General features: G+C 32.1%; 6 protein-coding genes and 2 long non-coding RNA genes across 8 annotated transcripts; 4 read left to right on the top strand and 4 right to left on the bottom strand.

The window, feature by feature from the left end:
* Window positions 1–12,563: 12,563 nt before the first annotated feature.
* Window positions 12,564–14,540, top strand: LOC105138384 (scarecrow-like protein 14). The gene has a single exon (XM_011044439.1). It carries the CDS (start codon window positions 12,564–12,566, stop codon window positions 14,538–14,540), a length of 1,977 nt encoding a protein of 658 aa, XP_011042741.1.
* A 9,382-nt stretch (window positions 14,541–23,922) lies between these two features.
* LOC105138361 (scarecrow-like protein 14) lies at window positions 23,923–26,012 on the top strand. The gene has a single exon (XM_011044422.1). It carries the CDS (start codon window positions 23,923–23,925, stop codon window positions 25,870–25,872), a length of 1,950 nt encoding a protein of 649 aa, XP_011042724.1. The 3' UTR covers window positions 25,873–26,012.
* A 2,946-nt stretch (window positions 26,013–28,958) lies between these two features.
* LOC105138362 (uncharacterized) lies at window positions 28,959–29,774 on the bottom strand. The gene is made up of 2 exons (XR_844753.1): window positions 29,540–29,774; window positions 28,959–29,195 (listed from the first exon to the last, which is right to left on the bottom strand). It is a non-coding gene; the product is annotated as an uncharacterized LOC105138362 (long non-coding RNA).
* Window positions 29,775–37,020: 7,246 nt separating this feature from the next.
* LOC105138363 (scarecrow-like protein 14) lies at window positions 37,021–39,920 on the top strand. The gene is made up of 2 exons (XM_011044423.1): window positions 37,021–37,423; window positions 37,504–39,920. The coding sequence occupies exon 2, from the start codon at window positions 37,579–37,581 to the stop codon at window positions 39,709–39,711; it is 2,133 nt and encodes a 710-aa protein (XP_011042725.1). The 5' UTR covers window positions 37,021–37,423; window positions 37,504–37,578; the 3' UTR covers window positions 39,712–39,920.
* Window positions 39,921–41,022: 1,102 nt separating this feature from the next.
* LOC105138367 (scarecrow-like transcription factor 11 (SCL11)) lies at window positions 41,023–43,667 on the bottom strand. The gene is made up of 5 exons (XM_011044425.1): window positions 43,443–43,667; window positions 43,133–43,233; window positions 42,298–42,379; window positions 42,099–42,181; window positions 41,023–41,506 (listed from the first exon to the last, which is right to left on the bottom strand). The coding sequence occupies exons 1-5, from the start codon at window positions 43,482–43,484 to the stop codon at window positions 41,245–41,247; spliced, it is 570 nt and encodes a 189-aa protein (XP_011042727.1). The 5' UTR covers window positions 43,485–43,667; the 3' UTR covers window positions 41,023–41,244.
* Window positions 43,668–43,921: 254 nt separating this feature from the next.
* Window positions 43,922–44,802, top strand: LOC105138366 (uncharacterized). Its single transcript, XR_844754.1, has 2 exons — window positions 43,922–44,216; window positions 44,572–44,802. It is a non-coding gene; the product is annotated as an uncharacterized LOC105138366 (long non-coding RNA).
* Window positions 44,263–46,547, bottom strand: LOC105138364 (uncharacterized protein C24B11.05-like). Its single transcript, XM_011044424.1, has 9 exons — window positions 46,406–46,547; window positions 46,004–46,086; window positions 45,841–45,906; window positions 45,627–45,724; window positions 45,479–45,516; window positions 45,292–45,379; window positions 44,878–45,186; window positions 44,622–44,687; window positions 44,263–44,512 (listed from the first exon to the last, which is right to left on the bottom strand). The coding sequence occupies exons 2-9, from the start codon at window positions 46,062–46,064 to the stop codon at window positions 44,357–44,359; spliced, it is 882 nt and encodes a 293-aa protein (XP_011042726.1). The 5' UTR covers window positions 46,065–46,086; window positions 46,406–46,547; the 3' UTR covers window positions 44,263–44,356.
* Window positions 46,548–54,634: 8,087 nt separating this feature from the next.
* LOC105138368 (ATP-dependent zinc metalloprotease FTSH 10, mitochondrial-like) lies at window positions 54,635–59,405 on the bottom strand. The gene is made up of 8 exons (XM_011044426.1): window positions 59,143–59,405; window positions 58,838–59,063; window positions 58,678–58,749; window positions 58,455–58,594; window positions 57,004–57,486; window positions 56,104–56,871; window positions 55,690–55,917; window positions 54,635–55,410 (listed from the first exon to the last, which is right to left on the bottom strand). Exons 1-8 carry the CDS (start codon window positions 59,191–59,193, stop codon window positions 54,937–54,939), a joined length of 2,442 nt encoding a protein of 813 aa, XP_011042728.1. The 5' UTR covers window positions 59,194–59,405; the 3' UTR covers window positions 54,635–54,936.
* Between the last annotated feature and the right edge of the window lie 12,684 nt (window positions 59,406–72,089).

The raw sequence follows: 72,089 nt of genomic DNA on the forward strand, positions 1-72,089 counted from the left end.
CACGCCTCACGGTTGTTGTTACTCAATTTTGAACCCTATGTGCTCGAGACGGTGTATACTTCTTTTGAATTGAGTGTAGGAGTTTAGCTCATGTTTGCTAGAAGATTGACAAAAGCACATAAATAAATATTTTTTTTCAAAACCTTGTTTGAGTTGTTTTCTGCTCCTTTTATTCTTCCCTTTTGCTATCAAAATCATTAGGTTTTCTTAGATTGATCAGGAGTCTTCATAATGCTAAATTCGTTTCTTCTTTATCTGGTCTTTAAGGTTGGATAAATATCTTAGAATTTGCACTAAAAACAAAGGTTCTGTGCTGTGACAATTTTTTGCTCCAACTTAGGTTCTGATTTTGACTTGGTTTCGTATGATATCTAACCATCCTAACTATATTCTGTCACTCATGACTTGCTAAAAAATTTACCTTGATTCTGTCACTCATGACATGCTAAAAAATTTACCTTAAGTTCTAGGGATCACTGTTCTCAAGGAAGACTCTCAGTCAGATTTGGATGTTCAACATTGTCAAATCAAAAACCTTTTTGATTAACTAAATGACTGCTAGATTTTGTTCTTTAAAATGATTTTATCTCACTTTGACTCTTTCATTAAAGTTGTAGTCCTAGACATGTAGATAATTTGAGCTTTTAAATCACTTGATTTTGATATCAGAAGCTCAAGATATTCCTATTTGAATATGTAACGGGAAAGCAGAGATTTCTACTACGGGAAGGATCCTGACCCGAGTTTTGCACTAAAAAACTCTATTGCCGTCATAAATTTTGTTGATTTGTTCTTTGGTCATACTCTTAGTCATATCGGGATTCTCGGCATTGTCAGTTTCTGAATTAGATTAAGAGACCCGTTTGATCAACCAGATTACTTTTAGATTCTGTTCTCTAAAATGATTTTATCTCACTTCAACTCTTTTATCAAAGTTGTAGTCCTGGACACGTAGATAAATTTGACCTTTTAAATCGCTTGATTTCAATATCAAAAGCTCAAGATATTCCCATTTGAATATCTAGTGTGAAGGTAGGGATTCCTGCCATGAGAAGGATTTTTGTCCAAGTTTGTAGGGACACAATTGCAAGATGCTTAAAGATTGAAGACCAATTACAGGCCAATTTGAAGCCATTTTATGGATCAAAAACCAAATGTAAAAGGTGTTAAAATAAGAGAGTTGATTGGAGATAAAATTAGAAGAAATTTTATCGGGTGATGAAATTGAAGAACAGGAATTAGATCAGAATAGAAAAACAATGCCTCCCCATCTGCAATTCTTTCTTTCCTTTTTCTTTACACAACTACCTCGACTATCTTTTTTTCCTTTTATTTGCAAACCACGTTTTTATTGTCTCATTTTAAAGGGTACAACTGGTGCTTTATGGTCCTAGCTATGAAAGGAAAGAAGGGAGCCGCACCATTCTCTATACTGAAAAAAAATCACTGATGATTGAGAATCAAAATCAAAATATTTTGGTTTTCTATTTCTGCTCACTGGATATTACACCCTAGAGTTAATGTAACATTTGTTTCCTAAATAAAGCCATGTATAGGCTATATAGAAGCCTTGACTATTGACCTAAAAGGGGGAGAAAAACAGAAAAAGAAAGGAAAGAACAAAGAAAAATAGGAAGAAAAGGAAGAAGGGAAGTATGACAGAAAAGAGGAGAAAGGAAAGAAGAGTACGAGAGAGAGAACCGGCAACAACATTGTTGAAAGCAGAAAAAATATAAAGGGAGGGGCATGAACTCAACCAGCATAACACGTTCTCATTGCCATCTCCCTTATCATCTCCACCGAGAGGCAAGTAATAGGAGAAGGAAAAGAGGGAGCAACAAAAAAACAAAAAGAGAATAGAGGGAGCAGCATATAAAACACAGAGAACAGAAGGAGTTTCTGTTCGTTATTGTGAAAAGAGAGGGAAAAAAAGAAAAAAAAAGAGGGGAAACAGAAAAAGAAAGACAAGAAAAAACACAGGAGAGGATAATACAAATAACAGGGGAACAAAGGTTTTCTTTCCTTGATCCTTTTGTCACCATGAAAGAAAGGAAAAGGGAAAACATAAAGGAAGGAGTCGGAGAGTAGAAAGTAGAGAAAACAAATGGAAAAGATTAAGTTTTCTTAAGATTATTATAAACCAAAACATGCACGGACTGCCTTTAGGTCTCTATTCTAGTCCTTGCAATAAGATCTACAGAAAAAAAGAGAATCGAAGCTAAAACTAATAAAGAGAAAGGGACGAAGACATAGAGCTGAACGTGGGAGACTGACATAAGCAAAGAACAAAGGGAAAATAGCTGGAACAAATGAACACGGGCAGACCAGCCAACACGCCTTCAACATCGCTGCAGCTCTTTCTTTTTTCTCCAGGTTTATTATTCAGTTCTGCACGCATTTCTTGGTTGTATGTGTTACTATTGAAGTGAAATTTAATTCACTTGAATAGTAACTCACCAGCTTTCATTAAGCTGTAACTACACCCTTAAGCTATAATTGTACCCTTTTGTGTCCAGCCGGGTCACTTGCCCGACTATACCTACTTGTTTTTAAAAAATAAAATAAAAGAAAGAGAAAGATATTTATTTTCTAGCATATTTATATCAAGGTCTGAATTTTTTTTTGTAAAAAAAATATCAATCTTGTATTTAGGAGGAATTCATCTATTATTCACCGTTAATGTTTAGATAGAAAAATCTTAAAGGGATGAATATCCAAAATATTTAATGAGAATAACTTGTTATTATTTACTGTTAATATTTGGATAAAGAAACTCTAAGTGATAAATATCCAAAATAATTTTCTAGGGATAATAAGCCATCACACATCCTTGAAAAAAGCCTCGATTATAATTAAGGATATTTTATTTTTTTGACTCCACGGTTTACAAGTTGTGAAAGTATGAAACACTAAGGCAAAAAAAAACTTTTAAAGCGCTTTGAATTTCCTTAGATTTCTAAATTTTTGTCTCTCCTCCTTGTGATTTACGAGTCGCGAACTCTTGAAATACTAAGGGAAAAATGAGCTTTTAAAGCACATTGAATCTCCTTGGATTTCTATCTTAATAAATTTAGTTTGAATTAACCCTAGAAAAATGGATGGGATTAAAAAACACCAATACTATAGGAAAATGTTCGCTTTGGCTCACGGTTTTGTTTCTGACAACCCACAAGTCCCAAAACACGAACAACATGTTGGCAACAACACTACTAATAAAGCCAGCAACCAGTTCCTCACCCATCAATATGGAATATTATAATATTCCATCCAACAAGGCTGCTGGCTGAAATTTATAATGAGGGAGGATGAAAGTTTACTTTATTGACTAAGATGCCCTTCATTTAATCCTTTAAATGATTTTTGTGTAAAATATCAACTTCTAATTATAACAAAATGTCTTTCTTAACTTAAAAAATTACAAAATTTTAATCGAAGACAAGAAAACATGTTAAGAGGCTTCATGAAAAATTTTAGATTTTTTTGACAGTTATGTCGAAAGATATGCATTTTAGTGTAAAACTGAATAATGTTTGATTTTTTTGTCAAATTTCAATTTTTCTTATTCAATTCTTACATAAATTGTACCAATTTTTTTACGAAATCTGTGGGATCATTTTCTTTTCTCAAATATATTTATTTTATATTTTTACCATCTATTTTATTTATGGACTTATTACCGTTTTGTAGTAATATTACTAATATTTATTTGGTGCCTGCACCATCAGTCTTAAATTTTCTTTATACTATTTTTTATTTTTATTTTATTATCATTCTTATTTCTTGGGATCATTTTTCTTATTCTTTTATCAATTGAAACTAATTACTAGTTTTGCTGTCCTTAAATTTAATCATAGAGACTGTTCTCTCCATTTCACATAACATTCTCTATTATTTATATTGTTTTTTTTATTCAGGGTTTTAGAATGAGAGATCAAAATGAAAAATATGGTAAACATAGATGACGTACCATCAGTTTTGAAAACATTCACTTTGATCCACCAATTTAAACAATCTCGCAAATTATACATTTGCACTCCCTCAAAATTGTTTCAATTCCATTTTGGTGCAGAGGTTTATTTTTGTTATTTTTTGGTCCTTTGTTGAGAGGGAAGAAAGGGGTTGCTAGATTTTTGTAATAGAGAAAAACTTGTTGTTAACACTAATTTAGACCACCAAAATAAATGATTTTTGTGTCAAATTGTTCCATTTGATACAGGAAATTTATATTAGGTGTTTTTATACCTTACAAGTTCATAAAAAATAGATTTAGGCTCAGGTTGATTTTTGGGGCAGTTTTCTTAGGTTATTTAAGGCCACGAATGAGTTTGTCATGGTTTTTATGATGTTTTAGGTCAAAAACAAGTTGCAAAAGAGGTTTTTAGGTAAAAAAAAAACATAGATATTGATTTTTCAGCCATCATAATGGTCGAAATCTAGACAAAATAGGCGACACGTTGTCTGTTGTTAGTGATAGGGGTGATAATTGTTTGTTCAATTTTTATAAATAAAAAGTAACCAAACAGTTTTTTTAAAACCAAAACTGAAACCCAAACCCAAACCAAACTAAAATCGGTTCAAATTGATCGGTTTCAGTCTGGTTCAATTATTTTGGAACAAAAACAAGCTCAAACAGGTTTGGTTTGGTTTTTCATTTTGGCTCATTTTTTTCCCAATTTGGTTTGGATTTTTTTGTTTTTTTTGGTTTGGTTTGGATTTTTTAGTTCCAGGCTTATAAAACCGCACTGGTTTGTTTTTTTAAAATTCTAATCAGTTTAATCGATTTTTTTTCACAGTTTGATTTTTTTGGTTATATATTTTTTTATTTTTTTGCTCACCCCTAATTGGCATGGATGCCAACCCCACTTGGGTCTGACATGGTTACCATAAAAATATAACTTTAAAAAATATAATTGAAAAGAGATAAAGTGACATGATCGATTAAAAACTAAAAACAAAAAAAAAACAAAACAAAACCTCCTCTTTTTTATTTTGTTAAGAGGACTTTTTTAAATAATATTTATTTTTTTTATTACGTGTTTAATTTTCAGAGAGGTTTTTCTAGTTCATCTATGATTTTGTTTTAATCTTTTATATAGATAAACTATGTTTTTGAAAATAGAAAAAATATTTATTTTTAGATAATATTTTTAATGTGTAACCTTACATGTTATTTTTTTTTTATTCAGTCAATTTAATATTCTATTTTTTAAGATTAAATATCTTAATCTATATCCGTCTTTTAGTTTTTCAATTTCTATTTTTAGGTGTCATTAATGGATATTTATTTATTTATTTATTAGTACACATAAATCTTAGTTTATTTAATTACATGTATGTATAAACTTTTTGATTTGTTATATTTATTGAACTATAAAAATGCGTTGGAAATATCTATATATATATAATTTTTAATGAAAAAAATAGTTGACCCGTGGCGAAACACGAGCCAGATAGCTAGTATATACTATGCCCCTAACATAGAAGAGTAAACACTTGCTAGTTTATTCGAAGATGTTGAAGCATTAACTAAATATTTAATATCAAACTATATACTATGATCGAGATATATTTTTAAAATGTAATGGATATTTTTGTTACAATACATGATAACAAATTTTACTACTTTAACATTTTAGAAAATAACAATGAAACAATTTTTTTTAAAAAAAGACAAACCAATCCATTTATGCTAACATGAACATACTTCTCTTATACAAGACTAGTTTGTTTGGGCGAGTCCAAATGGATTGGCCTAAACAAAAATACAAGCATACTAGAGAACGGTAGCTACAAAGATGGTGCATATGAGAGCACAAGAAGAAAACAAAAAAAAGACTAGCAGCTTTTCTAAGTAGGAGAGAACAAAAAAAGAAAAGGATATTGGAGACAAACCAAAGCAATGTGTGTGTGTGTGTGTGTTCCTTTTATGGTATTTTTTTAATGTATTTTAGGCTTATTTGAGTTTATTGAAAGTTATTTTTATGAGTTTGGTATGCCTAAGAGACTTTGTGAATTAATTGCTAAAACATAAGAATTTCTACATTTTATGTTTCGGACTTTGCTTTTGTAATAGGTTTTTCACCTAGTTATAATTTAAGAATATGACTGTCGATTGAATCAAAGTTAAAGTATACATATCAAGCTTTCCAAGAAAGTATTATGAAAAAAAAAATCTAAGTTTGTTTAGATCCTTAATCAAACCTGTAAAATCAGGTTGAAATCCTACTTACAACCTCAAACATCAAAATCATGTGATTCAAAATTTCAAAATTATCTATACACATGGGACCACAACTTTTATGAAGAATGTGAGGTAAGATAAAATCATTTTGAAGATGAAAACCTGGAAGCAATTTGAAGGACAAGATTGGTCTTCTGAATGATTTAACTAATGGCGCTGACCATTCCACTATTATTGAGAGTCTGACATATAAATTATAGGTCTTAGGAACTAAGAAAGGTGAATATCAAGCCTCTAACATGCCATGAATGAAATAATATAGTTTGGATGATAGGATATTGTAAGAAACTAAGTATAAAACAAATTTTGAATGATTTAACCAACCTTAAGAACCAGATAAAAAAGGAAGGAATTAAGTAGCATAAGGACTTCTAATTAGCCTATGAATTCCAAAGAAATTTAGCAGTCAAAGAAGAGAATATATAGAGCAAAATATGGTTGAAACATGGGCTCAACAACATTCTTTTCTTCTTTGTTTTTGTTAATTTTTCAATATTTATGAACTAAACTTTGGCTTTCTGTTTAAGTGGAATACACTCCATTTTTATTAGAAAGTTATGACAAGTAATATTATCATTATAATTCTTTCATATTAAAGTATTTATCTTTTTTTTTTTAGAATTATGCTATTGATTGTTATTCAAGCTTAATGAATTTATTTGAGATGACATTAATGCTTTCTAGTTTTTTTTCAATCCATAAGTGAGGGACTCAAGTAATAAGCAAAAGAATTAAATTGATTATTGTAACTCTTATCTTGATTTATTAGGGAAGAATAAACTAAATTAAATTGTTAAATTCTTAAACATTTGCTTAGAATGATTTCACAGACTTTACTCCTTAGGCTGCTGCCAAGTGAATAAGTATTACTTTCAACATTAAATTTGCTTGATGATAAGAAGTTGATTAGGGAACTTTATTTAATTAATTTGCTCGTAATCTAATTGATTTTCCTCATCTTTAATGGATATCAAATTTATTTACTTGACGTGATAGAATATTTATTTTTACTTTTATGATCAATAGATTTATAGGAATAGATGTGTGGATCTTTAAATTGAGTTAACAATATATAAATTTATTATTTTTATTTTTAGAATTTTATTTCTTTATTTCTTTATTCAAATCTCCCATTTTTTTTTATTATATTGCAGTAATATTAAATATAATTTTCCTTGGGTTTGACCTGGTTTTCATAATCATACGATGAATTTATTTTGTTTGTGATAGTAACATTAGAATTATATTTTAGGGGTTCCAACGATCAACTAATGATCAACATATGTACAACATCATCAACAAGATCTCGAAATATAATTTCAATGACATTAAGAAAGGTAATTAGTGGAGGTAGATACAAGCCACACTCACTATTTAAAGATGGTGAGCCTGATTCACTTGCTGGCATGTGTATTACACGAACTAACCAATATTTGTTCTTCTCATTTAGTTCATTCCCTTATTATTCTCCTGTAATTGTCTAATTTAATTCTAATTTAGTTTATCAAATAGCATACCAAGGGAGAAGGGGGGAAAGGGATAAAAAGAGAAAATACCCAGCTTATATGCCATGCAACCACTTTTATTGGTACAGTCATTACCCAAACACCTAATACAATTTATGAATGCATCACTTATTAATACAATGTCTTACAATCATCACTAGTGCTAATTCTTCATGAAAAGTAATAAGATTAGCACATGAATTGTTAATGTGGTGCCCATCTTCCTATATTTAAGGGTGTCTAAATTTCCATCAATGGTGTAACGCCTCCCTCAATATGGAACCTATATTACTCCATATGATGTCTATAATTTCATATTATGTATAAGAACAATAGAGCAGACCTATCAACCTAAGACACATTCATGGAAAACCTAATCCAGATTGAAGTTTTTACAACTTCATTAAAAAATATTTGGAATACATGTAATTGAAATTAAAGATAAGTTATATTATAATTTTGGGTATAATTTTATTATTAATTATAACATTTATGAAATATTTTCTTTATATAAGATTCTATTTGTAATGACCTTTAAATAATTTAATTACTAAATTTATATTTGTATGAGTTTATTTATTTATATATGAATTTCTTAGTTAATTGAATTTAAGATTGTATCATAATAGTAAAAGTGATAAGGCTAATTGTTTCAAAATAAATAATACTATACAAATAATGAAATTATTTATAATATATGTGTTGACACTAAGATTTCAGTAAGCCTAGCACATGAAGCAAAATTCTCTATACAAAAATATACTATTAGGTTTGAATTCAAATTAATTAAAAAACTCAGTCAAAATACATTTAATGATTTTTACTTTAACATCCTTCTAATTAAAGGTATTTTAAGTAATTTTCATATTAATTTTCTTAAAATACCCTTTAGATGAAGGATATTTAAGATAAATTGCGCATGATCTATTTATAAATAGATAATAAAGCCATCAATTTAAATATAAGTATAGAAGACAAGAAAGCACAAAAACAATGGAGATAGAAGAAAAGAAAAAGTAAAGAATAAAAACCAAGCAAAAATATTTGAAGTTCTATCAAGAAATTCAAATATATCAAACAAGGGATCAAAATCCTTTCCTTCATCAAAATAAATCAAGTTAAGATGTCACATTATTAAAGCTTTTAAAGTTAGATGAATATTCTTTGTTTTAATGAAATCAAGTCAAATTTATACATCACACGGTTAAATTTTTTGAGCTTGTGTTATACTCTTCCGTGTTCATTAAATCAAGTCAAATTTATATATCATATATACAAAACCTTTTAAATTTATGTAAATACTTTTTATATTTACTAAATTAAGTTAAGATTTTACATGGTTAAAGCTTTCAAATTTATGTGAATATTTTTTTATTTAAAACAAGATCCAAATTTGATAGAGGATTCATTCCCATGAAGAGTACCTCACGAAAGTTTTCATCTTTGTTTTAATCAAATTCATTAATGTGATTATGACATTATTTTTAGTATATTTTTTAATACATGAAATTTTGTGTGTACAACATGAAAACCCTTTTTTCTTACAATAATAATTATATTGAGTGGAATTATTTGAAGACTAAAGCTAAGTTAAAATTAGTTCAGAATTAGAATATTTTCATATGACAGTTGATTTTATCTATATATTAATAAGTGTATGTTTAATGACTAAAAAGAAATTAATGGAACCCGTGATTTTTTTTCTTGATAAGCGTATATTTGATAACAGAGATTAATTGGTCAAGTAGTTAATAACTCAAAACCTATGAGCTGGAATGTTATGTTTGGATCATCAGTGATTTTATGAATTTATGGAAGCTGGAATGTTATGTTTGGATCATCAGTATCTCTAAAATTAAATAAATCAAAATAAGAAAATAAATAAAAACTAATTAAAGAATTTATGGACTCGTGATTTTTATGTTTCTCTATAATTTTGCAAGATACAATTTTTAATTATTGTTGAATCTTTTTAAAATGACTCAGATTTTATTCACATATAAAGGTAATTACTAATTAAAACTATAGCTTAATTTAATGTCATGTGGTGTCCTATTGAATTCAAGAGAATCAAATTTAGGTTATAGCAATGAAAGAAATTAGGTTGAACTGATTCCTTTTCTCGTAATAAAACTATCAATACAAGTAACCAGGATATATACATGCTTTCATATTAAATAAAAATATTTAAAATTTTCAGCTAAGTAAAATTTTATTTTGTCTCTTAACCTTATTCTGGCACAACAACTATGAGACGTTACTGTTAATATCGAAGACGCGACAAGAAATCATTGGTTTTTTAATCTATATTGATCAAGTCCATATAACAATCTGATTTAGTCATAGTTAAATCTCCTTGATTTATGTGTGAAAGTGTATATAAATTATGTTGAAAATTTAATATTATTTCTTGTTGGTCCACAAGTAAAACAAATTATGCTCTTTGATTGTTTCATGTGTAATTGCTTGCCAACTTACATAAATTAGTTTGAGTTCCTTTTTTATTTTAATAAGTAGTTAGATAATTATAAGTCCATGTAAATCCTTACTAATTAATATCTTGGGATAATTAAAAATATGAATAATCAAATAAAAAAATAAAAACACACCCACTTAAATAGAAACAAATTACAAGTATATATACTAAGCATCGATCAACTTTCAAAAATCCGGGGGCAAAAAAACAGTGTACCCTAAATTGTTTTCTTAAGTTTGCTGGCGGGTATGCAGGAGAGAAGGCAACCTCTCAAATATTTATGAATACGCAGAAAGCAGCCGAATGCAGTAGAATATTTGACAACTTCACCACCAGTTCTTGTCGTAAAATTAATTATCTTCTGCTGCATCAATTTCAAATGACGGGAAAACTTGTTGCTTCGAATTGCTTGCGTCAAGTCGGTTTGTGTCCTGGGTCAAGATTATATATATTATATGCTTGCCGTGTGTTATCTGGTTTGTTTTGTCATTTAATATATATTACGTGCCTTGATTTCTCTATATATATTTTTTTCAACTTGCAAAATAGTTCTTGATGAGCTGTAGCTTAACTGACATTAGCGTCGTCTTTCCATAACAGGTTTCGGATTCAAATCTTTTCGATGTAACGTAAAAAACACAACTTATAAAATTATTTACAGTTCATAATTCAAGAATTTTATGTATGAATGAAGTTACGTGTCTGAATTACCATAAACCTAAAAAAAATCAATTACCCAAAGAGAAGTTGAAGCAGTTGTGGCATAATTTCTTCACCTCAATGATTTAAGTACTCTACAACAGTGCAATGGTTTAGTAATGGCATTTTGCGACTAATTGTTATTATGCATAAGAAATTTCATAACCCTTACTTTCTAGGACTCTCTACGCGACTACGTACCGTGAATTTTGACTTGTGAGCCGGTGTGCAGAAAAAATGGAAGTGAGTGCCCAGGGCAAGATCGGCTCGATGCAATATTCTTGTTCCTTCAATGGTAACTAATATATTTATATATATAGCGATATAACTAGAGATGCTCTACGAATTGGGCGACTGCTTTGACGGAGATTACTTTTCCACACTCCTCACCAGTTCGCTTCCGGTTTTAGGCCCATATAATACAATTTATGGAAGACTAGAGCATCCCTACACATTTCTGATCCGATCAAAAACAGGTTATTTATGTTTCATAAGAGTATAATCTGGAATCGGTAACAAAGTGAAGTCGCCCGTTATGTGTTTCTTATTATTTATTCCTATTCACAGTTATGGGCCTGAAACTCAAGGGATGTTAAAAGACAGAAGTGCTTCGAGCCAGGGTCAAATCCTTCGAGAACAAGCTAGGTCCCGTAAAAGGTGGGAAAACGCAGAATTTGGTTTCCTCATGCTTTGCAATGAATCTTGTTCCTTAACTCGCATAATTCTTTGGACATCCCACACGAGGGGCATCTGGCTTGTGGGTCAAAAAAATCTGCTCAACTCCACTTGTATAGCGTGAAGCTCAACGACGAATACGTCATAGAATAATGATTTTGGTCTAATAATCTATGTTTATTTCTAAATTTATGAAAATCCTGATATTGATGTTCAAACTTTCACAATGCCAAGTTCAGGTAGGAAAAAGTTACCTAAAAACTGTCTCCACTGTACTGTACTGCTGAAATGACATTATATTGCAGAGAAAACAATATGCTGTGTACCATTCCAGCATTATAAAAAGAGGTTATGTTCCTTGTCTAAGTGCATTAATTGATTGTGATATCGTATTAGGTTTCTTCCTGTTAAGCTATTACTTTTGGCTTTATTTTTTTACTATTCACAAACCAAATATCAAGTTTAGGCTAGCCCGATCTCTTTCATCTTTCCATATTCATGCAGAGCGTGTTGCTGCACGGATACTCAGCTGCTGCTCATAAATTCAGGTAAAGAACGGCCTTTTTAGCGATCTTCCATTCTCCGTTGCCTGTATAAGTTGCACGCTTTTGTTACTTATATTTACTAATAAATCATATAAATCTATTTATCCATCTCAGTTAACCAGATGGGGGCCATTTCTTCCAACAGCTTCAACTGCATACAAAGGAGCATTATGTGAAGAAGCAAAAACAGACCTCGTGCATGAGAATGAAGTTGTGATCAGAGTACTTTTTCTTTATTGCCTTTTCTTGCCTGCTTCGTTTTGTATATTTCAGTATAAAAAAGTACATTGAAGTATATAACGGATCTCTTTGTATGCTACATGCATCTAAATACTGCCTAAAGACATCCTTCTCAACTCCTGACCTTCTATATATAGTTCCTCCTAATTCACACTCCCAAGAAATTGAATCCATCTCTGAACATGAATCCAGTTCTTAAAGATCCTTCAGCTGATACTGTTTTGAAGTGCATCAGCCAGATTCTTATGGAAGAAGAGTCCAATGAACAAACCTTTAGTGCACGGGACTTTTCTCTTCGGGCTGCTGAAAAACCCTTTTCTGATATCCTTGATCAGAAAAGTTCCTCGTCAGACAGTGAAGTATCCGATCCAAATCAAATTATAAAGACTGTTAGTACTCACTGTTGCAATATTTATGGTTGTAACAGCTCCGAGACAGCTGACAACATGGTTGTGTCCAGCTTCATACACAATAGAGAAGCTCCGTCTGTTAACTACACTGTCCCGTTGAGCTTGCAGGTCAATTCACCTCCATTTTTTCCTGAAAGCGTTTTTCAAACTTTCCCTGAGCAGGTGGATTCTTCTGTAAATGTAGCCCTTGGTGCGAGCCAATTGGATGTGTTGTTTAAGGGAGGGACAGAAGAGACTTGGGAATTTCATCGTCAGGCAAATGAAATGATTCTTGATTTTGAAAACAACAAAGTGACTCCAGTCATGGCGACTAAAGAGAAAAGTTATTGGGATCACCCGGCATGCGAGCTGAAGAAAAGAAAGAATCATTACAAAGTGGAGAAGAAGTCCGAAACGAGGAGAAATAAGCACTCTTCAGTTTATGCTGAAGCAGCTGAGCAATATGGAATGTTTGCTGAGGTGTTTCCGTCTAGTGGTGGAGATGACAAGCCAGTTTGGTTGAACCTTAATGAAACATTTCAAAATAGTCCAGGTATGATACCTTATCTAAAAGAACAATCAAGAGGATCTAATTATGGAATGCTCTTCAGGAAGAACCTCGTTAGCTGCAGGGAATTGGTTGATACGAGGACTCTTCTGATACACTGTGCAGAAGCTGTAGCAAGCAACGATCACGGGAGTGCAATTGAACTATTAACACAGATTAGGCAGCATTCTACTCCTTTTGGCGATGGATCCCAGAGGATGGCCCATTGTTTTTCTAATGCCCTAGAGGCTCGCATGGCTGGCAATGGAAGTGAGGTATATGCAATTCTTGCTGCTAACAGGGTGACATCCGAATGCATATTAAAAGCTTGCAGACGATTTATTTCAGCTAGCCCTTTCATGGTCATGTCGAATCTCTTCTCAACGCAAACTATCATGGACCTTTCTGAAGATGCAGCAAGGCTGCACATCATAAATTTCGGTATTCTCTATGATTTCCCATGGTCTTCCTTAATTCAGCATCTCTCAGTGAGACCTGGTGGTCCTCCGGTGCTTCGCATCACCGGAATAGAGTTTCCCCAGACTGGTTACAGGTCAGCAGAAACAATTGAAGAAATAGGACTTTACTTGGCAAGTTATTGTGATAAATTTAATGTCCCTTTCGAGTATAATGCGATATCAAAAAAATGGGAAAATGTCCAACTCGAGGACCTCAAGATCGACAGAGATGAAGTAACTGTTGTTAGCAGTTTATACAGGTTTCGGCACCTCCTTGATGAGACAGTAGTCTTGAACGGTCATAGGAATGCTGTTCTTAACTTAATTAAGAGGATTAATCCAGCTGTCTTCATTCATGGGATCGTTAACGGGGCTTACAATTCTCCTTTCTTCGTTTCGCGTTTCCGGGAAGCCCTCTTCTACTACTCATCATTGTTTGATATGCTCGAAGCCATTACAGCCCGTGAAGATCCAGAGAGGTTGGTGTTTGAACAAGAGGTATTTGGAAAGGAAATCCTGAATGTCATAGCATGTGAAGGATGTGACAGAATCGAAAGGCCAGAGAAATATAAGCAGTGGCAGGCTCGGAATGTAAGGGCTGGGCTCAGGCAGCTCCCACTGAAAGAAGAGATCATGGAAAAAGTGAGAGAACAAGAGAAGTCAAGTTATCACAAGGATTTTCTGATGGATCAAGATGGCCAGTGGATGCTTCAGGGATGGAAAGGCAGAGTCCTATTTGCCATTTCCTGCTGGAAATCTGCCTAACCAGGAAATTAATCCATGCCTAGCTAGCTTTGGATTTTTCTGCTCTTAAGGAGGCTTTTTTGTATTTGGAGTTCGAACTCGCTAGCTGTTGCTAACCTATTTCAGACATGTGCTCATTGACACTATATTACATATGAGAATAAAATTTCGTTTTGACAAGCTTCGAGATTGTCTTATTGTGTTATCTTTAATTTATCTTTACACATTAATATTGTAAAATCATCTGATTAAGTTGGAAAAAAAAGTGAAAACCTTTATTGCTAAGCAACAAGTATCTTGTATCAGAGATCCGGAGATGAGAAACGCACCATCAAATTTTCTGGCCTATAATATAGAATATGATTGAATTATAATAGCTTGTGTTGTGGTTTTAGAAAATTAATTTTGAAAAAATCAATTTTAATTATGATTGCTAAAGCTAAAATTTATGTTTGGTTTCAAAAGTATGTAATGAGATATATATTTGTTCAAGATTATGGTTTAAATTGTTGTTACACCTAAAATGACCAAAAATGATATATAATTATTCAACATATAACACTAAACATAGAATACATATAATAGGACTAACTGATATTATAGAAACTTTAATTATTGTCCTATCAAACTTGATGCAATTCCACAATGAAAATTATCCATTATTAAACATTTGTTTCCTCTATATATTTGTGAATATAAAACCATATTAATAAAAATATCTTAAGGAACATAATTTAGATGACGATTAAACTAAGTAAATATCATTTTCCATTTGAAATTTCTTCTTATATAGTTATGTAGAGCTATTGGCGCCATAATAATTTGAACTTGTGTCTTATACAGAAATAATGACATGTTTTGCAAATTTCTTCGTATTCTTTCCAACCTCTAAAAGTTTGCTCTAATACACATCGTATTGAAGAATGAAACTGATTGAATAACTTCTCTCTATTTTGTGGATGCTCTTTATAATGAAATTCTGAAAGATGATATCTTTCTCCTCTATATGGGCCCAAAAATCCATTTGAATAATTAGAGTAAACAACATAATACTTCCCTACATTATTTTTTTTTCCTGTAAATTATTCCTAGTCACGTAATACAAGATAATATTAATGAAATTTATTACCATTTACATTATCAAACTCAAGTACTTGCTGGTGGCTTTGAAAATTTGATATTTGGATTAACAATAGTTTCAAGAAAAATCCTTGTATCATGTACGCTACCTTCTCATCCTGACCAAACAAATGTAAATTGTATGTCAAAGCTACATGATGCCATTACATTTTGTGTTGGTACATCTTTTCTGTCAATAAATGATATTTGATTTTCTTGTTATACATAAACACGAACATGTGTTTCATCAATCGCTTCAATACAATTCTATATCTAAAAAATAGTTAACAAAACAATCAATTGAAACATAGTTGATATAATTTGTTTTGTTGTTACTTAATTAGTAAGTCATGAAACACCTTTAATATCACTTTGAAATATGGAATATATTTTGGATTTATTGTGATTTCTCTCAGTATTATTGAAAATTCTAGATCTACTAATTTAATTATTTCAACTGCTAGCCAACACACCGACCCAAGAACTTCATCGAAATATCTACTCACAGTTTCTAGCATGTTGCTTCTCTTTTAATGTTAATCTTTAGATTTTGTACTTCTTGTTAAAATTATGTTGATTAATGGAAACATGTAAATAAAATGAGCAGAAAACAAAACAAAATAGAGAACAGTAAACTCGAGGTGTGTACAAACATTGTACTTAATGATATTTTCTCCACAAAGTTATCCCCCGAGATTGAATAAGTTCCTCAATAAGATGAGGTATGCAAAAATAACAAGTAAAAGAAAATAAAGAACCCAACAAGTTTTGAAAAGAAAAAAATAGAATAAATATTTTATGGTTGTGTGCTATCTTTTACAAAATGTTCATGGAGGAGATATATATATAAGTTGAGAGTTTAAAATAACCAATAAAAGAAATACATGGTAAAATAAAAAAGTGTTTAATAGATTTTTTGTAAAATGTAGTTGTTGCAATAATTAATAATAAAAAAAGTTGTTGGAGAAATATAGATGTTGTGGTGATTGTTAGAAAAATAATTTCAAGAGTTGAATTTTTTCAATTTAAGGGTCACAAAAAAATTATTATTGAATACAAAAGGTCCATAAAGTTTAGGCGTTGCCTTGCGCATGAGGGGGCTATCAAAGATTTTTCTCTTGCTCAGCCCAACCTTATACGTACGAGCTTACCACCTTTTTCTTGTTAGTTATTAACCCATATCAAATTTTACTATATAAATAATAGAAAAATATTTTATTTTTTTAATATGGGATTGGAATCCCATTGATATATACTTTATGTTTACAAAAAGAAAGTTGTGTTTTTTAAATGTGGGATAAAAAAACCTTTTTAATTTAAATACTTTAATTTAAAATGAGAAATAATATATTTTTAATGTTGGATAAAAAAAAATTTTGAAAAAATTTTTAAATATCATTATTTACAACATTTCTAGCATGTTGCTTCTCTTTTAATTTCTTTTGATCATACGTTCTTAAACACTTGTTTTGGTCTCTCTTCCAATTTGTTTAAAGGTCTAAAACTTTTAAACCATTATGTAAATTTCTGATGAAAAACCACCTATATTTATGATAGAATCATATGTAGAAAACAAATATGGTTGGAAGTTTAGTATTTTTTTTAGTTATGTAGTTGTTAATTTCAAAAAACAACAAAAATCACAACAAAACAAAACACTATCAATTTTATTGAGTATAAAAGTTTTATTAATTTCAATATTCATTAAAAAGTAATCTTACAATAACAAATGTATCGCTACACAATAAATAATTTTATCAATTTTATAAAAAATCTAATTTCTCAAAATCCTCAACTTAACAATAAAATTGATGAAATATGATTGGTACCTATTAAAATATCTCATCATTTCTTTAATTATAATACACCTAAGTTACAAAATCAAATTTAATTTTATTAAATGACAAACAAATTCAATTTCCCTCAAATCTCAAACAAAACCTAACATATAAAACATATATTAATACAATAGATTTCTCTAGGAAAAAACTATAAGAAATTTAAATATACAGGAAAACTACAAATACAACAAAATATTTCAATTAATTAACCTAAAACACAAATGGGTTTAAAAAATAGGTATCCATGTTTACTTTTTGATACTTGACAAAAACAAAATCAATGATGGATGTTGACAGTACTAATATAGACATAAATTAATTGTTTTGTTAGGGTGATCGGATTTGTGAGAGAATAGGGGGTTGCTGGTTGGTTTATTTACAAAAAGAAAAAAAAAGAAGAAAATAGGGGAGGGAACTATCAGTTATAACTTATTTATATTTGTCGATGGAAATATTATCTCAGTAAGCCATGGCATGTTAATGTTTTGATGATTTTTTTATTCATTTTTTATTGTTTTTACAAATCAAAAATTACTACCATAACATAATTAATTGTTATTTTCATTAGTAATTACTGATGAAAATACCTCATCGCTATTTTCATTAGAAATTAGCAACGTACATAATATTATCTATTGATTTTTATTCTTATTTTCTAAATTCCTAGTAGTGTTAGGTAATGAAAAACTTAGCACATGTTCTTATACAAATGATGTTGTTTATTTATTTATTTTTGAGAAGTTACAAAAACATTGATGTTATAAAATTATATGAATTATCTTAAGATTTAAATATTTAACATAAAATTATTTTCATATTAAGTAAATATTATACAAATCATTTTTTATCATCAAAGTCTAATTAATTTTTAAAACATTAAGAGCATTACATGTTCCAACAGAGGATTTTGAATCTCTTCTAACTTTTACATATTCACTATTAATGGATCAATATATTTTGAAAAAATAATTTTAAGCTCGAATTATTATTTGAAAGGTCTAAAGACAAGGTGATAACCCAATATTAATGGGTGAGGCTTTACATCTATAGGCTCAGAAGAATATCAGGCTCAAATGACATGAGTCTAGCTTGCTTCTAAGCTCAACACCCTTGGACATGGTTAAAAGCAGAGCCCAAATAGACATAGGTCTGGCGAGCTGCAAAACTCAATTGAACCCAAACAAATATGATTTTAGCAAGCTATTAAACCTAAAGTTTTTAGGTTCAGTAATGTGCTGAGCCTAAATAAACATGAGTTTAGCGAGTTGTCAGACTCAATATTTTTGGGTTTAGCCACACACTGAACACAAAAGAATATGGGTTTGGAGAGTTGTTAGACCTAGAGGCTGTTTGTTTACGCGGCTGCGGTTGCGTTTTAATTAAACCACAGATTTAAGCTATTTAGTAAAGGAAAAAACAAGATTTACTGTTAATGGGTCCCATATTATTTTTTCGTTCGAGACACAGGAAAGAAAAGCAATGAATTCCTATTTTTCACGTACTGTGCATGCTAATTGCATTGTTCACTGAATAGTGCAATTAACATGAACAGTGTAACATACTACACTGTTTCGATTGGACCAGTTCCGGCCGGACCGAGTCTGGTCCAAAGCTCAACGTGCATTGAACTGGGTCTGACCTAATAAAATAAAAAATTATTTTTAATTTTTTAATTGTATTTTATTCAAAAAAAATAGTGTTTAACATTATTCAATGATACTACGTAAATTAGACAGAGATTGCTTGATAACGTAGCATTTACAAAATTTCATCGCAATTCCAATTTTGTTCCTAATTATATTTTACCTTATATTGTTTTATGCTTAAGAAACCAAAAAAACTATAGTCCTTGTCATATATATTTCATACATGATGAAAATAAAAAATATTTTATATAAAGTATTATTTATTTCATAATATAATAACAATAGTTAAATCTATAATATTTAAATTAAAAACCATTAATATTACTATATATTTTTTGAAATTATTTTATAACCTCAGTTTTAAAAATGTTATTAACTAAACATATTAAATTATTTTTTGTTCAACCTCAATTTTAACCACAGTTTTAACCAAATATATATAAATATTAAATTAACCTCAACCAAAATCACTTTTTATAAAAACAACTTTTTTCAAACCACAACCACAATAGCTACCACAATATCAAACACACTAATGTCTATGAGTTTAGCCACGCACTGAGCCTAAACGTGTATGAGTCTGACGAGTTGTCGGACCCAATATTCTCGAGTTCAGCTTCGCTATGAGTCTAAACAGACATGAGTATGACGAGTTGTCAAACCCATCACTCGTGTGCTTGGCATCATGTCTAACCCAAATGGGTATAAGTCTCATGATCATTATAGGCTCCATGTTAGGCCATAAAGCTTCATTTGTTTATTCTTATGACTTTTAGCATAAAATATTAATGTCAACAATATTCATCTTTCTATATCCCTAGATGTATAGAAATCTTATAAGAGCTTACCATATTTCTATCATCATTAATATTATATAAGAGATACTTATCTATTATTAATTTTACTAAAAGGAAATGATTCTTTATTCCCTTCACTTTAGCAAAAACAACAAGGTCTTAGGCTCTAAATACCCTCTACATCCTATAAATGGTTTATAATTTCTATTCTCTAAGTACTCATACTTTTAAATCTCAAAGCATTTATCATACTGAAACATGAACAAATACTCCTATTCTTAGAATTTACAGCTTATTTTCTTATTTATTACAATTCTTTACTTAAAATTACTGAATTCGTAATCCAATAGTCCTTAAATCTCATAAAAAAAAATTATTTTAGAGGTGTTAGATCTTTTACCACCAATCATCTACTTCTTAAGCTCTAAAGAATGAATTATTGACATGAATATATGATTATCCATTAACCAAACATTCAAAAACCATATTTTTAAGCATATTAAATTTTAGAGCATCATCAACTATAATATCATTATAGCATTTTTTTCTAAACTATTATTTTTAAAAACATTAAGTTTTTTATATAATAATACTAATAATAATACAGACACTTGATTGAAAAAAAAATCAAGTACATACAATCAAATGAAAATTATATAAGAGTTGAAACATTTTATTTGAAAATTTATAAAATAATGATAATCAAATTTTTCATTACCTCTCCTTTTTTGTGTTAGCTTGATATTTATGTCAACCATGAAGTTTGCTTTTATAAATAATTACTAATATGATAATTTCTACTGGGTTTTGCTGTACTTGCATAAATTAAGGCAGTATTTGTTTTTATTGATAGAATATATTTAATTTTTTTTTAAGTTTTAAATTATTATTTTTTATATTTTTGAATTGTTTTGATGTATTAATATTAAAATAAAAATATATAAGTAATTTATTTTAAATAAAAATATCCAGCAAAATACTAAACCAGCTGGAAGAGTGGATAGGAATATAAGTGATTAAGTATTCATTTTTGTAATATCTCGTACCTATGTAGCCAGGAAACGATTCATTCAATTTGAATATATTCTTTGCAAGATCGCTATCATTGAAGAGGCTGCTTGTCTCTATCATTGAAAATAGTGTACAAAGTCAGTAAATGGTTAAACCTTTGAACATATTCCAAGAACTCCCCTGTCATAACCATGTACGTGAGATTTTATAGGCCAGAGTCGCATGGTGAAACTTCCATGGAAGGTGAGGTGAATCTGGCTATCAAGACAATTCACCTGACATTATGGTTTCATATAATTCTATCTGAATCGAGGAAAATGGTCTTCAATTCTTGTTGATCTTGCTAATATTAATTTGGAATCGAGGGTCCCTGTCTCAGCCAGCCAGCCCATTATTTCACAAACACAATCATTGACGCTAATTTTCTAATTTGGAGGCTTTAAACAAATGTTTGCAGTCTGACCTCTAGTTAGGTTAGATAGTGAGGCCATGCCAAAAGCCAGTCATGTCTTTAGAAAGTTGGTTCATTGAGAGTTGAAAATATTTGCATTTGTATGGGAATCCAAATAATAATAGTAGACTAATTTTCATGGTTTAGGTTGTAATCGGAAAGGTGGTAGAGTTTATTTTTTAAAGTTTTTTTTATTTAAAAATATATTAAAATATCTAAAAATATATAAAAAAAAATTCAAATAAAAAATCACGTAATGCTGTTGCAACTACAAAAACAAACAGCCCTATGATAATACATTGTCTCTTATATGTTACTTTTTGAAGTTTTTTTTGTTGAAATATATTAACATAATATATATATATATATATATATTTGTTTTTTTACTTTTTATTTTTCATATGAATATATCAAAACAATCTAAATATATTTAAAAATTAATTAAAAAAAATACGGTGCGGCTGCTGCAAAGAAAACCACGCTTTTCATCTCACCAAAGAGCTCTAAATCTGTTGCTTCCTATCTCTGCTAGCATTGGTCTATACGAAAAGTGAAATGAAATCCAATTTCATTGTTTGTTTTCCGGTATTTTTGCAGGTGTTGCACTTATAATGACATCTTCTGAGTTGTTATTATTATTATTATTATTTATAATTCCTTGCTTTCATACGTAGTTCTAGACTCTTCTCTCAACTTTTCGCCAAGATTTGTATCAGATTTTGCAAAATTATATAATAAGTGACAAAATAATCGGTGTTTATCATCATAATAATAGGTTGTTTATGACCAATTAGAAGTGAAAAAATTCCAGTATTTGATTAAAAGAAAAATTATACTATTTTGTCTCAAAAGTTAGATTCAATTCATTTAAAAAGTAAATAACTAAAAAAATAAAATAAAATTTCACATGTCAAACTAAAAATTTTAAAAATATTATTTATCAAAGATTATGAAATTTAGACTTACAAATATTTAAATGTTCTGAGTAATTAACCCTAATAGATTTATCAGGTTGAATTGATCTACTTATCAAAAATCTTTATTATTAAGCTCAAATTCTAATCCAAATAAGTTTTGTATTCTAACTAAAAACAAAATATAAATTAAATTCAGACGAGCCTTGAGTTATAACTGAGATAATAAAAATAAAACCCATAAATTAAGTCACTATGATGTTGTGAGAAAAGAAGAAGTAAAGAAAATGATATAAGTCTTATTTATAACTTACAATTTTGCCCAATAATCTTAGAAACTAATTTATCATTAAATATTATCAACTTTTTTTTTCTGTATAGCTAGAATAAATAAAAAAAATTATAAGAAAAAAACTTTGAAATATTAATGAATTCATTTCATACTTGGAAATTATGTTATAGCTTCTTAAATATCTTTGTAGAACTAGAAAATTTCAAAAACAAACTATCACATTCTAGTACAAAAATAATCATTGTCAAATAAAAAATTCAAAAATTAAAAAAATAATAATAAGATTTCTATAATTTATTTTGACATATATTGGAAGAATGTCTATAACTACAATTCACCTAAAATTTTACACTAATATATAAAAATACATCTAAAATTGTTTGGTGAAGTTTCAACTCGATCAAAAGATTTAATTTGGAATTATATTCAATAAATTAAAACTAGAAAATAAATTTTTTTAAGTGAAATCATAAATTAATTGAAAACTTTAATCAAACCAAGAAATATTTTCATATATATTATATCTAAAATTAACTGAAACTATAAATCTTTTTAGTATTTATTTATAACATGTTTAATTTATATTTAACTTATTTATTGTATGGTCCCACTAATTACGCTCACAATTTTTTTATAAGAATATTTTTAATAAAAAAATATTTTTTATTAATATTAATTTATGAATTTAAAAAGTAATATATTAACAATACGGATAAGTATAATTTAACAAATTCTAGAATTATTTTTTAAAAGTTATTGCTTCAAGTCATCCCATAACTGTTAAGATTAAGATTCATAATCATTAAATTGAAAACTTATGAATTAATAATTAATTTAGGTACACCCATTTTAATTATATAGAAAAAGTAACATGTTAACATCCTACTATTGGCTAGGGCTGTAAGTGATGAAAAAGAATCATGAAAAAGCAAACCGATACCATGGGCCATACCGCAGATATCACAGAAAATGAAAAGGACGGGGGGGAATTGGAGACTGGCGGCTTCAGTCATTTTGAATAGTTAGAAGATATTATTTTTTAAAATATATTAAAATAATATTTTTTAATAATTTATTTTTAATATTATTATATCAAAACAAAATTAAGAATCTCTGTGAAGTCGAAGACCAGACTTGGTCATATAATGCTAAAAGTTATTAAAAAAAAAATTAACATTTGAGTCACCTTTTCTACTTTCTAACCCCCTTCAAAAAATAATTAGAAAACAAAAACACAACTACGAAGTTGAGTCCACCTTTTCCACTTTCTTGTTCGATAATCGATTAAGAATTTGAGCACATCTCATCTCCGTAATACTGGTGATTGATTCCATGGAACCACCTTCCTTTCCAAACATTTTACAAGCTCCTACTTTAGGGTCTAGCTCAGATGAAGATACTGCATATAACAATGACACGAATGACTTCTCTCATGCTGTTTTCAAGTACATAAATGACATATTAATGGAAGATGATTTGGGAGATAAAACCTGTATGTTACAGGACTGTCTCGCTCTCCAAGCTGCTGAAAAGTCTCTTTATGATGTGCTCGGAGAAGAGCATCCACCTTCTTCTGATCACCGCGCTCCTTGTTTGGCTCAAATCAATGAAAGCCCGGATGAGAATTACACTCCAACTACAAGTGTTCAATCATCTGTTTTACAGTCGTTTTACTCTCCGGAAAGCGCCTTTGTGGTGCCGTATGTTCATGCAGAAACGCATTCTTTTGGGCAGTTAAATGGAGTCACGGGAAGTGCTAACAAGCTCCTTCCATATAGTCATTCTGTGAAATTTTCTTCAATGAGGAAGGCATCGGATCTTCCACAGCCAGAGGAAGAGGAGGTAGCAGACAGAATCCAGAAAAATGGAAAGAACTACTCATCAAAACAGACAAGGGGAAATTATCAATGTGACCGTAATGACTACTTAGAAGAAGGGAGGAGCAAGAAGCAACCTTCGGTCTCAGAGTCCACACACTTGGAGCTTCTTGATGATGACTTTCTGCACAGTATCGAGAGTGGAGTACACATATCATGTCCTCTGTATGATAATTCACGAAGTGCAGCGTACAATAAGTTTCTGCATAATGAGCAGTTAACAGCATCTCATATGCGCATGAGAACACTGGCTAATAAAAGAGAGACAGACCTGTGGACTCAGCTAATTCTTTGTGCAGAAGCTGCAGGAAGAGGTGATCAAAAGACAGCAAGTGCGAAATTAAAACAGATTAGGCAACATTCTTCTCCTTTCGGGGATGCAAATCAAAGATTGGCACATTATTTCGCTAATGGCCTCGAGGAACGCCTTGCCGGCACTGGAATGTTACTCTCTGGACCCATTACACAAAATTCGACAACAGCTGTTGACATCCTGAATGCTTATAAGCTTTATGTTACAATATGTCCTTTCAGGAAGATGACAAATTTGTGTGCAAACCGAACAATTGCGAGGGTAGCAGTTAAGGCAACAAGCGTGCACATCATTGATTTTGGCATCAGTTATGGATTTCAATGGCCTTGCTTTATCTACCGTCATTCATTAAGGCCTGGTGGACCTCCCAAGATTCGCATTACGGGAATTGAGCTTCCCCAACCAGGTTTTCGGCCTGCAGAAAGGGTTGAAGAGACTGGCCGTCGTTTACAAAGATTGGCTGACAGAATGAAGGTTCCGTTTGAGTACAATGCCATAGCCCAGAAATGGGAAACTATTCAATATGAGGATCTCAAGATCGATAGAGATCGAGATGAGGTGATTGTTGTCAACTGCATGTACCGATTCAAGAACTTACCTGACGACACAATGGCGTACAACAGCCCCAGGGATGCTGTTCTTAAATTGATTAAGACAATCAATCCTGATGTATTCCTCCATGGAGTGCGTAATGGCTCTTACAATGCTCCCTTCTTTGTCACAAGGTTCCGCGAAGCATTGTTCCATTACTCCGCATATTTTGATATGCTCGAAGCCAATGCACCTCGAGAAGATCAAGAAAGATTGCTATTCGAGAGAGAAATGATTGGAAGGGATGCTATAAATGTGGTAGCATGTGAGGGTACACGAAGGATTGAAAGGCCAGAGACATACAAGCAATGGCAGATGAGGAATTTGAGGAATGGATTTAGGCAGATCCCATTACATCAAAGTATCATAAACAGAGTGAAAAGCATTAAACCCGATTATCATAAAGATTTTATCGTTGATGAGGATGGACAATGGGTACTTCTTGGATGGAAGGGAAAGATATTTCATGCTATTTCAGCTTGGAAACCTGTCCAGGAGTAACCCCATAAAACTATGATGTTTTCGTTTTTTTTTTACGAGTAAAATTATGCTTGAACTTCTTATACTTCTATGTTGAGCAACTGTAACAGTCCTCTTGCACTGGTTTTCTGCGCATCTGATATCGTTATTACTAAATGATCGGTCAGCCCTTTGAACGTGCCTCGTTGTCTTCGATTAGTGAATAGTTTCATTGTTTTGATTTTGGAATCTGAATTATGAACCAAGAAGACATGAATTCCTTAGTAAACATGCAACAAATTAATTAAACTAATATTATATGCCACACAAAACATCAACATGGAACTAATTAATATCTTTAAATTAATTTATAAGTTTATGTTAACTATAAGATAATGTTTAATTGAAGAAAATTTAAGAAATGGAATAGTTATACATATAACTTTTTATTATTCCAAGTTCTCTTTCATGAATGATTAATTAATAATATGTGAAGATGAGAAATAACTATTATTCCAAGAAAAATAAAATTGAACTTAGAAATATATAGTAGTATGTTTAAAAACAAAAAATAATTCTGAACCTATTGAAACTTATTTATGTTTAACCCATCTTCATAATAATGTATCGATTATAGTCCTGGTGCTAGGCTATTGCTACTAGAATTAATTTATCAGTTGTTGTTATGCTAACCAAGAAGCTTTCAAGAGAGCTTTGATTAGTATGAATTTGTTGCTGACTTTTTATGAATGCTGCTTTTGTTGCTGGAATTTTTTCTTCAAATTATGCTGGATTTTTTACTTCAATCTCTTTTAATCGGGATTTGTTCATATTAGATTTGTTGTATTAGTTTTTTAATGGGTTTTTTTATTGGAACAAAAGGAAGGTTTTTGTGTAAACCCATAGAGAAAAAAAAAATACAAGAGTCATGAAAGCAAAGCAAATTTGATCATGCATGCATGCTGATACAAGTTACAGTGCCTAGCTGGGTTTGGATGACGAATGAAAACGACTACTGCAAGTGTTTAAACTCAATTTCTAATTTAGTAATTGAGTTGGCTAGATTTGTTAACAAGCCTAATAAAAGCATGTAAATTAAAAAGCCCAAAAAAAAAAGATTACAAGAAATTGTTAAAACCCAAAAATAAGCCCATAAAATAAAGATTAAGTTTTTTGGTTTTAATCAAAATAAACTTTGATTGAGCCGGACCTATTTAGTTTGAATTGATTTTCAGTTTAGTCTAAATTATTTTATTAAAAATAAGTGTATATCTTTTTGATCGGTTAAAATTTTAAATCCAAATTAAATCGAACTGGACCGTATCCCTGCTTGAAATGTAGACATGAGTTAGCACATGTACGGTGAGCCAACCAGTACACTTATTTTATTTACCCAAAAGAAGAAGAAGAAGAAAATACTGCTTCTTTAGGTTAACTACAAAACAAACCCCCAACTTTCAAACCAGCATCAAAACAGTCCATTAACACTTGAGGTTGGGATTTTCCATGCACCAAACTTTCAAGGATATAACAATTTAATTAGGTTGATCCTTTTGTTGATATGGTAAATACTAGGTTATTTCCCTCAATAGATATGGGTGAAACTAGGGTGAAACTAAGATTGATTTTCTTCAATGTAAAAAATTATATCCAGGAAAATTCTTTGATGTTACCATTAAATCTGATTTACTAGGTTAAACTTGAAAATTTCCGACTATATATTGTGTTTTTTAAAATTATATTTTAATTAATAAAAAAATAAAAACTCATAAAAATAAAAATCAATCAAATATTAGGATTTTTTATAAATTGCAATCACTATTTTCTAAACAAAAATCCATTATGATTTTAAAACCAAATTTAAAATAAAACCTTGAAATAGTGTCACAATATTTTGTATATGGCTAAAGAAAAAATTATTGATAAATGTGATAAAACTATATCAAAAGCGTATTAATTTTTAAGAAAGTATTTTTAATAAATGTTAATTAAATATTCATGAGTTTTTTTGCATATTAGACACATATTAATTAAAAAAGTCCCCATAAAAACCTAAAATACTATTTATGAAAAATGATAGAATTGAATAATAATTTTTTATAGTGCATTTAAATCTAAATCCATAACAACATCATAGGCTGAATTGTCTAGGCTTGAATGTGGATGTTGTCTATAGGCTTGATGTTTCTTGTAAAATAAGTTTAGAATAAAGAACCTTTCCAATGCTTAATGCTTAAGTTAGTAATTTATAGATGTTTAAGTTAGTAATTTACAGGAGAAAATGAAAAAATAACCAAAAAAGCATATGAGAGTAAATGGCTGCACGTGAAGTTAAGTTCCGTGTGAAGTTCTTAAATGAATTTTTTTTTTAATCTTTAATCAGAAAATAGTAAACACTCCAACGTGCAAGTAGATTAAAAAAAAAGAGTATTAAATTTAAAAAAAAAAAAAAAAGAGTATTGCATTTGTTGTCTGGGTTCATTTCATCGATATGTGGGCGACAGATCGCGTTGAAAAAGACAATTGATGGAGATTTGTAAGGATAAGCATCTAGCAATTCAACTCGTATCTCCCACACACCTCCTTGACAAGAACCTCCCACGTTCCCATGGAGAAAAATTAAAAGAAGATATAATAATCTGATTATATTCATAATTATAAAGAACCGTGAGCTTTATCTTCATTGAGGTAAATCAACAAGCAGCAAACCTGGAACAGAAAAACAAAAGAACAGCAATGCAATTCCATTGGAATCACGTTCTGCTTTAGAGTAAAAGCAAAACTACAAGTTTCTTCTCAAGAAATCTGCTTAATACTCAACTTCGAAAATGAAAATAAAATAAAAGGTTCAATTCATAAAAAAGAAAAAGAAAAAGAAAATATAACTTCTTATTGACACCAAGACCTATAAAAAAATCAAGAAAAAAAAAATTCAAGACTTGCATGCCATCATTGATCATTTTCACTTTGTAGTCACTCGTCAATCAAGTCATATAAAAAAATCAAGAAAAAAGAAAAAGCGCAAATAAATCCAGTCAAATAAAGAACGAAACTTTGTCAAAAAATAGTTTACCTAATATTTGTTCAACCAAACCATAATCGTGATGTTGTAAGTAAGCCCATGTCAAATTCCCTAATGTCGTGCATCAGTTAAAATCAAATAGCATCCAGAGTATACAGTATAAATAGGAAAAAAGAGAACAACAAGTGGATCACCTTGGTCTTTCATGTTCAACAGTTATTTGAACTTCCTCCCTTGAGATCTGGCAGTCTTTGTCTTCTCACCAGAAAAGGCATTACCCTTTTCTGTGTTCTTCAGCTGCATTGAAGCATTTCAATCTCTCTTCTTCAATCTTTCCAAATCTCTGCAATAAAAGAGAGAGAGAGAGATTTTGAGATATAAACAGGCACCTGAGTAGGCGAGAGCAGAAAATTATCTTGGAAGAGAACTGGAATTTAAACGGAAAGGGATTAAGAGAATCAGAGTCGGTTGTGCATGCGAGGGAGGGAAAAATAAAAATAAATAAAAAAGAGAAGGAAAAATATTATTTATATCAAAAGTAGGTTACTTATACTTGCTCGGTAAAAAATTGTAGTTCATACCCGACTTGTAATATCTATTTATTTAAAAAAAAATATTAATTATTATTTATAATATCTATATTATTTAATTTTTACGAAATTAAATAATACAAATATTATATATTACCTTAATTTTTAAAACACCCTAGGTATAGGATAGTGGGGGCACCGCATTGACTTGCTTGAATGTTGTAATGTTGCAACGAAGGGCGTTCCAGTCGCTTGTCTTCGTAGAATTTGTATGGGATTAGGTCATAGGGTGGCTGAGATGGGGCATGGGCATGGTTTGTGGTCGAGGGTCTGGTAGTGACTTTGAGCGAGTTTGCTTGGGATAAAAGAGGAGTCCCTTGGGCAAGAGAACATTCTCCCTTTCCTTCCATTAATTCAATTTTCAGAGACTGAACTAGATAATCTTATAAAGATTATGGATTTAAGTGGAAGTACTAAAGCGGTGAGAGGGAGAAATTTGACTGGCACGTGTCATCATGTGAGCCGAGCCCAATCATCTTTGGGTATTGCATGTAGATAACCTCTTGACTTTGATGGTGGCCTTTCATGATATAGCTGTATTCATCTGGATGAAATTTTTATAGTGGTATAGCAGGTACACTAATCAAAGTTTTAATGTATCTCCAACATTCTATTTTCTTTCTTTTAATTTCTTTTCTTTTTTTTTCTCATTTCTTAGAAACCATGTTATTATTTCTTCTTTTCTTCTCTCCTGTGCCAGTCATGTTTTCATGCTGTTTTTGTTTTTTTTTATTATTATGTATTTTTGTTTTGGCAAATTTGTTTTTGAAAGGTCAAACAATTTATTGTTTGGCCTGGCTCAACTAAAAAAAATATTTTTTTATTTATATATTTATTTTTTCTGTATTTTGTCCACACACAAAAACAATTATCACACTAGCATCGATTATCTTTTAAAACAAAAATAATTTATATACCAACTAAAATATCAACTTATAGATGAATAGAAGATCCGCATTGAAAAACAATGATAAAGTACAATGCTCACAATGACAAATTAAATGGATGAGGTTGTGGATTAGTAAAATCAAAATAGTAGAGGGACCGACTAGTTTATTTGATAAAAAAAAAATTAGTATATTAGCTTGTATTTCATAACAAGTTAATATTATTTAAAAAAAACAAAATATAAAAACAAATATTACGAGCATAGAGAATGCTTTAAGTCTCAGGAGTCTAACAGTCATACTAGAGTCAAGAGCTTTGGGTTTAAAAGCATGCCTAATAAAAAAATTATTTAAAAATAAAATATTTAAATTATCCTTGAAATATCTTAAATAAAATTATAAGTTCAAAAATTATTTATAAACAACAAATCATTACAAAAATTTAATATAATGTTTTAGATCTAAAAATTTAAACCATATTTTTCTATTGAAATAGTTTATTTTTTATGTTTATGAATTTGCTATTTCTTCATTGGAAATTTTATCTTCTTTTTTTTATTTGTTTTTATTCAAACTCATTGCAAAAAAACATTTATTTAATGGGTGCTCATTTGTGATTTTTCACAAAACAAAATATTATTTTATATTTTTTTAACAATACTAGATTATATATGTTTAGTTTCCTTATACAATTTATGTAGTTTTTTTTCTTTTACTTTTATCATGTTTGTTTGAATATTTACATAAATTTATGTTTCAAAGAAGATTTTAGTAAAAGATAAGATCCAAGCCTCTCATGGATCTTGATTATGATAAAACTTGGGTCTAGCAACCATGCTAGATCTAAGTGCTTGAGTTGTAAATATTATTTTAATTTTTAAATCTAAAATGCTAATTAGTTTTTTGTAAAAATTTTTTATTTATAAATTTTTTATACTTGATTTATAAATAATTTTTAAACTCACATTGCTTGGTTCTAGTAAACTTGTCTTACCCATATTTACTTGAATAATCATAAAAACAATAATAACAACAATAATAAAAGATTGAATTTCTATTGAACGAATAATAAAATTTATAAACATAAAAAATAAACAATTTTAATAGGAAGAAATGATTTAAATTTTTAAATTTAAAAAGTTAAATTAAATTTTTGTGATAATTCATTATTTATAAATAATTTTTAAATCCATTTTACTTGGGTCTGACAAACAGTCTGACCCAAATTTATTTGAATAATAATAATAATAAAAATAATAGTAGTAATAGTAGTAGTTATTGTTGTAATAATATATAAATAATAATAATAATATAATCATAATCATAATCATAATCATAATCATAATCATAATCATAATCATAATCATACTAATAATAATAATAACAACCATGTTAGACCTACGGTAATTGATATTGGCAGCCTCAAGCACACAAGTCTAGTAACCTAGTCAGATCTATATTTCTTGGATCTAATAATCATGCTAGATCTATGCGTCTTTGATTTAGCATAAAAAATGATTATCAGACCCAAAATGATTAGGTCTGACAGCTCATATTAAATCCAAATAAACAACAAATAAAAAAAGGATAATAACGTATTTTTGCTATCAGGAGAGAGAAAAAAAAAAACTTAAACAATTGATTATCAATAAAGAATTCAACCATGATATATTTATACGCGCTACTTTTTATAGAAAAGGGCACAATTGAGAATCTAGTGATATGATCAATGGAAAATTTTGATTTTTAAAAAATATCATATGTGTCTCTTAATGGCATAGATACGGACTACTCATTAGGACATAAGAAATACACTCTAATAACTTTTTAATTAAAAAATACAATGTGAAACCATCCTCTTAAATATATAAAATATTTATATAAAAATACCAAAATACTTGCAAAGGAAAATCTTTATTTTTTTAGGTTAAAAGTATTATTTGCTTGCACTGGAAAATTAAAAAAATCTAATTATTCTTGTGAAAAAAAAACTAAAAAAAATATTTATGCTCATAAAAAAACAAAAAAAACTACTATTATAATTTATAATAAAATATCTCTTCTTATGTGATAATTTTTCTATGACATTTAGTTTTTATTAGAATAATATGTAGCGTTTGATGGTGGCGTGAGGTGTGCTCGTGGGTGACAAGTCAGAAAGTAAAGTGGTGCAGATTCCTCTGGTATGGACGGAGGAGGAATATTCAATCCATTCATCGATAGAAAAGTATACGAGATGACCACTTACTTGGAATTTCTCTGAAGAAAGTGGCTTGAACAATAGTATTGAAGTCTTATAAGACTTGCTTGCTGATCAATAATATACCCTTTATGCTTTATAATTGCATCATTTGTATTTTAAAAATCCCAATGTTTCAGTGCTTGTAATCTTTAAATTCAATATTTTTCAAAAATTTAGGATTGGAGGAGAGGGAGGGACGAAGAAGAAAATACTTTGATTTTTGAAAGTCAAAACATATGAAGTCGATACAATTTAAAACTTTTAGATTTTAAGACTAAAATGTAAAATTATCCAAATATTGGGAATACCTTGACCCCTCACGGTTGGACATGGTCGCCTCCCCCTGTTTCTAACTCTCTAACGTCAACACGACCAGGGTTTTTTTTTTTTTTTAAGGAACAGTGGACATACCATCTCATACAACCATGATAGTATTTTAGTCCATGCTGGATGGGTGCCCACGTTCCTATTGTATGTCCTTAATTAAATGGTTTTAAACATTCAAAAAGTGAAATTAAGACAATCTTAAATAACTAAGCTTAGGAAGGCAAAGAAAGGAGTATAAAAGCTGCACAAATATGGGGTCTTAGCGTTAACACGAACAGTTTTAGACAACAACAGAAGGAAGAGCAGATCCATAAATTTGGTACATCTTGTGAAAAGATTAAGGCAAAGGATTGTAGTGACAGTGGCTGCTAATAAACATAACAAACTTTATACAAGCTTCGATATTCTTTGCAGAGCCAAAAAAGAGGTAGATAAGATAGGAGGTGTCTTCCACAGAGACTTCCATAAATCACAAAAAGTAAAGGTTTATATTTGGTTGGCAAAGATCAAAACTCATAAACTAAAAAAAAAAAAATACTGACATTAAAAATAGCAGAAGCATGGGTGCCACGGGTTTGTAAAATGCATGGTCTAAACATGATGAAAGAAAAGAGACAGTGCTGAAGAGAGGTCAGCACATCCAAGCATAACAATAGGGCTTCATGGTGGTGACCAAGTGGTAAAGACTTGGGACTAAGGGGTTTGCTCCCTCTGTGGTCTCAAGTTCGAGTCCTTGGTTGCTCATATGATGGCCACTGGAGGCTTACATGGTCGTTAACTTCAGGGCCCGTAGGATTAGTCGTGTTGCGCGCAAGCTGGCCCGGACACCCATGTTAATCTAAAAAAAAAAAAATAGGGGCATCATGCAGGAAGGTAGAGTCCTGCCTGGAGACTATCAAAGAAGAGAGAACTATACTGTCAGCTGAAAAAACAATCTGGAGTCATGAAACCCAACCAGAAAAAGAAAACGCAATATGCAACTCCCACAGAAGATGACAAACGGCAAGTATTTAATGACGAAAGGTAGAATTGCACAAGATTTCATAATGAAAAAAGGGGTAAAAAAGCAGAGCAACATCGAAAAAGCCAAATAATAACCACAAAAAAAGGGCAAAAGGCGCAGAGGGACAAGCAACAATGAGGAAATCTAAGGTAAAGAAAGAGAAAGCCATGGAAATAGGGCAGGTTCACTATGAGTGGAATATGCATGGATACCAGAACAATAAGCTGAACTGGGGAAAACATTAATACATAGAGCAGAAGTAAATTCATTGCAAACTAATAAAAACATTATTAATTAAATGTTAACCTTTTTTCCTTTATTTTCAAGATTTTTCCTTGAAATGGGATAACGGCATTAGCAGCTGAGTAAGAGATCCTGTTTTGTCCTTACAGAACCTGAATTAATAGCTACAGCAACACCAGCAGCACCGGGTTCACAAAACTATGGCATAAAACATAAACTCGACTCAATCCACAGCATACAGACGTAGAAAAATATATCATCCTAATACTTATCCAAATAGAGGCAATGGCATAAAACTTCTAAACGTATCTTGTGAATCAGCAATGACATAAAACTTCTAAACGTATCTTGTGAATCGAAAATTGATATCTTACTTATCGCTGTAGCCATTCCCCTTAACAAAATAACCTGTAAATTTTTTGTGTCCTAAGAACATCCCGATCACCACCGACGCAAGAGCAATGACATCTCTTTTGGTCTCCTCCTTCTCTGCCGCGCCTCTTCCTCTCCTCATCTTCTAGTCTATTTGTCTCGGAACAAGAAAGAGCTGACTCGATATAAATGATGGGGAGCAATCAATAAAAGAGATGGAGAAACCAAAAACGCTGCTTCTGGAGAGAAATCACGGTAGTTTTCGCAAGAACACATCAAATTTTATGCAACACTGAGTCCACGGGTAGATACAGTATACAGTGTTTTCAAAGTGTTTTTATTTAATATATTAAAATAATATTTTTTTTATTTTTAAAAAATTATTTTTAATATCCATACATCAAAATAATCTAAAAATACAAAAATAATTAATTTAAAATTACAAAAATTAAAAGATATTTTTAAAAAATAATATTTTTATTTTTTTAATCTTCAATGCCTATTCTCTCCTGGAGATTTAATTTTAAAAAGGAATGGTGAATGAAAAGATTTAACTACTCGGAAAAAAATTTAAGAAATTGATTAATAGGGTAAAATAATTATTTTACTTTTCTAACAAAAACTAAAAAGTCACATGTGCCCCTGATGAACCATTAATGAATAATAAGTTATATAAAATATTAAACCACTCTTGCAAGGACACAATTGATAATACACCATAGCAATGAATAATAAAAATAAAATAGTATATATCCACAGTGTTTTAGGCTTTTAGCTAAGCAGAAATAATAAATTGCAGAGAAGGTGTACATCATAAAACGTGTTGGCTTTGAAGTCTGAATAAAATTCAGAAACTTAATACTGTTTAGAGTATAAAAGATTGTTTTTTAATTTAAAATTTTATTTAAATAATATTTTTTTTAATATTTTATAATTTATTTTTTATATAGCATACACAATTCAAAAATATATAAAAAATAATTTAATAATTTCTACATGTATAGTTAACCATAATGCAAAATACTACTTTAATTAACAACGTTTGAAAAAAGGGCATCCTATTCTAATATATACGAGTATATTATATTTATTTATGTAAAGGGTAAAATTATTTTTTTTTCTGGATTTAAAAAATATATTAAGAGTATCCATCATTAAATTCAATCAAGCAGTTTGATCTTAAAATTTATCACCCAGCTTCTTGCCTAACCTGAGTTTTGAATTAAACCACATTAGAACTTATTAAAAATAAATTATTTAATTTAATGGGTTCAAAAACAACTTGAATAGCTGGTAAAAATATGACATAGCTTTTAAAAAAACTTTAAAATAACAATTTTTTTATATTGGGAAGATATCAAATTAGATCAACTTTGATCATCCTTTAACCTGTGTTGTGAATTTTAATAGGTTTAACAGTTTTGTTGTTTTTATAAATTATTTTTGTTTAATTTTATGATAACATTAGATGTTTTCAAAATCGACCATCAATCCTAAAAAAATATTTAGAAAAAAATAAATTATAAATTTTATTTATCAACCATTTCAATACTGAATAAGAGCAAAAAAAACAATTAAAAAAATTAAATAACTAAAAACTGAATAAAAACATATCAGATTTAATTGGTAAATCCATTAAACATGTGAATTGGATAACTTGAATTAACACATTAAACTTTCAATTTAGATAATGAACTTCATTGGAATTATTGACATGTTTTTTTTTCTAAACTATTATTTATTTAATTATATGATAACAAAAATAAATGATCGTAAAATTAAGTGTCAAACCAATACTAAATTTTTTTTTAAGATCACGATAACCTCATAAAAAATAAAACGAAACAAATCATAAAACTTAATTTTTAATTAGTTCAATAATAAAGGATAAAATTAAAAAAATAAATTTATAAAAGAAGAACAAAAAAAATACACTACTAAACCAGTAAATGAGGAGAACCATAATTACCCCATAAACTGGGTCATTCACTCCACAAATTTTATTAATCTAGTTTTTAAATTATTTTTTATTTAACTGAATTTTTTTTAAAAATAGACATGATGATGAGATATTTTTTATATTATAATAATTATATAAAATATAAATTAAAATAAATTATTAACTTTAAACTTTCATAAACATATACAAAATTAACAAAAAAAAATAATCAAACTAAAAAAAATATTACAAATGACTATTTTAATCCATGATGCTTATGGACGTGGACAAACACTTACTCTAAACTCCTGTAATCATATCATATAAAAACTAAATTAAAAAAATCAACAACAAGGAAAAAAAGTCAAAAGAGAAAAAAAAGAAAAAGAAAAGAAAGTAACACACAGTGTTAACAGATGTGGGTAAACAGTGTCCCTTTAAGCTTTATTTATGGAATATAGAGTGGGATTATGCGTTCACATTCTTAGATCCAGTCAAAGCCTTGTTGTCCAAGCATTAATAATTATAAAGCCAACCATACCTGTAAACCAAAAAACCAACTTTAAGACCAATGTTCACATGGTCTCGAAGATAACTCGTCCCTGTGGCCCCCAGGTCGTATGTTTTGTTTGGAAGAGTCGAAAATGGAAGGAAAGACACAGGGGGCTGAGAAAATTCAAGCGAAAAACTGTCGAAGTAAATTAGTAATAGTCTTTGTTCCCCTCCCTCCATTTAGTTCCCAAACATAGTTTAACACCCTTATCTTTTTTGAACAGTCGAAACTCCAATCTCTGACACACAAATCTAGTGTTGATGTGGCGGCCGCCTCGATCCTTCTTCCCTCTCCTTCCTGGAAACTTCATTATTCAGTATTTTAAGACCTTAAAAATGACTCCGCGCACCCATTTCCTTTAAATAAGCGTGCGTGAACTCCTGCTCAAGAAGAAAATTACTTTGGTTTCACTGAGGTAAACTCCAATTTTCTACTCCTAATATTTGCTCGCATATCGATCTTTTGAGTTTTGATGCTTGATTGATTGTTCTGCAGGACTGTTGATTCTTGATTGATTCCTGAACCATTTAGTTTCTTATCTTGTTTTCTTTCAATTTCCTCATATTGTTCATGGATACCCTTCTACAAGAATACCCAAATTCCATGAACAGATTCATGTTTGACCATGCCTCGGTTTCTTTCTCTTCGAATAGGAATCTTTTTAATGGATATAAACTCAATGATACCATGAGTGATCCAAATCCTTCTTTTAATTCTTTCAATCCTGAACCTCCTAGTGACTCAACATCGTCATCTTCCTCTTCAAATTCATGCTCTGAAGCATATGGTCCAAGCAATAATGTTACTCTCAAGTTCATAAGTGATGTGCTTTTAGAAGAGGACTTGGAGGGTAAGACCTGTATGTTGCAGGACTGTTTAGCCCTCCAAGCTGCCGAGAAACCCTTCTATGATGTCCTTGGTCAGGAATACCCCCATTCGTCGAATCAAATTCTTTCTTGTTTCAATCAAAATTTTGAAAGCCCGGATAATGGTTTTACCTGGAGTAGCGGTATTGATATCAGCAACAGCTATCCTGCTGGTAATAACTTGGTTAAAAAATCCGATTGGATTTTTTATCAAGCTGATTTAGACTTGTATCAAGTGCAAACCTCTCCAGTTCTCCCACTCGGAAGAAGCCTTCTAGGACCAGATCTCCACAGTCCGGTGCACCCTTTTGAGGTGCTCAGCAAAGGGGGAGGAGAAGCGGACAATTTTCTTTCAGGTAATGATTATTTCATGGTATCTTCAAAGAGCAACTCCAACCCTCCGGACAAGGACGAGGGAGACTCCTCACCAAACAGTTCACGGGGAAGAAAAAATCATCAGCGGGAAGACAGTGATGATCTAGAAGAAGAGAGGAGCAAGAAGCATTCTGCACTTTCTCCTGCAGAGTCTGAGCTGTCAGAGTTACTTGATGAGGTGTTGCTTTGTCCAGCTGCACAAAATGAGTCTACTCAATGTTCTCTTCTGGGAAATTCACAAAATGGAGCAGCTGGGAATGAGCAGAGAAAAGGGTCTAATGGTAGAACAACACGAGGAAAGAAAAGGGGAAAGAAAGGAGAAGTTGTGGATTTGAGCTCTCTCCTCATCCAATGTGCCCAGGCTGTGGCAATTGGTGACCAAAGGACTGCAAGTGAGATACTTCAGCAGATTAGGCAACACTCTTCTTCATTTGGTGATGCAAACCAAAGATTGGCGCATTACTTTGCCAATGCCCTTGATACACGCTTAGCAGGCACCACGACACCTACATTTACACTATTTGTAAACCCTAGAACATCAGCAGCTGAGATCTTAAAAGCTTACCAGGTATATGTCAGAGCGTGCCCGTTCAAAAGGATGTCTAATTTCTTTGCCAACAGGACAATTCTGAAACTAGAAAAGAAAGCAACAAGACTACACATCATTGATTTTGGTATTCTTTACGGTTTTCAATGGCCTTGCCTAATCCAGCGTCTCTCGGAAAGGCCTGGCGGACCTCCCAAGTTACGTATTACAGGAATTGAGCTTCCTCAACCAGGTTTCCGGCCTGCAGAAAGGGTTGAAGAGACAGGCCGTCGCTTAGAAAGATATTGTGAGAGGTTTAAAGTCCCTTTTGAGTATATTCCCATAGCACAGAAATGGGAAACCATCAGATATGAGGATCTCAAAATTGACAAAGACGAGAAGGTTGTTGTCAGCTGTCTGTATCGGCTAAGGAACCTCCCGGACGACACAATTGTGGAGAATAGTGCAAGGGATGCTGTTTTGAAATTGATCAACGAGATCAAACCGGACATATTTATCCATGGGGTTGTAAATGGTAATTTCAATGCGCCATTCTTTGTCACTCGGTTTCGAGAGGCGCTCTACCACTTTTCATCATTGTTTGATATGTTTGAGGCTACTGTGCCTCGCGAAGATGAACACAGAATGATGTTTGAAAAAGAGCAATATGGAAGGGATATTATCAATGTGATAGCATGTGAGGGTAAAGCAAGAGTTGAAAGGCCAGAGACGTACAAGCAGTGGCAGTCTAGGAATCTAAGAGCCGGGTTCAGGCAACTTCCATTGGATCAAGAGCTTTTCAAGGATGTGAGGTCTGTGGTGAAATCAGAGTACGATAAAGATTTTGTTGTTGATGCAGATGGCCAGTGGGTGCTACAGGGATGGAAGGGAAGAATAATCTATGCTCTATCAATCTGGAAACCAGTCCAGGAGTAATGCTTAAAAATAGCCAAGAATTACTGGTTTCTTGGATCCTACTAGAAGTTGTTCTACATTGTTATATATGTTAAATTTTACGTCAGATAATTTTAGTATTGATGTAATTTATATCCTAATTCCTAGCAGTGGTTTTGTTCATAGATTTACCCTCATGTATTGAACATTCGTATTCTAGCCAAACAAAAATACATTCAAATTGCAGTCCATTGTATATGTGAATAAAGCATGAGTGCAAGTCAGATACAAGTCTTCATAATTTTCAGTCGACCACGAAATTCAACGCAACGAGTTTTAGTGAAGACGGCTAGATTCAAACACCAAATTGCCAAGCCCGAAACATGGTAATTGAGGTGGACATAGGTGAGAGAGAGAGAGATAACAGTTAACTGAACCACGATTGTAGATGAGAGATGCATTAGCTGCTAATTTCCTGAGGGCATACCATGCCCGTTCAAGAGAATGGCAGGCGTCAACAGCGATCGGAGCCTTTACAAAGGGCTGGAGGGAGGCGCCCACTTCACTTTGGAATTGGATACATTGAAATTAAAGCAGAAAAAATATTTAACCCTTCACTTTTTGGCCTTCCGCAATTTTTTCCTTTAGTGGTTCCGCAGTATTTGTTCATGCTGTGCAGAAAATGGTACATGGATCACTGTGGTTCTTGAGATCCAGTTGCATCTGAAATTCCATTTCATTACACGTGCAAATGTTCCAAGGAGCTCCCTCTAATACCCCACCATACATCGTTCTATATCAAAATGATTCGTAATACTGCAGCAGGGAAAACCTTGTGGCATTCAAGCCCCAAAAATTATCCGATATCATCCAAACAAAATTACTCCAAAACCTAATAGGCACCCGGAGTGACTCCCAACAGAGACCAGAGACCAAAGCAGAATTTCAAAGGAGCAATTGCATAACTACTGGTGATGTTTGGAATGAACAATTACGGTCTATCTGGGAAATTTGAACATGCCTATTTGGTCTCCTTCCAGAACAATCGCTTTAACTAGTTCCCTTCATGTGAAATCCATTATTAAAGCTCAAGGTGCAGAAGCACAATTTAAAGGACCAAGAAGTGGTATTGTACTTGACAAACTAGTTTAATGGAGGAGATTGGCACACTAAAACTTTATGATTTTCAAACAATTTGAAAGTATACAAGGTACATGCAACTGCATTTGCAAGAAAAGACCACCAATCAACCAGTGACATATTGAATGTACATGTCAATAAAGAAGGCTGGACAGAGACAAATAATCCATGCCTTCATGTTTTACAAATTGTGAGAGAGCGAGGAGGCAACTCTTTAACCAACGAATCAGATGGCTCAATAAGAAAATCTGGCCATTAATGATATAACAACAAGTTTGCACAATCTCTTAATTCATTTTGTATAAGTCAATACTCACTAAAAGAGAAAGCTGAAGGGCTAGAAAAGAAGTAAACCCAGTTACAGAAGCAAATGCTCAACCTGACATTAATGAGACAAGAAATTTCATTTTTACCAAGGGAATGACCAACCAATGCTCACCCTCTTTTATTTTGATTGTGTTGACTTTTTGGTCTAAGAACATTCCAGTCCAGCTTGCCACGCTTTGGCTGCTTGAAGGAGCCTTTACTGCTATTGGGTGATGATTGGTGACCATCTTGAACCATTTTCGGTGATTTATTTTGATGTTGTATTTCAGATGCTACTTCATATTGTTTTCTTTTATGATCTCCATTCGCCTCAGAACTTGGTTTGGCACTGTTTGAGCACTCTACTCCATCTGGTGATGATTCATTTTCTCTGAAAATATAGAGAGAAGGAAATGCATATTAGAGGAGAAAATTATCTATAACATGTTGAATTGTAGAAGTCAATTTATTCTGTAAATAATTAAATCACCCACGATCTGTTTCCGTTTGTTTATTTAATCGTCTGACCACTCTGTTTACTCACTCCTTAAACTACAGCTAGTTACTGTTGTAACTCCCCTTCAATCAGAGAGTCAAAGGTAACTAATAAGCGGATGCAAAGAACAAGCTAAACAATCCCAATTCAGATGGTATCACATCTATCATCTGAAATAACTATGAGAAGTCTTGTGGTGCCATCTTGCTATGACGCCACATTTTTAATCAATTGCATAACAGCATCACAAAGAAAAACTTTAGAATTGATATTCCAAGTTATGAATTGACCACTCCAATGGCATCACATGTCCAGCCTTTATCAACTGACAGTTGCTCATCCTGGGTACAAAACATTTTCTTTTCTATTCCATCCAGGTATAAGATTCACAAAAGCAACCATTTTTCTCTACTTCGTAGAATTTACAGTCACTAAAGGACAACTATCAGGATAGAACAAACAAGAATTGAGAAATCAAATTACCCACCTAAAAGATGTTCTTCCACTCTGATGGCTGGAAGTAGAGGCACGTGCATCAGATGCTTCATTTGCTGCTGCTTCATTTAGTTTCTACCAAGATAATGGTTTTGACATGAGGAGAGCAGTGAGCAAATGCCAGAAGAGAAGCTTGGGAAGTGACTATTCATTGAATAAAAATTTACAGGTCACTTGACCTTCATACTCACATCAACAGAGGGATTGAAACTTTGAAATGACATTCGTCCTAAAACTGCTCCTGGGTGAGGATCCCCTTCCATTACTACCACACTGCAAATGTTTAAAACATCAATCTAAGTGATGTACTCCAAGCATAAATCAGTGATATCAAGAGTCACTGGCTAAGCATCTGAGCTGCTCAATTAAGAACCTAGGGATCTCAATTTGCAACATAATGGCCTTTAAACTTGGACAGCAAGTATCACCAAATTATAGCAGATTCAGCAATAACATGAAGGACCTTCATTGAATTACAAGGATATCTAAAATGCTAGTTCAAAACGCCAGTTGCATGTATTAAGCAAGTAGAGGGGCTCAAGTCTCAAGATCTCAGCCTCAATCAATTGCATATATTAAGCAAATAGAGGTGCTCAAGACTCAAGTTCTCGGCCTCAATCAACCTATTACGGTCCTCCATTGTCACAGGTACAAAATCCATGCAGCATGGAACCCAATTATGCAAAATACCCAACTTCAATCCAGTGCCTTATATTTATACCAATGGCAAGCACTATTCAGCAACCAAAAAACCAGAAATTTTTCTAAGAAAATCTTTTTTTTAAGAAATTTCAGATAAAATGCTCTGTATTCATTCCTTCACTTGTTCACTTCAAAAGGTTCCATAGATAAAATAAGCATTAAATAACAAGATGAACAAAAGTCGAAAATCATATGTTTATGCTTAAGCATGCAAATATCCAGTAAAAGCACAAACCAAAACAAACTCATAACCTATAAAATCAACATAAAAAATAACACGTGTAGACATAACATATAAGTTTAAGCATATCAGCTCAAAATTACCACTTCTTAATGGTACCAGGGGAAAAGAAATTCCCATCAGGTTTGACTTCTTCTTCTTGTTTCTTAGTTTTCTCCTCTCTCTGAACTGCTCTTTGCATGAACTATTACTCCAACAAAAGAGAACCCATAATGTAACAAGCTTAGTACTGACCAATACATATTTCACAAAACAATTACACCAAATTCTGATAAAAACAAAGTAAACCCAGATTAGTTTAAGCTAAACCCAACTCAATCCCAAGTTTTTACTTCAAAAAAGAAAAGGCAGCAGAAAACAAACATGGAAGAAACAACAGAAAGTGTTTATTACCTTCAAGTTCTTCAAAGTGCTGGAGAGCTCCCGCTTCGCCATATTTTCCCAGTTGAGTTCTCTTTCAAGACAGCACAAAATAACAATAAGCTTACAAGCTTCCTCTCCTTCTCCGTCTTCCTCTCCCTCTCGCTAAGCCTGTGTAAAGGCAAAGAAAGCAAAGGCAAAAAATTTTCTTGAGTCGTAGAAGACGATCTGAGAATTTTTAGGGCATCAAATCGCGCCCCACCCTTATCGTCCTGGTACTGGTCTTGGTTTGGCCCAGCCCAATAAATTTATATGGGCTAACCCAAAAGGACAGACTCCGATTTTATTAGGATTTTTTTAGAACGAAAAAAGAAACTCTCCTCCTTTCTAAACTCCAAAAGCCAGAGACAGCAAAGCATCGTCTCTTCTTCTTCTTCTTCTTTCACCAACTGGTTTCTCTTTCGCAGCTCACCCAATTTTCATCCATCGTTGCCTAGCATTAAAGGTTTTGATCCAAGATTCCCCTTTTCATTTATTGTTGTTCATAATTAGATGTAATTAATTAATTAAGGTCTTGAACTACATAATGAAGATGGTGAATGATTATTCTATTCAATCCTATCACAATCAACGAAACTCGAGTCTTTTAAATCCAAATTTTATTTCAATTAAAAGAAACTATGTTTATTGTGGTTTTTATGTTACTTAAGTAGCTCCATGTGTTCATCCTGTCCTAAATTTTCATCTTCATGGTAGGCAGCTATATGAGAGAGATTTAGCCTCTCCTTGGAAGTGCAGTCCATACAGGTAGTTCAAAATTTAATTTTTTTTAATATTTTCAAATCATATTCGATATTAAAAATGAATTAAGCTTTATTAATCACGATCGTATATCAGTAGAGATACAAATTCATCAGTACTGCACAAGTTGGTGGTAATTAAGCTAACTAGGCAGTCACAGTTGTCTCCATGGAAACCTTTCTTGTGAAGCTTCTAGCTTCGGACTTGTCATTTGCTTTCCATAGGTCAGACAATGCTTCCTTCATGCTATGAATGCTCTCTAGCGCGTAATCAGCTCCATTTTCTCTGTTGGCTGTGCCCACCTATAACCATGTAGTATTTCTGATTCGTCAGAATAAATATAGATATATAAAATTCTCAGATCGCAGAAGGTGAACAGCATGATAAGAACCACTCAAGAACTTGATTTACCAGCACGGTGTGGAGACCCATTAGCTTCCCGGTCATTATATTACGAACGCTGTCATCGAAGAATACCTCCAGAAAGGAATAGAGTATCAGTAGTGTTGTTATATGTGCATATGGCATGGAAGATGATCGGTAAGGAATATTTTAGAATTGTTAAAGAAACAAGTATCATTATATTCCTGATGCAGTCTTAAACCAATCTGTAAAAATCATACCAGACATGATCTGAATTTCTGAGTTCTTTTGAAATGGTACTTACTGTTTTTTGAGGATTGATGTTGGCCAGCTTAAAGGCCTGCTCAAATGCGTCTTCAAAAGGCTTGCAGACAACTGGAGATTTTTGAAGTGCTGAAACAGGATTGGACTGACAAGGATGTTCAATGATGTCGAGAATTTGGCTTTTGGATGCGTAGCTGGGACTCCAAGGTCCAGTTCCATCACAAGCATTGATGTCGTCGTAATTGAAGGGATTGAGGGTCTCAAAGCATATAACCCCTTCAAAGCAATCCTCCAACCCAAGCCTGCTGAGAACTTTAGCCACATGTGCTTGATCGGCATTTGAGAATATCTATCACATAAAACCCAGAAAAAAAAATTGATCAGAACTAAGAAAGCTTGATTTGTAGTTGATTTTCTACTTGTATTTAATTAGAAGGTAGGTTAAGGTACTTACAACTTTACGAAATGGCAAGCTAAGCAAAAGATTTCTTAGAACATGGTCAGGCTCTAACCTCTCGTATGGCAATCTCCCATGAACAAATCTGTAAACATGAAAATGCAAGTAAGATCGTTTATATAGCAATAATCCATTTTATGTTAAGAAAAACTAAAGCTATATGTGGGGATATTTAACTCGGTACCTGTGGTAGTCATCGTTGTCAAAATCATAACCAATGGCCTAGAAAGAGGAAAGAAATCGCAAGACATCAGTAAAGCGGCTGGATTTTGGTAAAAGGTTTGTCAAGATGATTTCGTTTTTTTTTTTTTTGTTTTTCAAGGACGACATACCTTGAGACCTGCCATGGATGTGCCATAACTCTTGTACAGGACACCATTCATTTGAGAGGCTTCAGTTTCTTCTATACCAAGCTTCTGAATCATGTATTCTAGACAAGGACATGCAGAGTTGATTTGTTATATATGCTCTAATTAATATTAAGGAAGGTGTTATCAATAAGAAGAAATATTTGACGAGGAGTCAAGGTGTAGGCATTGTATGTACCTTGAATATTCTTGGTAACTTCCTCCAACAGACCAGAACTTCGAGGATAAAGCGTATCATCAACATCTACAAACAAGACACGTTTCATGTGATGATTTTATTAATACATGGGCTATGGATTATGAACTGTCAGAGACTGTCTGCTTGAATGAGGCTTGCTTACCGAAGAGAAGACAGTCATATTTTGGTTTCAAACCTTGCTGACACTGATCTTCGTACGCCATTTTGATAAGATAAAAAAGAAATCTGAAAAAAAAAATGGTAGGAAATAATTACTTAATCTGACAAACATCGTGTCATCGATTCTGAATTGAGTTCTTAGAATTGTGGAGCTAATTGACTCCATTAATGCATCAAGCACACGGAACGGACCACATTCAAATCTGATCTGGTGACGATTATATAAATAAAAATAAATAAATAATCAGACTTGAAGATTTTATCCTCGTAGCTTTGAAAATGTCCATGGGATGCACCAGTTCAAAGCCTCATTCCATCTTAATGTAAACACCAACCTTGCGTATATATGCAATTAGTGTTGCAAGATAAATTTAGGAACAAGTACCTGAAAGAGAGAAAAGGGGAGCTAGTGTGTCTGTGTGTGTGAGAGAGAGAGAGGAGAGCTGAAATTGAACGGTGAAATCAATGAAGGAGTTGGGACAGAAAGGAGAGCAGAGATAATGGGGAAGAAAGCCAAAGGCTTTAGCATGTATTTATAATGGTGCGAGGAAGAGAACAGAGACACCATCTCTGTTTCTTACCAGGTCCAACGTCCAGAAACCAGAACATGACCAGCTTCGGTAAATTGAAAAAACACAGCAGCTTCTTTTTGACTCCATAATGAACGGAGAAAACTTTCTCATGTAGAAAGGTCTCGAGCATCATTATTCCTTCTTCCAAATCATACGCATTGTATATGGAAGATCCTTTTCGTTAACATTTCTTGCATCATTTTGAGGATATTAGCTGTTTATATCCATCGATGATCAATAAAAGAGGTACATTTCTTGAAAGAGGTACATTTCTTGCATCATTTTGAGGATATTAGCTGTTTATATCCATCGATGATCAATAGAAGAGGTTACGAAACAAGACTACTATTGTTTCAGGTGGTTTTGTGATTTTATTAAAAAAATAATTTAATTAAAAAGAATAAATGATTTAACCCATGAACTATAGTAAATCTCTTCACTGATTGAAAGACTTTGATAAGAGTTAATCTAGTTTAAAAGATAATTTTTTTCTTTAAATATCTTATCAAAAAGTATTTCATATGCATTATAAATTTTTTTTTTTTTTATTATTTACATGGGATGTCCAAGCCAGTTTGTGCGCACCACAACTAATCTCCACGGCCCACTAAATACCCTGCAAACCCAGTAGGCATATAAGGCACCACGGGGGTGACAGGCGTGCACGCCAGGACTCGAACCCAGGTGCAGTGGAAGGAGACAAGTCCCTTCCACTACTAGGCCAAGCACTGATGAAACTTATGATATGAGCTTTCAATTAAGAAATTATAATTCAAAGTTTTTAGTTATACTAGGCCAAGCACTGATTTGCTTATAATATGAGCTTTCAATTAAAAATTTATAATTCAAAGTTTTTAGTTAAATTCTATTTATATTCTCTTTTTTTTTTTCAAATAGATATCAATGTTTAAATATTTCTCCCTTGGATTCAATTTATGTGTTGATTTTTTAACTAATGATAAAATATTATTGATTAAAATTTAAATGCATTGACACAGAAACAATTTGTGTGGATTAACCATAAAATTAATTACATCATTTAAATACTTGTAGTATAATAATATGTACAAGTCAGTAGGTGGGTGCTCGGTGACCAATCGTTTTCTTTATATAATGTTCTTCCTTAAAATAATAATAATAATAATAATGTTCTTCTCTTTATCATTTATATCGTAATGGCTGAGTTGGTGAATAGCCTGAGATTCAAGAGAAATGTTTTTTTATGGTCTCCCATTCAAATTTCTTTGTCCATTAATATTAATAAATACGGATGTCAAAAATATGCTATATTATTAAAAGCCTTGTTTAGGGCAAAAAAAAAAAAAGATTGAATATGGTGCGTGCAAGATGACTTGTGATTTTATTATTATTTTTTTGGAGAAAAAATTATATATGTGGTCTAGGGTTAATCATGAGATTATAAAATGGAAATAAAAGCGCAATTTAATGTTTTCATACGTGTTAGCATCAATAGTTGGAAGGAATCCCTTTATTTTCCTGATAAATTTATTAAACTATTTTGATGAATGAAACATGTGCTTGTTATTTTTTACCATAAAGTATTTTAAAGAGTGTTTAAAAATGTGATGTAAATTATATTTTTTTAAAATTTAATTTTTTTATTGAATTTTTTCATATATTTTTGGATTATTTTCCACGCATACTTTAGACAAGAAAAATTATCTTTTTCTTTATTATATTTTTAATAAGTCAAACTAGTTAATTAATTCTCTTATATATATAGACCCCACGCGTCGTTGGTCCATTTTAGTCATTCTAGTTCTAACGATTTGTTTATGTTTCCTGAGTTTTGCCATGGATTCACATTTCTTTTTGAAAGTACACGTTCCTTGAGGGCCATCTGGGTCCCGAGGGTCATCGAGAACAAAATCAAGGTAATATTGTGATCTACAGTAGAAAAGTCTTGCATTACCGTAAGGATACTACTCTTCTGTCTATAGCTTAAAAATCAAATGAGTTTGCCTTGAGAGGTAAAGTGGTATCTGCATGATGTTAATTTGTTGTTTTTTATTTGCTTGGGGTAATAATTTTTTTTATTTTTTTATAACAGTGCAATTATCGTCTTGATCTTAAAAGTTAAAAATCAAAATTTTTGGTATAAGAGCTTATAGTACTTGCATTTTAAAATAACCAGTTTAATTATTTCATTATCCTTAACTTTTGATTTTTTTTAGATTTGATTTTTTTATTGTAATTTCATAATGATTCTTTTTTGTCATTATTATTTATTCTAAAGGTATTTTTATTTTTATACAACTAAAAAAAAAAAAATTATTGATGCATGTCTTACACTTGTTGCTGCTTTGCCCCTTTTAAGCAACATGCGATGTTGACTACGATAATTTTAATTGTGATTTCACAACATCATCTAATTCATTTTGATTTTCATTTTTTTTTAAAAGTGATGCATGTATGGTGGTTTAGTCTAGTTTAACATCAATTTGTTTTTTTCTTTTTTTCTTTTCCTTCCTTTTTTTTTTGGATTGCAAACTGGTCAAGCAAAATTATATCAACCCTTTAATTTTTTTTTCTTTTGATTTAGTCCATCATCTCTTATTTTAATTACATTGATTATTTTTAATTGGATTTTATTTTCAGTTCCATCTTGGTCATTTGTTTTTTTTAGTTTTTTTATCAAATTTAATTTTTATTTTTTTATTTTTTATTTTTTTTTGAATTATTTTCTTAATTGGTTTGTTTTTTTTTTCAATTCCATCCCTAAGCATTTATTTTCATTTAATTTTTATGTCAAACTTGGTCCTAATTCTTTTAATTTCTAGTTTTTTAAAATTATTTTCTTAATTGAGTTTCTTTTTCAACTATATCCCTAAAAACAAATTTCATTTAATTTTTCCTAAATGTTTAATTTTAGTTAGTTTTTATGTTGAATTTAGTCATAATTCTTTTAATGTCTATTTGTTTTTGTTTTACATTGTATTTTTAGTTGATTATTTTTCTCAATTTCATCCCTAAATATTTGTTTGATTAAAAATCTTACTTCTTTGTTTTCTTGGATTTGCCTTTAATGATGTCATACTGGCCTCATGACCCGGGTCATAGATTTAAAAGATTAACTCGAGTCAATTTTAATTTTTTAGTAGTTTTTAATATTTTTTTTAGCCAATATTTTTTCACTTTCCTGTTTATGAATCATCCTACTTTCATATTCTAAGTCATATTGTTGACTTAGGTTAGCTGCTGGATTTGCTTGAGGCTTTTTTTGTTATATATATCTCCATCATATTGGCTGATGTTCATTTCTTACATTTTAAATTCAACCTAAGTTACTTTAAATTTTTTTTCTACCTAATCAACTCGATGACCTGAGTGTCAAATTTTCTTTAAGTTTTTTAAAACGCTAGCATCATATGACTTTTTTTTGGCATTTAGGATAATTTTTGCCCGCTTACAACATAGCAATTAACCCAGGTTTTGAAGATTCAACTTACTTTTTATCTTTTTTTTATTATTATACTTTGTTATTGTTTACTAGTTTTGAAAATAACTCAGACTATCTCAGATTTTTAAATTTATCATTTCTATTAAATTTATACCTTTTTTAAAAAGGGAGTTTGATTTTAAATTAAATTAAATTAGTTGCTCTATTTATTTTTTATATATTGTCCAACATGTCACATCTTCATATTTGTTCTTACTATTTTTTAAAAGTTTAGAAGAAGAAAAATAAGCTCACTTACACCATGGATCAAATTATTTTTTTCTAACTAAAAAAAATGTTGAGATATTAGAAAGTCTAAAATTCATACATACTAGAAAACAAAAACTTATTAAATACTAAAATTAAAATATATTGGATGACATCTTGTTTTAAATATTAGGTTACATGACTAGTTGTGATTTCTAAAAGCAACATCACACCACCTAAGGGTTTATTTTAAATTATAGTAATGGTTGTGATTCAAAATATTTTTCATTTAAAAATATATTAAAATAATATTTTTTTATTTAAAAAAATTATTTTTAAGATTAGTATATCAAAATAATCTTAAAACATTAAAATATAATTTTTAATAAAAAATTAAAATTTAAAAGAATATAATTTTAAAAATACATGATTGAAATCAGACTCCCCAGCAAGAATTGAGAGGCATGAGAGGAACCGCAGACAACGTTAACAAGGAGCAAGTCTATGTTCAAACATGGTGTGTGAGAGAGGGAGAAAAGCTTTGATCTCTCACAATTATTCTGGGGTTGGTATTTATAAAAGAAAAAAGATGTTCTTGATCACGCACGTCATCCATGTTCAAACAGTCAAATCTGAGCAAAACAAAGAAATTGGATTCTTTTGGTAAATTGCTTCAACGTCCTAGTTAGGTTTAAATCAAACATAACTCTTAAATTTTCTGATAAAAAGTTTCTGCTCAAGAGAGAAATTTTTTAAGCGAGAGGGAAAAGAGGAATTTTTTAGAGGAAAGGTGAAACGACTTCCTTAGACGGAGAGCGTGCTGTCGGAGCTATATCTTCTCTGTTCACCATTGGATCGTCCTCATTTCCAAGGATGTTGTTCGTCAGAACCTACTGTACATCTTGACCGAACGGATCTGCATTCCAATCAGGGAGTTGGGAGATACTGATATAGACACCAGTCATAATTCACACGTATCCATCCTTGTACAACCCAAACCTTGTACTAGAACGTAGCCTATCACCAATCCATTCAAAATGGATTAGTACTGCATTCCAGTGCTTGGCCTAGCGGTGGAAGGGGCTTGTCTCCTTCCATTGCGCCTGGATTCGAGCCCTGGCGTGCATGCCTGTCACCCCCGCGGTGCCTTACATGCCTATTGGGTTTGCAGGGTATTCAGTGGACCATGGGGATTAGTCGTGGTGCGCGCAAGCTGGCCCGGACACCCCATGTAAATAAAAAAAAAATGGATTAGTACTTAATAAAATTAAATAATAATTAATTAATTTTAGAGATAAATCGAGTATATATATTTATCCCTTGTTTAAATAACTTTTTTTATATTATAATGGATACTCTACTCAATTTATATATATTTCAACTAATTTTATAAGTTATAAAATTAATAATCAAATCTAGTAATTCTAAAAAAACTTGAGCTTATAAATATTAAAAAGCAAATTTATAATCTAACCAATTATATATTTTTCATTATTCTACTTGTTAAGGGTTATTGTAATTGAGAAAATTAGAGTTACAAAAATGATTTAGCTTAAAATTCCTACAAAAACAAATGAACTTGTGCTAGCCGTATGTACGGCTTGCAGGATGAGACTAATGCATCATACATCGTAAAGTATGACTTGTTCATTTTATTAGCATAAAACACTCAATGATTACAAGAGCTAAGAACAAGCTCATAACATATGTCGATTGATATATTAAAAAATGACATGTGCAAGATATATGTATTAAGCTGTTTGGTATATATAGGTTTTATCATAACCATTACTCATTCTTTTGTTTCCGCCTCCTAGTGCCTTTGTTTTTGTCGCCGGTGGCGGAGGGCCTGGCATGAAAATATTCCTTCCTTGTAAATATTTAATAAAAATAATTAAAAAAATTTCTGAGCCCTCTAATTTATAATTTGGTTTTCCCTTTTTTTTTTTTCATTCCACCCTGCCGTGGCTAGTTTTAATAGCATTAATTTTCAAATAATTTTTCATGTTAAAATAAATATTAATAATATTTTTTTTATTTTTTAAAAATTATTTTTGATATCAAGGAAGTAAAATAATTTGAAAACACTAAAAATATATTAATTTAAAATTAATAAAAAATAAAAAATTAATTTTTTTAAAAAATATTTTTATAATGGAGAAACAAACAGGGCCATAGAAATTTCCCTAGGATTGCCCGCCTTTAGCTCTCCATTAGTTGAATACATATAAGAAAATAATGATGCTTCAATAAATTGAGACACGTGGCTCTCAGAAGGTGCCCAGCTTGCACAAGGAATGAAGACGTTCATCTTTCTTCAATACCCTTTCATATACTAGTGTTTAAAGGAGGGGATCAAATCATACTCTTGGAGAAGAGGCCTCTCAATTAATTAGTAAGTGACAGAACGCATCAGCATCCATGGTATAAAAGCATGTCGGGCCCCCCCAAGTTTAGAAGGAGATGTTGTCAAGGGCCTTGAGAGTAGTCGATGTCTAATTCATAAGTCTCTCATCAATGTATGAATCTCGCAAGGTGGTAAGCGGTATGAGATTTAACAAGGAAACATTATCAATGAGGATCTTGTAAATGGGGCAAATCATTCACTTTACTCTCCACGTGATGTGGATACTTATTGTTAGTCTTCTCCACACAGTAATTAGCATCGGTGAAGAGCATGCCATTCTCATTATTTCTTACCATGTTTCCTACTATATATATAGTTCGCAATAAAACTTAACCTATATATATTGTCACTTGGATATCTAGATAATGGCTATTGTATTTGCTTGTTTGTGTTCCTTATCAAAACCTAAAATATTATCAAAAATGAAAAAAATTCAGAATGTTCAGTAAAGACTATGTAATGGTGCAGCTAGGAGTAACCAGATAGACTTCATGCTTGCCGAAGTCATCTTCCCTCAACTCAACAAGGTTCTGAACAATAGCATGCACTTAGTCGTGATGGCGATGATGGTATCGTAGCAGTAGCTTTTCTTGCACATCACCCTCATTATCAAGAGCAATTTCTATTTTATTTTTTTAGTTTACCATGGAATAAGAATTTTAGGATATCAATCATGGCCTAAAGGCGGCTATAAGATCGTCATATTAGAGACCTGGGCAGTGGGTCGAGGCACGCCACCTCTTAAGGGCACTGTCAAACTGCCATTGTTAGTTAAGGGGACTTGGCCTACGTGTCCATCCTTAACATGGAGAAGGTTGACATGTCAATATTGTTGTTGGGATCTAGCAAGGTCCCATCATCAATACACACAAGAGATTAACATTCTTCGTTGAGGTCTTAGAAGGGGTTTCATGATCACTAACTCTCCAGTGAAGTCGATAAACTACAGGTAAGGGTTTTTGAGAACAAGGTAAAGACAGGTCAACATACCACGAGCTAGTTTTGTGACTTGAAAAGGCAATGGCACACCAGCAAAGTAAAAGGAGTGAAAGTAGCAAGAGACATGTGAGGAAGAGCAAGCAGTGCTAGGAGCAAGTCAGAGTGGTAGGCAAGTGGGTGAGTAGTCAATGTCCAAACAGATTGAGCTTTAAAAGATAAGTGATGGGAGAGTGGGAGAGCTTTGAGAGAGTTTTGTTTAGCAAGATATCAAGACTCCACAAAATATCCCTTATAATAGTTGTGAGGTTGATATTTATAAAGGAAGGTGGCTAGGATCACGCGCATCATCAATGTTTAAACTGGACAGGGAAATTGAGTTTTTTTGGGAATAAATTGCTTTAAATTGTTAGCAAATGATAAATAAGGTAATAATCAGGCATTTCTTTAACAAGCATTGCTCCGAGCCTACCAACCTAATCTCCCTACTATATGCTAAGTTATAATTTGCTAATACGTACGTGCTATGATCCACGATTAGCGTGGGTTTAATGTACCGAATGATATTATTACATCAAAATGGACTAAAGATGGATTTTGATAGAGTTGTATGGAAGTGATTTGATTTGTCTCCACAACACCGACTAGCAAATTGTAGCTGAAAAACAAGGCTTTCTTCCATTAGAAGTTAAAAACATTAAAATCCTGTCTTGTTTGAAAGTTGTGGCATCAGATTTGGGAGACAATGAAGGATTAATCATATATTTTTGGTTCCTCTCTTTTTCTTTTTTTCTTTTTTACATGCTATCAATAATGGAAGTTGGTCTGAGAAACCAAAAAAAAATCTTAAAGCAGAGGACAGCTAATAAAAAAGAGGAGGAATCATGGCGAGAAAGTGTCAAAGAGTACAAGAACCAGAAATGTATATGATTAATCCCCAAAAGGAGTGTACAAATTAACATCAACTGAAACACATGGTTGAAAGTCAGCTTGCCAATTCAATTCAATTCAAGAATCATGACCCAGGGAATAGAGAATCAATACAGGAATTTTATTTTTGTTTTTGTTGCTAGCTAGACCATGAGTTTGGCTCAGAAAGGCACGATAATAACAAAATATGACGACGACTAAAGAAGTGGGGTCAACATATTATTTCTCCAGGGATGAATGGGGGGTGGAGCAGCACGGTAGCTTGGTGTTGCTTTTCTCCTGAGAATTTTGAATTAAAGATTACAATGATCACAAATGGCCAGTATACAAAAAATTCATTTGCCTAAGAAGAAAGAGGAGCAGATTACAAATTTTATTGTACAAACGCACTAATGTCCCCATGGTTAAGCCGGTACGACCTCTATGGGTGATGATTGGTCTTCATCCCCGTCAGTAGTACTTGCTGGTGTTTCGACTTTCTCCTCTTCCTCTTCAAACCCTTGCTTAAATATGTCATAATTTGAGGCCTCACTTGATTTGAATGGCCGCTCGCCCAAAATTCGAATCAAGTCTTCTTGGTGAAGAACTTCCTTCTCGAGCAACAACTCTGCAATCTGCGCCACCTGTTCTTTGTGCTTTTCTACGAGTTGTAACGTATGGCCATAGGCCTTGCCCACCCATTCACGCACTTCACCGTCAATAATTGCTCCTGTCTCGTTGCTGTAGGGCTTGGTCATCTCAAACGAGTCCTCCTTTTGTGGGAAAGAGAGGAGACCAACCTTGTCACTAAAGCCATACACTGCAACTTGGGCGTATGTCATTTTCGTCACCTTTTCCAAGTCATTTTGGGCTCCAGTTGAGATTTTCCCCAACAAAACCTGCATCCAAGAGAAATCCTATGCATCAGCTTCATAACTAAGACCCTGGGAGCATTCAACTGAGTTGTTCATCAATTTACCAATTTTTAGTTTCCCTCGCCCCTTTATCCAATTCCAACTGTTTTAAAAAAGATGCATGTGAAGGGGATGAGGGTTGTTTTAAACAAACACTAGCAAACCACAGTTCAATGCTGCCAATGGAAAGGACAGCATTTCATTTCATTTGAGCATATGACAATTCAACATTATCTGTTGAGGAAAGGACAGCATTGTAGATACCTGTTCCGCTGCTCGGCCACCAAGTGTCATGCAGGTCATATCAAAGAGTTGCTCCTTGGTGAAGAGTAGGTTTTCATTTGGAACATACTGGGCAAACCCCAGAGCAGCTGTTCCTCGTGGGACGATTGTCACTTTCAAAAGTGGTTCTGCATGTTCCAAAAACCAGCCAGCAACAGCATGACCTGATTCATGATAAGCAACCGTTCTGCGTTCAAGCTTGCTTATTACCTGATTTGACAAAACAGGAACATCAAAATTGATCATTATAGCTCTCAAAACAAGAGGAATGCAAAAAGAATCACCATTATTCTGCCAATTAAGGATCCTCGCCCACAACTGGGACTCCAGATGCTAGAGAATCCTCTAACTAAATTACATCAGACAGCTCAAATGCAACAAATAAAGAAAATTTACCTTGTTCTTCTTCTCCAAACCACCAATGACTCGATCTACAGCTGCCTCAAAATGTTCCATTGTAACCAGTGATCCTTCACTCCTTGCAGCAATTAGAGCAGCTTCATTACAAACATTTGCAATGTCTGCTCCAGCAAATCCAGGAGTAAGAGCTGCAAGCCTTTGAGAGTAATATGATGGCTCATGATCAAGTTTGATCTTTTTCAAATATATTTGAAATATCTGGTCACGGCCTTTAATATCAGGTTTGTCAATGCAAATTTGGCGGTCAAATCGCCCAGGCCTCAACAGAGCTTTATCTAAAATATCAGGCCGATTTGTACCGGCAAGTACAACAACTCCAGCAGTAGTTCCAAAGCCATCCATTTCTACAAGCAATTGATTAAGGGTACTTTCCCGCTCATCATTAGAACCGGAGAACCCACCACGCCCCCTAGCCCTCCCGATCGCATCAATCTCATCGATGAATATGATACTAGGAGCACACTGTCTTGCTTCTTGAAACAAGTTTCTCACCCTGGATGGTCCAACACCAACAAACATCTCCATGAAATCTGAACCAGATATAGATAGAAAAGGTACACCAGATTCCCCAGCAGTTGCCTTTGCTAGAAGGGTCTTTCCAGTTCCTGGAGGACCGACCAAAAGAGCACCTTTTGGAATCTTCGCACCTAGCTCCTCGTACTTCTTAGGGCTTTTGAGGAAGTGCACAAATTCCATGATCTCTTGCTTTGCCTCATCACAACCAGCAACATCTTTGAAATAGATCTGCAGTCCCAAAATGATAGGAGAAACAACAAATTATAATCAATATCTTTCAAAATAAGCTTCATGCTAATACATGGGTACTGCAATAAATTGGTAAATTGCTATATTTAACAAAACAAATGGAAAGCTAACCTTATTCTTGGAGTTTTTATCTGCTTTGGTTACATGAGCCTTCCCTATGTTGAATATTCCACGGCCACCCTTTCCACCACCACCACCGCCAACACCTAATCCACCTTGCATTCTCCGTCCCATGTACATGAGGGTTCCCAAAAGCAATAGTGTAGGTGCAAACCTCATCAGTTCTTGGTACCAAACCATTTCAGAGGCATATGTAACTGGAACATAGTTATGAGGGTCTATCCCCAATGCTTCTTGGGCTTCCTCCAACTTCTCCTCGAAAGTGTCAACACTTCCAATAGTAAAGTAGTACTTATGTTGGCCCCCGTGACCTCTAGCAGGGACACCATTAACTGGACCTTGAACAATATCATCACTCGTTTGATTCTGTGCTGAGCTCTTCACATACACTTTTGCAACTGATTTATTAGAAACAACAATGTGATCCACTAGCCCCGGCTCCAAAAGTCTGTTTTTGAACTCTTGGAAACTAATCTGTCAAGAATAAAGTACACGGGGAGAAAATTTAAGAAACAAATGAACTTGATGAATTCATATTAGGACCAAATGAACATGGAAAAGACAAAAAAAAAACACACACACATTATGAATTGCATAATATTATGCCATGCAAAAACAAAACCACAAGTAGACAGGTTCCATAAGAATTGTTCAAAGAAATAAAATGCAAGCAGGTTAAATAAGGAAACCTATCACCTAATATTCAAACCTGAATGATATCGATGAAAAAACAAATGAACTAATTACACGTATAATTAAAATCAAGTAGTTGATGCTTAGGAAACCACATTAATTGGATGCTAACTGCCAGTTGGTATTATGAAGTTAAGATGATGGATCCAGGTTTGTTGGCATAAACCACTCTAGCTAAGCAAATCATTTGGTTAAAAGACACAAAGTTCTTTAGCAGATAGAACCGTACATATTAAATTGCAAAAGAAGAGGTTGTTAGGCAATTTTTCCAAGTGGACTGTTTTGAGTTCCCTTCAGCGGTAGTCATTATATTAGTAACTTATGGCTCTGCTTCAACGAGATTTTTACTGTCAGATCCACAATTTCTCCTGCAGAGGAATATGACATTCTTCCTCAGAGCTATCAGGACACAAATAATTGATCCTTTCCAAAATATACTATGAAAAAGAAAAGAAAAACATTCTCAAAAACTTCACTTGGACTACATTCCTTTTAATATGTCAATTTTGTCTGTTATTTCCGTAACTTCAGCAACAATACATTGATACATTGGTTAGTTTAGATGATCCTACTGATTTAGAAAACAATTCTGAAGTGCAGTTGAAACTGACCCGAATATAGTTTGGTACACAGAAAAAATAAATAACATGAAAAAGAAGAAGCTTTTAGCATGCCAAGCCAAAAAGTCTAATAGGTGTGGAAGCAAAAACAGCATAAAATGGTGTGAAGGTTATTATTACTGCGATTACCTGTTGCTTGTCACCATCACCAAAAGAGAAGGGATAAAAAAGCAGCTGAGCCACAAATAAAGGGGCAAGTAAATAGAATGCCTTCATGAATGTTCTCTTATTAAAGTCTGACTCGTCATGGTCTGCATTCGAAGAATTCTCTGAAATTGAAGAAAGCAAGAATCAATAAAAGGCAAATTGGTTTAGGGCTTGCCCTCCAAAATAAGAAATCCAAAAAAATTACCTTTGGATTCAGATTTCTGCTTTTCCCCTTTCGGAACTTCCTTCTTTCCCTTGGGATAGAAATTCTCATAATCTGCAAATCAATAAAAAAGTCTCCAGGAAATGATAAATGTCTTACTGACTTCCAAACAAATCTTATTAAGAGGAAAGCAGAAGCTTACTCTTCTTCTTAGGAGCTTCAGTGGAGAAAAAGCGTCGGATTCTAGGGTTTGCAAGAATGGAATTTAAATCGGATAAAAAAGGATTATGAGTTCCTCTACTTCCAATTGAAGTTAAATAACCTCTCAGCAACCCTAACCCTCCTCTTCCATCGATGAACCCTCCTTCTATGTTGTTAATAACCGCCGAGGATCTCAAAACACCGCCATTTCCAGCACGCAGTGTATTCTATTAATGGAAAAAAAAAATCAATCGATCATCTCAATACAATTCAATTCAAGCACACCCAAAAGAAAAAAGAACTTACAATAGAGCGGGAGGATCGAGAAAGAGAACGGCCCAGCTTCGAAAATATCATTATTTCTGGATCATGTAAAATGAACGATGCTTAGGTAAGAAATCCGGGACCTTTATATTTTTGGAATATAATGAGGAAAAATATATTCGTGCAAGGTCTGGTTTCCTGGTTTTATAGGAGAAATAGATGGGATGGCTATGGGATATTTCGGCAATGGGCGGGCAGGGATTGTTGAGGTCAGCCAAGGCGTTAGATTTTTAACTGGACTCCTTGCTAAACAAGACAGACCCATGGATATATTCAATTCGCACCCACCTCCAGTCTATATCTATTTTTTCAAATTAGAAGAAATATATCACTAGTTATTATTAATTAATTAATTAATTAATTATTAAAAAGAATATATCACTTTTCCCCTCTTTATCAATTATTGTCCAATGGAACAGTACTTTGTTTTTTCTATTTAATCATTATATTTATAAAGAATTAAATTTTATAATTTATTTTAATTTATTTTTTATAAAGTTATCTCAGTTTTATAACTCAAGTCATAATTTTTATTGGTTAATTAAGCTTACTCAAGTTTTTTTAGTTTTTTTATAATTAATTTTTTTTAATTTCATGTTTCACTATTTAAGTTGATTATAAATTAAACTTCATAATTATTTCAATTTATTTTTTATGAAGTTATCATAATCTCATGATCTAGGTCAAAAGTTTGGCAAGTTAAATCAGGATAACTCGGGTTTTTTCCATTCTTTTTTAATTATTTTTTTTTAATTTTATTATTCAATGCTGGATTAATGAGAAATTGAGTTTCATGATTTGTTTTAATTTGTTTTTTATTAAGTTATTTTGATGTTATGATTCAAATTTGTCAAATTGACTTGTTTTTTTTTTTTTTATGCAAGAGAAGAAGTGTCTAATATACACAATGTTTTTCATTTATAATGCAATAGAAGAAGTGTCTATATTTTTTTAATGTTGAAAGTTTTTAATTAAAAACTGGAAAGATGATATATGTGTTTAATAATATGAATTTAAAAATATATAAATTGGTAAATTGTAAAAAATGTTGCTTGCGCTAATTAAAGATTAAAATGAAAAATTAATATGATTTTGTAAAAAGCAAGAGATAGATACCAATACAAATATCTAAATACATGTTGTGAGGTTCTTTTCATTATTTTAATTAATTTTATAAGAAAATGATTTAAATTTTATACAAAAATGTATTTTCATTCAGAATTAATGTTTTTTCTTACTTAAAAAATATTTTTTATTAGCAATATAATTTATTGGATAAAAAATAAAGGTAATGAAAATAAATATTTTAAAAAAATATATATTAATTTTAATTAAGAAAGAAAATATATATCTTAAATTGAAACACATTTTCCTTATTCATTTGTTCTTCTTCTTCTTCTTTTTTTTTTTTTTGAAAAATCAAAAAATGCATGTCTCTTTTACAAGAAAGATTGTTGTTTAAATAAAAACTTATCATAATCATAAAAAAAAAAAATCATGATTCCATATTTTTTACTGAAATGTATCAAAGAAATATAAGATAGTCAATTTGGGAGAAATTATATAAAAAATCACAATAATAAGATAATAAAATAAATATTTTATTCACATTTTTAAAAAAAATATTTTAAGTTTATGTATAATTATTCAAAAATTAATTATTGATATTACTATAAAAGTTTTTAATATTGTTTGAAAAGTGTGGCATAACTAGATAATTATTTACATATAAACCTAATAAATGTATTCAAAAACATTTTTATTATAAAATATAAAAATAATAATCAAATAACAAAACTCTAAATGCTATTTTTCAAAAAAGACAATCTACTAGAAGGACATGCATTTATGCCTAATAAAAATTCAGATGCTTGGGTCTAGAAAATCCACATGCCTAACCTTTTTTTTTTAATGAAAAAATGGATGCAATATTAAGTTTTATTTTAATAAAATGAAATAGATGACATAATCAACTACCTAAAAAGACCATATATCATCCACCTACAGGTGACTTTGATCATTAAAAAATCAAGATTCAAATTATATGATCCTATAAATCTGTATTTAAATTTTTTTTTAGCTAACAACATTAAAATAACATCATATAAACATCTAAAACTCCATTTATTGTACAAAACACATTTCAAGAGTTTTCTCTTATTGAGCTCTCTATTTACTTAAAAACAAAATTGTAATTTGGTCATTCAAAAGCTTTGGCTCTTCTTATTTTTTGTTGATTTTCTCTCTCATCTCTCAACATCTAGAAACTAAAAAATAAAAAATAAAGTTTAGAATCAAATCATAAAAATTCAAACAACAAAGATTAAAGATAGAAAAAAGAAAAAAGAAATTTAAGGAACCAAATTCTATTTCCCTCGCCTTTTAAACAACGTACACGAGAGGAGATTTTATTTTTTTTAATTTTATTTTGGTTTTTGATTTTTAAATTTTATTTTATAAAAACAATCTTTAATTTAATGTAACAATCATATACACATATCAAGTATGTGAGAACATACAATTTGAAATGGATTACAATATATAAAACAATGCATATATAAATTGCAATTGTCATAACCTATTTTTTAGTTCCTTTCTCCCCTTAAATTTAGTTTTTTCCATTCAAAAAATAAAAGTAATAATAACAAAAAGACCGGTAACTTAGCAAAAACATGTTAAGCAGCGTTTCAAATATGTAAAAGAATCAAGCTAGAATTTTGAATAAAATTATGAGTCTAATCATACCTCATTGTATTCAAGACTGAAAAGACAGTATATATTCAAGGTCAAATTAAATTATATACACATATCAAATATATAAGAACATACAATTCGAAATGGATTATAATATATAAAACCATGCCTATATAAGTTGCAATTATCATAACTTATTTTTCGGTTCCTTTTCTCCCCTTAAATTTAACTTTTTCCATTTGAAAAATAAAAATAATAATAACAAAAAGGCTAGTAACTTGGAAAAAACATGTTAAGCAGGGTTTTCAATATGTAAAAGAATCAAGTTAGAGTTTTGGATAAAATTATGAGCCTAATCATACTATATTGTATCCAAGATTGAAAAAAGAATACATATTCAAGGTCGAATTAAATTATTATTGAATGAATCCATATAAAAATTAAGTTTAGAAACCTAATTAGATTTTTAATAAGCTAATTTGATTTAATTATGGGCCGAATTAAGAGTTTATTTATGTTTAAGAATTAATTTGGGTCAAATTAGAAGATTTAATTATGTGCAAAGACTTAATTATACTTTTAATGAGTTAAATTAATTTTATTAGGGACTTAATTGTTAAGAAATTAAGTTTAGGAATCTAATTTGAGCTTAATCGAAAAGATTAGAATTTTAGAGGACCAAATTCAATTTTTACAAAGTCAATTGATTTAAATTATGGACAAATTTGCAATAAAATCAAAGATTAGAGTTAAATTGAAGAAATTCATTGTTGGTATTGAAATTTGGTGAGGGTAAAATCGCATAAAATTAAAAGTTTAAGGTCAAATAGGAATACAATCAAAAAAATTAAAAGCCGAAGGAATAAATTAAACTTTAGTAAAATCTCTAATTAAAACCCTAAGAACTTCAAAATGGCGTTGTTTTATTTAAATGAAATGTTGCATTTTGACCAAAACAAGTTGTTTTGGTACAAAATGATGTTATTTTGACTAGTATATAAACAAAAAAAAGAGACATCTAATGACTTGTTGTCTACCTACTATTCATCATCTTCAACTTTTTGCACTTGAAATGCTGCTCAGTTGACTACTTTTCAAGAGCATTGAATGTGTCATCTCTTCACTAAATTAGACAAACAAGACACCACTTTGATGGCCTAATATCGTAGTACACCCTAATGTAATTCTTATCAGCTGATTGCTCTAGAATCATCACGTCACCACTCCAAAAGGCTAACCCGATTAGCCTTCAGTAACCAAATTTTTATAGCTCATGATTATGTCTTTAAGTTAACGATTGAGTTCCTTCTCGTTTGCATTAAAGGTCAATATTGGTTTTCAATAAAAACAAGATGTTCCTTTTTCACCATCTATAAGTAGGAGTAAATTTCGGGCATAAAAAGGCAAGAAAAAAAAGAGAGAAAAGAGAGCTAGAAAATCATTATTTTCATGATTTTTTATGTTCCCTCTCAATTCAATCTCCCCACATCTTCTCTTTACCACCAAACTATCTTCCTGCCATTTTTTCCTTCAGCAACACCAACCTTTTATACCAACAATCGTGTATCTCCTTCATCAGCAGCCACCTCCACCTTGAGCAATGACATCTTCCTTATCAGCATAACATCTTCGGCAAGACAAACACCTCTCTAAGGCAACAGTTGTCGCGGGCCATCAATAGTTCCACCGTGAGCTGCCAATAGGACCGTCAACCAGCAACACCCCCATTCAGCCTAAGGAAGCTTCTTCATTCCTTCTCTCCTGCATCTTATCTCTTGTTGCATGCAGGATGTGAATTAATTCATGTCTTACAAATAAAAACCAAGATGAGCTTTTAGGCTAACCAAGATAGCTGGGTGAGGTCAAACCCATATATATATACATATAAAAAAATTTTTTGGGTCCATTGCCCTTTTTCCTTAATAATTTTGTTTAATATCAGTATGTAGACTTAAATTATAAGATACAGGCCCGGTATAAAAAATATTTGTTTTTTCTTCAAAATTCCCAAAAAAATCCAAAAATCCACTTCTTAATAATGAAACTAAAAATAAAAAGTTTTATATCAAAGAGTAAAAAATAAAAAAAAATTAAGAAACCGAGGAGAAAAAAAGAGTTATGATGTTGCGATGTCGTGGTCGCACAAATTAATTACCCTAGCTTAAAACACAACACACAAGATAGTATAGAGCAAGCAAGGGGTCGATCCCACAAGGAAGATTTAGTTCAGATTTTTATGCTATACGTTATGCAATTGGGGGGTTTTGATTTGTGATGATCTAAACTATGGAAGAAATTAAACTAGCAAACAAAATCAATTGAAATCGAAATTTATCAAGAAAACAAACCTTGGTTGCAAGCACACATCCACCAATTGAAATTAGAACCGATCCTTGAAACAAAACTACAATTTATATTCTGAATTTTTATCTTTTCTTAATGTTGGTTAATTAACGGATCCGCCGTATAATTAACCCTAACCAACAAATAATCACAATGTCCGCATTAATGATTTAGTTCAATGGCAACCCTAAGAACTAGATATTTGAGTGTTTTCCCTAAGTTTAATAATGTAGTTCCGCCACAATTATCAAGCTTAGTTGCTTCACAAGTTCATACATCACAACTCCGGTTTTGATATCAAACTTAGCAATAAATTGTTCACAATAATAACTTAGAGTTCCGCTCTAGCAATTATCAACAACAATCATAGAAAATATGCATAGGAAAACAACCATACTTATTCATAATATAAACTAAAAATAAAAGGAAGAATAAATCTCACGGTTCTTGAAATCCGAAGGTTTGTTGTGTCCTTGCAACCAAGAAAAGAGCTTAGCCTTGCATAACCATTGAACAACTACTCTTGAAGAATGAAGAGAGCATGATTTTTTTGGGTTTGTAGAGGAGAGAATTTGTGTTTCTTCACTTCTGGCTGCTGCCCCCCTTCTCTCCTCTCTCTCTTTCTTTTTATATGCTAAGAAACCCTAGTTCCTAATTTACAAAGTAGTCCTCCCTTAAGTTGACAATTGACATTTAAGTACTTCTATAACTATTTTCCCTAAAAAAGAGAAATAGCCTTGCATGAAATCTTCAAACTCTGACTTAGAGGAGCTAAATTGCTGATATAAAAACTTGGATGACGGTTTAGAAGCTTCGAAACGTAATTTGGACTCATTTCTTCACGAAACCTGATTGCTGGCAGAATTCATTTGTCATCTTTGAAAAATCATATCTCCCTCATATGACATCGTTTAGGGATAAAATTTGGAGCGTTTATATTCCTTTGCGTCAGGAATCCAAAAAAATTGAGTCTGCATAAATTGGACTTCTATAGCTCCATATATTGAATTTTTAATAGATAAAGGTCAATAGTGGCAGAATGCGAGATTTGACTTTGAAGGATGTGATTTCCATGATCTTCCTCTTTTTATTTTTCTTGCATTGCATTTCCAGAAAGGTATGGATGTTAGCTTTTTATTGCCACTAGAATCACTTCATTTCGATCTCTAGAACTCACGCTCTGCACAAAACATTGACTGAACGTCAAATCTGCCAATTATCTCCAATTTACTCCTTTTTGCATTTTTCATCCAAAAGTGCCTTCAAAACATAAAACAAAGAATATCAAGGCATTTTACATATAAAACATGGACAAAACATTAGGTAAATATGGGTGAAACTATCGAATAATATGGTTATACCAAATACCCCCACACTTAGCTCTTTCTCGTCCTCGAGAAAGGATAAATAAAATTAAATTGAATTGAAAATAACCATGATCAATCTCTTAATCTCCCATCAATATCTAAGAGTAAAAGCATTATAAATAAGAATATAATAAAAAAGGATAAAATAAATAAATTTTTATGAATTTGTTTACATGTAAACTTCAAAATTCAATCAATCGTCGGGATTTAAATGAAATCTATGCCATGCCAAAGTGATAGGTCCTCTCATTGATATACACTCCAACACTCATGTGTTTAGGGTTTATGTGTTTAAATCTCTCAAATTCAATCAAAGAGTATGTTCTACCATAAGCTTGATTTTCAATCTCATCTCCATTACTAACATATTACAAACAATGCATGAATCAAAAGGTCTTATTTTCCGGTTGTAATGGGGCTAAGGTTAAGGTGAGGTAAAAGAGAGTAAAAGAAAAGGTTCAAATCAAAGAAAGTAGAGCATTCCGAAAAATGATATTTCAAACAAGATATTCCATCAAAGCTCATAAATTTTTCATCTTTAATCACCAATGCTTAACTCCTTTTGATTGTAAGCTCTTTTAACATAAAATCTTAAGAACATAAAGGAACATTTTTTTTTCTTCTTTTCTTTTTTTCTTCTTGTTTTTTTTTGTAATTTTGCCCATCTTTTCATCAAGCATCACTTCTTCTATCTTTTCATATAATTTCCAACCATAATTCCATGAAGTATCACAAGTACATGCTCTACTAATCCTTGGCCAGGGGAAAAGGAAAATATATATAAAGTTAAGGCTTATACATGGATAAAGCAAAGAAAAGATAAATAAGCTCAAAAGGGGCTCACTAAGGATAATATGCTTTAGGTTGGCTTTTTGGTTCAAGTACTTTAAAATTCCTATTGCCTTTATCATCTTCATGTATATTTGTAATGTAATATAATCTCAATAAGATATGAAGCAAGTTCTAGAGATACATATCATTGAAAGAATGCACCTCAAAGAATACAATGTTGAAGGCTCAAAAACTTGCAGTGGTATAACACTATAAAATCAACATGGCATATTCTCAAAGTCAATCCCTAAACCAATTAAACCTTAAAATTTGCATGCATACTCTTTCATTTGATTTATATCTTCATCTATCTCAATTAATTCTTATACATAATACTCATATTCTTAAAAACCAATGGGAGTTAAAAAGATCAAACACAATTTTTTTTTTTAAGAACAACAAAGAAAACTAAAATAAGAAAATAAAAATTCTCCCAATACCCCCACACTTAAAACACAACATTGTCCTCAATGTTGAAATAAAAGCAAAGGAACATAAGAGAATGACAGAAAATAAATTAAAATACAAAAAAATAAAAGATAAGGAAAAAGAGAGCAAATCTGATTTTTCTTTTTGTGTGCTGGGTTGCCTCCCAGTAAGCGCTTTTGTTTTATATCATTGGCTTGACATGTGGCATGCTCATTCTTCATAGATTGGTTCAGCTAACTCTACAGAAGCGGTGAGTTCTGCCGTCCAACCTTCATAGAAAGGTTTCAAACGATGTCCATTGACCTTGAGTACTTTGCTGGTTTCTAAACTTGTAATTTCAACTGCACCATAAGGAAAAATATTAGAAACAATAAAGGGTCCAATCCAATAAGAGCGCAATTTTCTAGGAAAAAGTTTTAAACGCGAATGATAAAGAAGGACTTTGTCTCCAACATGAAATTCCTTTCTTGTAAGCATTCGGTCATGAAGATTCTTAGTCTTTTCTTTGTAAATTCTTGCATTCTCGTAAGCATCATTTCGAATTTCTTCCAACTCTTGCAGTTGCAATTTTCTTGCAATCCTAGCAGCATCATAATCCATGTTGCATTGTTTAATGGCCCAAAAAGCTTTGTGTTCAAGCTCCACCGGTAGATGACATGCTTTCCCATAAATCATTCTATAAGGTGACATTCCTATAGGTGATTTATAAGCAGTCCTATAAGCCCAAAGTGCATCTCCAAGGCGTAGACTCCAATCTCGTCGGTTAGGTTGAATTGTTTTCTCCAAAATGGACTTGATTTCTCGATTGGAAATTTCAGCTTGGCCATTCGTTTGCGGATGATATGCTGTGGATGTTCGATGAGTCACATGATATTTGCGTAGCAATGCTTCCATAGAACGATTGCAGAAATGAGTGCCATGATCACTGATGATAGCTTTAGGGATGCCAAACCTATCAAATATATGAGTCCTGACAAAATCTAAAACAACCTTAGCATCGTTAGTTCGTGTGGCTTTCGCCTCAATCCATTTGGACACATAATCAACAACAAGAAGAATATAAAGATTTCCAAAAGAAAAAGGAAATGGACCCATAAAGTCAATACCCCAAACATCAAAAATTTCACTTACAAGAATATTTGTTAAAGGCATTTGATTTTTATGAGTGATATTACCTGTTCTTTGGCATTTTTCACATGATTTGCAGAAGTGATATGCATCTTTAAAAATAGAAGGCCAATAGAAACCACTTTCAAGTACCTTGTGGGCTGTTCTTTTTGCTCCAAAATGCCCACCACAAGAATGAGAATGATAAAAAGTGAGAATGGAATGAAATTCATCATGTGGTACACATCTCCTTACTACTTGATCCACACAAAATTTTCACAAGTAAGGAGTATCCTAAAAATAATATTTAGCATCAGCTCGTAACTTGTCCTTTTGGGATGTAGACAAACCTGGAGGGAATTCTTTGGTGACTAAATAGTTCACCAAATCAGCATATCATGGTCTTGTAGAGGAGTGCAACATATACAACTGTTCATCAGGAAATGTTTCTCTTATTGTTTCAGTTGGAATATCATCGGTCCTCAGTCGACTCAAGTGATCAGCCACATGGTTTTCGGCACCTTTTTTGTCTTTGATCTCAAGATCGAATTCTTGTAAAAGCAAGATCCACCTAATCAATCTTGGTTTAGACTCCTTCTTCTTCAAAAGACACCTGAGAGCTGCATGGTCAGTAAAAACAATGACTTTTGTACCAAGTAGATATGACCTGAATTTTTCAAGAGCAAACACCACTGCAAAAAGTTCCTTTTCAGTTGTATGGTAATTGCATTGTGCTCCATCCAACATGCGAGAAGCGTAGGCGATAACATGCAAATTCTTCCCAATTCTTTGCCCAAGCACAACTCCTACTGCATAGTCACTCGCATCACACATTATCTCAAAAGGTTCATCCCAATTTGGTGGTTGGATGATAGGGGCAGATGTGACACGTCTCTTAAGCTCATCATGGGCATCTTTACAGGCTTGATCAAACATAAAATCCACTTCTTTGGCTAATAGTCTGCACAAAGGTGCTGTAATCTTCGAGAAATCTTTGATAAAGCGTCGATAGAAACCTGCATGACCTAGAAAAGAACGAACTTCCCTCACGCATGAGGGGTAAGGCAATGATGAAATAACATCTATCTTAGCTTTATCAACTTGTAATCCACGTGAAGACACAACATGCCCAAGAACTATTCCTTGTTCTACCATAAAATAACACTTTTCATAGTTCAAGACAAGGTTTGTTTCAATGCACCTTTTTAGGATCAAAGATAAATTTTCTAGACATTTATCAAAAGAATCACCATACACCGTGAAATCATCCATAAAAACCTCGATTATTCTTTCAACATAGTCAGAAAAAATACTCATCATGCATCTTTGAAAAGTTGCAGGAGCATTATAAAGACCAAAAGGCATTCTCCTATATGCATATGTACCAAATGGACAAGTAAATGTAGTTTTTTCTTGATCCTCAAGATTAATAACAATCTGATTATATCCACTATATCCATCAAGAAAGCAATAAAAAGACTTACCTGCTAGGCGTTCAAGCATTTGATCTATGAATGGTAATGGGAAATGATCTTTGCGTGTAGAAAGATTGAGCTTTCTGTAATCAACACACATTCTCCATCCACTCGAGATGCGAGTAGGAATGAGCTCATCATTTTTGTTTTTCACCAATGTGATTCCAGTCTTTTTAGGCACCACATGGATTGGCGCCACCCATTTACTGTCAGTGATGGGGTAAATGACTCCTGCATCTAACAGTTTTAAAATTTCAGCTTTCACTACCTCCATCATAGGTGGGTTCAACCTCCTTTGCAGTTCCCTTATTGGTTTTGCGTTGTCCTCCAATAGTATGTGATGCATACACATTGAGGGACTAATGCCCTTGATGTCAGCTAAAGTCCATCCAATGGCAGTTTTGTGATCACACAACAACTTCACAAGTTTTTCCTCTTGTATACTTGTCAAACCTTTTGCTATGATAACAGGAAGTGTATTGTTGTCGCCAATGAATACATACTTCAAATTATCGGGCAAAGGTTTTAATTCTAACTCGGGGGCCTGTAAAATAGATGGCAAAAGCTTTTTATGTGAGAGTAATAAATCAATAAAGACATTACCATGGGGAATGGTTTGTAAAGCTTGTAAGGCCAATACTGATTCGTGCATGTTTTAGGGAACACATATGTGCCTCTCCATCTCTTCTATCTTGGTGAAATCATAGCCATAGCTCAAAGCTATGCTTAATCCATCTTCGCAATCAAAATCACAAACTTGCTGCACACACTTATCAATCTGGTCATAGCATGTGATAGAATAAACATTGCTATAAGGATATTTCATTGCATCAAGAAAATTGAATTCAATTTTTTCATCTCCTACCTCCATAGACAAGGTATCCTTACCACAATCAATCTTTGTGTTGGCAGTTTTCAAGAATGGTCTTCCAAATAATATAGGAGTGTTGGTTGATGAATCACAAGAATCATGTTCCATATCAAGAATATAAAAGTCACATGGAATAACCAAAGTATCAATCTTGACTAGGACATCCTCTATCACACCAAGTGGGTAAACCAAACTACGATCCGCAAGTTGTATTACAATGCTAGTTTTATGCAAAGCCTCAAGACTAAGAGAATCATAAACATGTTTGGGCATAACACTAATGGATGCACCTAAATCACACAAGGCCCTCTTGAAACTAGCATTACCAATAACACATGGGATAGTAAACGCACCTGGGTCCTTTTGCTTCAAAGGCATATTCTTTTGAACAACAGCAGACACAACTTTACCCATACTTACCATTTCATGACCTTTCAATTTGAAAGCTCTCTTGGTAGTACACAACTCCTTCAAAAATTTAGCATACTTGGGAATTTGCTTGATAGCATCCAGTAAAGGAATGTTGAGTTCTACTTTTTTGAAAACCTCTAAAATCTCTTTTTCTTTGTCCTCTTTCTTTGACCTAGAAGAACTCACAGGAAAGGGTGGAATTGCTTTAAAACTGGAATTCATTGAGTGAGGAGTTACCTTTGGAGTGTTGGTCGATGTTTTAGTTTGTGAAGGAGGATGATGTTCCTTCTTTGTACTCAATTCAGTTTCTATCTCTTCTTCTTCCTCCATCTCAATTTGTTTTGACCTTTTCTCTTCAAGTTCTTTCCCACTTCTCAGCATGATCGCACTAACATTCTCTTTTGGATTCAATGCTTGGGAGGGCAATTTTCCGTTCATTTGTGCCTCCAATTTCCTTACACTTGAAGCTACTTGCCCCATTTGCTTCTCCAAGTTGTGAATACTTGACCTTGTTTCCTGTTGAAAAGACATGACATTTTGTTGCAAGGTAACAGTATTAGAAGCCAAAGTTGAATACTTGACCTTGTTTCCTATTGAAAAGACATGACATTTTGTTGCAAGGTAACAGTATTAGAAGCCAAAGTTTTCATCATCTCACGAAGATCATCATTGGATGACGACCCCATAACATTGGAGTTTGTGAATGAGGGGGGTTGTCTTGCTTGATAATTCTGTTGGGGCTGAAATCCATGGGGATGGAATTGTCGGCCTTGATTGCCTTGTTGGGATGGGTTGCCATAGTGTAAGTTGGGATGATCTCTCCATCCAGAATTGTACGTGTTGGAAAAAGGATCATATTTACGCTGGGGCTGTCCGTTGAATGCTCCATCAATTGCATGAGCTTGTTCAATGTAATCTTCTTGCATTGTTGGGCACATATCCAAAGCATGTCCTTGTAAGGAGCATATGCTACAAACTTTCACCTGCTGCACATTTCCACAAGCCAAAGAACGCACAAGAGAAGTAAGATCATTAACTTTATTTTCAAGGTTAGAAATACTTACCTCATTTACTCGTTTGTTGGAGAAGTCTCCACGAGTGCCAAACTATTTTGAGTTAGCTGCCATGTTTGAGATCAATTGGCGTGCAGCCTCGGGTGTCTTATCCACCAATGCGCCTCCACTTGCAGCATCAATGATACTACGGTCAGTAGGCATTAATCCTTCAATTGCGCCTCCACTTGCAACATCAATGATACTACGGTCAGTAGGCATCAATCCTTCATAAAAATATTGAATGAGTAGTTGATCGGGTATTTGATGATGAGGGCATTGAATGCATAGTTGCTCAAATCTTTCCCAATACTCGGAGAGGATCTCTCCATGAGATTGCCGAATCCCA

Source organism: Populus euphratica, unplaced genomic scaffold (assembly GCF_000495115.2).
Source record: "Populus euphratica unplaced genomic scaffold, PopEup_1.0 scaffold88.1, whole genome shotgun sequence".
Lineage (NCBI taxonomy): Eukaryota > Viridiplantae > Streptophyta > Magnoliopsida > Malpighiales > Salicaceae > Populus > Populus euphratica.

Excerpts from the sequence above, each read along its gene's own strand:
- LOC105138384 (XM_011044439.1), top strand. The coding sequence starts at position 12,564 with ATGAATCCAGTTCTTAAAGATCCTTCAGCTGATACTGTTTTGAAGTGC.
- LOC105138361 (XM_011044422.1), top strand. The coding sequence starts at position 23,923 with ATGGAACCACCTTCCTTTCCAAACATTTTACAAGCTCCTACTTTAGGG.
- LOC105138363 (XM_011044423.1), top strand. The coding sequence starts at position 37,579 with ATGGATACCCTTCTACAAGAATACCCAAATTCCATGAACAGATTCATG.
- LOC105138367 (XM_011044425.1), bottom strand. The coding sequence starts at position 43,484 with ATGGCGAAGCGGGAGCTCTCCAGCACTTTGAAGAACTTGAAG. Across the intron at positions 42,182-42,297 it reads GTTTCAATCCCTCTGTTGAT|AAACTAAATGAAGCAGCAGC; the intron begins GTGAGTATGAAG and ends TTATCTTGGTAG. Across the intron at positions 41,507-42,098 it reads AGTGGAAGAACATCTTTTAG|AGAAAATGAATCATCACCAG; the intron begins GTGGGTAATTTG and ends CTATATTTTCAG.
- LOC105138364 (XM_011044424.1), bottom strand. The coding sequence starts at position 46,064 with ATGGCGTACGAAGATCAGTGTCAGCAAGGTTTGAAACCAAAATATGAC. Across the intron at positions 45,907-46,003 it reads ATATGACTGTCTTCTCTTCG|ATGTTGATGATACGCTTTAT; the intron begins GTAAGCAAGCCT and ends TCTTGTTTGTAG. Across the intron at positions 44,688-44,877 it reads ACATCAATCCTCAAAAAACA|GTATTCTTCGATGACAGCGT; the intron begins GTAAGTACCATT and ends TCCTTTCTGGAG.
- LOC105138368 (XM_011044426.1), bottom strand. The coding sequence starts at position 59,193 with ATGATATTTTCGAAGCTGGGCCGTTCTCTTTCTCGATCCTCCCGCTCT. Across the intron at positions 58,750-58,837 it reads TGAAGCTCCTAAGAAGAAGA|ATTATGAGAATTTCTATCCC; the intron begins GTAAGCTTCTGC and ends ATTGATTTGCAG. Across the intron at positions 57,487-58,454 it reads GTGATGGTGACAAGCAACAG|ATTAGTTTCCAAGAGTTCAA; the intron begins GTAATCGCAGTA and ends TATTCTTGACAG.